Source organism: Humulus lupulus, chromosome 6 (genome assembly GCF_963169125.1).
Source record: "Humulus lupulus chromosome 6, drHumLupu1.1, whole genome shotgun sequence".
Classification (NCBI taxonomy): domain Eukaryota; kingdom Viridiplantae; phylum Streptophyta; class Magnoliopsida; order Rosales; family Cannabaceae; genus Humulus; species Humulus lupulus.
In genome coordinates, this window is record NC_084798.1 from 9,946,564 (window position 1) to 10,007,500 (window position 60,937).

General features: G+C 36.8%; 2 protein-coding genes, 1 long non-coding RNA gene and 1 other non-coding gene across 5 annotated transcripts; 1 reads left to right on the forward strand and 3 right to left on the reverse strand.

Annotated features, from left to right (window-relative positions):
• The first annotated feature begins 5,878 nt into the window (after positions 1 to 5,878).
• On the forward strand, positions 5,879 to 12,380 carry LOC133784678 (uncharacterized). The gene is made up of 8 exons (XM_062223966.1): positions 5,879 to 6,486; positions 7,531 to 7,680; positions 8,138 to 8,272; positions 8,361 to 8,531; positions 9,043 to 9,171; positions 9,264 to 9,431; positions 10,430 to 10,788; positions 11,481 to 12,380. The coding sequence occupies exons 1-8, from the start codon at positions 5,910 to 5,912 to the stop codon at positions 12,123 to 12,125; spliced, it is 2,334 nt and encodes a 777-aa protein (XP_062079950.1). The 5' UTR covers positions 5,879 to 5,909; the 3' UTR covers positions 12,126 to 12,380.
• Positions 12,381 to 17,603: 5,223 nt separating this feature from the next.
• On the reverse strand, positions 17,604 to 19,103 carry LOC133783771 (uncharacterized). 2 transcript variants are annotated; one of them, XM_062223402.1, is made up of 4 exons: positions 18,897 to 19,103; positions 18,381 to 18,818; positions 17,809 to 18,303; positions 17,604 to 17,703 (listed from the first exon to the last, which is right to left on the reverse strand). In XM_062223402.1, the coding sequence occupies exons 1-3, from the start codon at positions 19,095 to 19,097 to the stop codon at positions 17,854 to 17,856; spliced, it is 1,089 nt and encodes a 362-aa protein (XP_062079386.1). In that variant the 5' UTR covers positions 19,098 to 19,103; the 3' UTR covers positions 17,604 to 17,703; positions 17,809 to 17,853. The 2 variants fall into 2 exon arrangements, with proteins under 2 accessions (XP_062079386.1, XP_062079387.1); XM_062223403.1 differs by having other exon boundaries at positions 17,604 to 17,734.
• A 3,343-nt stretch (positions 19,104 to 22,446) lies between these two features.
• Positions 22,447 to 23,409, reverse strand: LOC133783772 (uncharacterized). Its single transcript, XR_009870951.1, has 3 exons — positions 23,382 to 23,409; positions 23,229 to 23,280; positions 22,447 to 22,831 (listed from the first exon to the last, which is right to left on the reverse strand). It is a non-coding gene; the product is annotated as an uncharacterized LOC133783772 (long non-coding RNA).
• Positions 23,410 to 37,121: 13,712 nt separating this feature from the next.
• Positions 37,122 to 37,227, reverse strand: LOC133787511 (small nucleolar RNA R71). Its single transcript, XR_009872529.1, has one exon. It is a non-coding gene; the product is annotated as a small nucleolar RNA R71 (small nucleolar RNA).
• Between the last annotated feature and the right edge of the window lie 23,710 nt (positions 37,228 to 60,937).

The window sequence follows — 60,937 nt, forward strand, 5'->3', positions numbered from 1 at the left end:
AACAACAAGTAAGTCAACTTAATTTTATATTCATATATTTTGTTTATTGATAAATATCTTACACAAGGTTTTTTATTGCAGCTTTCATTGGATGTTAGTATTAATTCAGCCCCACAGTCATTCGGTAGCTTTTTTGGATCCTGTAAACTCACATTTCCGTCCGGAAATCAAGGAAATAATTATCATGTAAGTTTTTCATTTTACTTAATTAATTTATGATTTTATTTCAAACTCATATATGGGTAAATATTAATATTGTGTGCAGGGCGTTTGATCAATATGATACACACCGAAGACCAAAAGAGTCAATCAATCTAAAAGTTTGTGTTCCTAAGGTAAGTAAATTATATTACTTATCGTATTCAACTTTTTGACATATTTCTATTATAATAACTTACTAAATATAATTCTTAACTTTGGATAACTATGTTGTAATAGTGTCGAAACCAGATTGGGCCAACCGAGTGTGGCTTTTACGTTATGAAATTTGCTAGAGACTTGATTTCACAGCCTAGACCGAAGGCCTACTTGAAAAATGAGGTATTGTTTTGCTTTTTAATTTTCATTTAAACTATCGTTCATGATTTTATTTGGATGATTATTTGTAACTTATTATTTTAAATATTTTCTAATTAGTTTACGAATACGAGTCCATATTCGACTGACGAAATCAACGAGATATGGGATGAGTGGACTGAATCAATTATGGCGTATCTCAATTAGCAAATGAGCAAGTGGGTGAGGAAATTTTAGTTTAAGTAGGTTTGACACTTAGAAATTTAGAACACAAGAGTACATATATTAACTTTGATATTTGAATTACTTTTATAGTTTTGATCACAAATGTTAACTCTAGATAAATGTTTATAAAAACTTATATTGTTGTTTTTCTGTTCATACTGCTGTTTTTCTGTTTCTGCTGCTGTTTTTTCTGTTTCTGCTGCTGATTATTTTTATCAAAACAGGCCAGGGAAATTGGCATAAACATTTGCAACTTCCCTGGTTAATACTTTATGTGACAGTGCCCAACTGACGCAAAAAATACTCGTTTTTAACATTTGTGGCAGTGCCCCACTGACGCAAATGACACTCTGGTTTGCGTCATGGGCAATTGCGTCATATAGTACACCACTACAACAAAATAGAGGTTTTATGACTTTAATTGGGAGACATTGGAAGTCTACAATGTCTCCCACTTAGTGAGACGTTGTTGCTAGGGTCATTGTAGGTATATATCTCACGTCTCCCACTGGGAGACGTGCCTCACTTCCCACGTCTCCCACTGGGAGAGGTACAAAGTCAAACGTTGATTTTCCACCTCTCCCATTGGGAGACGTGGGAAGTGACTCACCTCTCCCAATGGGAGACGTGGGAAGTCCCTAGGAGACATCCCACGTCTCCCATTGGGAGAGGTGAGTCACTTCCCACGTCTCCCAATGGGAGACATTGAAAGTCTCCCACATTTAAAAAAAATAAATTAAATAAATTTATAATTAATATTATTTTAATTTGATTTAATAATTAATTAAATTGAAATAATATTAATTTAAATTGAAATTATTTTAATTTAAATTGAAATTATTTTAATCTAAATTGAAATTAATTTAATAATTAATTAAATTGAAATAATATTAATTTAAATTGAAATTATTTTAATCTAAATTTAAATTAATTAAATTGAAATAATATTAATTTAAATTGAAAGAAAAAAATATATTTGTTAGATATATACAAGAAATACAATATTTGTTAGAAATATTCAAAATGAACAAATATTGCATTGTGTATGAAGAAAGAGTTAAAAAATTAAAAAAAAACCTATCAACGAGGTCGGTAACTTTGGATTATCGGCAACATATATGTCGCTCATTCTTGTCGCAACTCATCAATTTGTGCCTCTGTATATGATGTGCTTGTTAGCTGCAAGAAATATAAAGTAAAATATATTAATTAATTATTTGATTACATTTATAGTTTCAAAAATAATTTGTAAATTTTAATTAATAATACCGTTCTCAAGTAATGCCCGGGACTCGCATGTTCAATCAAGTAATGCCCGTTCTCAACTAATCGTTTATTATCCTAAATAATATCGGGCAGCATTTCCCCTATAATAGTGACCTAACCATCTGCATGTGAATAGCAAAACAAACAATTCAAACAACATATAATAAGTTTCTTCCTTATAGAATGCCTATATAAAATTAATTGTTTATTATCCTAGATAAAATCGGGCAGCATTTCCCCTATAATAGTGACCTAACCATCTACATGTGAATAGCAAAACAAACAATTCAAACAACATACAATAAGTTTCTTCCTTATAGCTCCGCAGCACACAGTCAAATTTCTCAGAACCTACTTCACTAATACACACAAGTTCTCAACCTTCCGTTATCACCGCAGCACACAATTTTAATCTCAGAACCTACTTCACTATGGATGAATATTTAAGATATTCAAACTCTTCTAACATTTGTTTAATAATATTAAAAGTAGAAGTAAGAGAATATATATTTACCTCTTACAATTAATAATTCAAAAGCTAGCAAAATTACTTCAAGTAGTAATCGAATTCGCTATTAAATCCACAAACCAATATAAATAAATTAATAAATAATAAATAAAATATCACTAAATATCTAGCAATATATAACTTATTATTATAATTTTAGAAACTTAATTACCTCAAATGTGTGATTGATAGATATAGAAGTTTTGATGCAAAGTACTCTCTAAAATCTCACCACCAAAATCACAACCTACGAAATTAAATTAATTAATATGTTAAACATTACTAAACAAATATCACTAAATTCCTAATAAGTAATTGATTGGTAAACAAATAAAAAAAAACTCCAATGAGCCACTAATTATAACCTAAACAAAAAATCAATAAAAAATTTCATAACCTAAAATCTCAATAATCAACAAAAACATAAATTTTTTCATATATTTATATTTTTAAAATTATTTAATAAATTTATTTTAACATAATAACTATATATATATAACAAAATAGTTAGAATTTAAAAAAAAAGAAGTTTAAATATACATACAAAAATATATCTAAATTTCGAAATAAATAATGATAAAAATTAAAAAAAATCATGAACATATATATTATAATGAAATATATACAATGTGATAGGTTAAATTAAAAAAAAACTATGAAATCTTAAATCTATAAAAAACCTCCATGAAAAAACAAATAAATCTAACAATGTATAGAAAAAAATGCATAAAAATGTAAAACTAACACAAAATCATGTATATTATTCATCCTAATGCTAAACCTATGATTTTTTTTATCAAAATAATTAACTAAAATTCATAAAAATTAAAAAAAACTAACCTTGAAAACCCTAAAATCGCAGCCTCTTTCGTGCTCTCTGTTTGGTGTGCTCTCTCTGTTTGGTGTTATGAGGAAGAAGAAGACCCAAAATTCATTAAATGGCCAGGGGGACATCCAACGTCTCCCACTGGGAGACGTGGGACACGTGGCACGTCTCCCACTGGGAGACATTGAATGCACGTCTCCCACTGGGAGACATTGAATGTATAGAGGGGTACATCCAACGTCTCCCATTGGGAGACGTGCCACGTGTCCCACGTCTCCCAGTGGGAGACGTTGGATGTACCCCTCTATACATTCAATGTCTCCCAGTGGGAGACGTGCCACGTGTCCCACGTCTCCCAGTGGGAGACATTAGATGTCCCCCTGGCCACTTCTCAACCTATTTCCAACGTCTTCCACCATTTTTAATGTCTTCCAATTGTAGTCATTAATAAAAACTTTCAATGTCTTACACCATTAGACATTTAAAACCCCTGATAAGTTTTAATGTCTTACACCAATGGTGTAAGACATTGTAGGGAGTCATTGTATATCAAATTTGTTGTAGTGCACTGACGCAAAAACTCAACTATGGCAGTGCTAAACTGACGCAAATGACCTTTTTTGTTGTAGTGAACGTTGCCACTGCTGGGCAAAGTTGCTAATTTTCTTTTAAATTAAACTCATCCACATCATCTACCTACCCTATCACTTACCCCACCACTGACAAGCACTCCTCTGAGCAACTCCCATTGGAGTTGCTCTTACCATACCCAAAAATGTACGAACTTGTTCTTTTTGTTTTTGTGGGTTTTATTCATCTCAAAGATTAACCAATTTAACTACCATATGACAACTGCCTAAACTAACTTTAACTAACTCTCCTAGTTATTTAAAGTTAGTCTATATATACAAGTTTCAGGGGCTGTTAAGAGTGTGGGGATTCGGGCTACTGTATTGAGCAAATTCACTAATTGCTCGGGTGTGTGTGAGAGTTTTTCACTAAGTTTGAGTACTTGCACGACCGACACTCTCCTCTGAAAATTAGTGGTAACTTAGTGACTAAATATACTACTTTTTTTTTTTAATGAAATGACTAAATATATTACTATTTAGTACAGCTAAAAATGACATTTAATAATAATAAAATTATGTTATATAGAATTAAAAAGTTGTCAGCGATAACTTTTTTCTAGTAATATTTAGTACGAATACATTAATATTTTGTTGTTAAAATAGAAATAATATAAATACAGTAAATAGTAAATTTTATGAAATTCCAGCGTAAATAATATTCTTTGATTTTATTACAGGTTATTATACTTTACATTGTCCTCTTCTCACGAGACACCATATTTAATTAGGTGACATTGGGAATAATCTTTACTTCATCTCTAATTAAGTTATCTTCTCATGATTGAGAGGTTTCCGATTTATTATTAAATAGAGAAAATAGTTTTAACATCAAAGATGAAGAATTCACGGCTCACTGTTGAAATATTTTTTTGATGAATAAGAATCACTGTTGAAATATTTATATATAATAGCTTTATAATGTCTAATCAAGTTTCCTATGAATACATCTTAAATAATTAGACTTTATCAATAGAGTGTTGCTATTTAACATTTTAAGGCGTCCAACACTACATGAGGTGACATCCTGTTGGTTAGCGATACCTCATAATATTTATTAAATTCAAATTTGTATGACCCGATATTGAATTACACCAATAATAGTACGTCACCTCTTTGTGGTATAGTGTCCAATAGCAATTCTCTTATCAATGTTGTGTTTTCTTTTCTCAATAAATATGGTAGACATCAAAATTATATAATGACGCGTACTCAAAATTTAAAATAATATTTATGATTAAAATTAATTACATATTAGTTTGTAGGTGAGTTTCGATAATAGATCATTTATCTTTTTTTTATATATATATATATATATATATATAAGGTGTACTACTGGACATTTCATTTATAAAAAAAATATCATTATTACCAATCAATTGTATTATTGCTATAGATTATTCATAAATAAATATTATTATCAGCTTCACCCCACCCACAAAACAAATGGACAATAAACCCTAACCACACCACAAAATCAAGACTAAAAAATTTATATTAATTGTTTAATAAAAAAATATTTTAAAAATAGCTGAAGCTTTTAACTTTATTCTCTCCACCACCATGCAACTAGTTATATCATTCTTTTCAATATAAAAATTGACATTATAAACTTCATTTCTTTCTTTTATTAAAATTCTAAAAGCATTTTAATAATGGAATAAAGAAAGATTAAGCACAGAAATTAACAAAAAAAATTAAAACAAATCAACATGAAATCTTTCTTTAGAATTTACGAATAACTATTTTTTTTACGAATACTATATATGATCACTACTACGAATTAGGTATATAATTACAATATATTTCAGCCATGATCGACTTGGGTTTTAGGAATATAATATATATATATATGTATATATTTGTTTATGTAATAAGGTTTCAATCAAGTAATATATTGTTCTTCCCTCAATAAAAAAAAAAAAAAAAAGCAACGGAAATGGAAATGGAAACGGGGACTCGTAATGATTATGTTCGTAAACCAGAGGAGGAGGAGATGGCTATGGCGATCAGAAAAGGCATGAAAAACAAATGGAAAGAAGTGGTGGAACTATACAGTAGACATCCATTGGCTCACGTGACAAGGATCAGCCGCTCAGGCTACACGGCGTTGCACGTGGCGGTGTCAGACGGCAAAGAAGACATCGTCAAGAAACTCGTGGCGGAGCTTGTCAAAACGGCGCCGTCAGGTGTTCCGGCAGCTCTGAAAATACGGAATGAAGAAGGGAACACGCCGCTGCATGTGGCTGCGTCGATGGGGAGCGTCGACATGTGCAAGCTCATCGTCAGCGGCGACGTCTCTCTCGACCGTACCGGCGGTGCTGAGTTGGTGGAGATTCAGAACGAATTGGGGGAAACTCCGCTGTTCTTGGCTGCTTTCCACGGCAAAATGCAAACTTTTCTGTACCTGAACGATGTTCTCGTGCGAAGAAGGAAAGTAGAAGATGCAATCAGAAGTTGCAGGAGAAACGACGGTGACACTATTTTGCATTGTACAATCAATGCCGAATACATGGGTAACATATATATATATATATATATATATTTCATATTATATATATACATTTATATATATAATTATAGGACAATTCTTCTACCTTCACTTTAAGCCCTACCGGTCGGGCTCTTATTGTTTCTCGACTCCTGAATAGTTTTCGGCGCAGTTTTTTTTATGACCATGTATATTATTGTAGCTATTTAGAGCATCAGCAAATTTTCAGAAAATTCCGAATAGTTTACAGTACCGAAAACTAGGTTCAAATATGTTGCTTTCCACGTGCATAAAAAAAATTAGTCACGCGTGCAACAACATATTTGAAACTAGTTTTCGGTACGGTAAACTATTCATAATTTTTTGAAAATTTGCAGGATGCCTTAAATAGCTACAATATACACAGTCATAAAAAAATTACGCCGAAAACTGTTCATGAGTTGAGAATATTGAGAGCCCCACTGCTAGGGCTTAAAGTGAAGCCTCTATAGGGAAATTCCCTATAATTATATAAACAGTATAGAGTTAATATTTTTTGGAGAGTGAAAATTTCCCTAGTTCATTCATTAATTAGCCTTTTTTTTTCAAAAAGAAATGCTATTACTGGTGCCCAACACATAATGCATAATGAGGTGGTATACGTGCAATCCTGATCGCTTGAATTTAATAAATAATATGAGTTATCGTTAACTAATTATAGATTGTTATCTTATGTGATGTTAGACATTTTAAGATATAAAACAACAACCTTCTTTGTCAAATCATATCACACTATAGCAACTTATAATTAATTCATTTTCATGACTAATATATTGAGTAAAATTATTGGATAATGATAAGTACTTTTAGTATTTTCGGTACATAGATAAGTTGCAACTCTATTTTTTGTACGTAATAGTATATTAGCTACAAATGATTCCCCATAAAATTTTAATTTTTTTTTGAATATTTTAGTATACTGAAATCAGAATTTAAATAATTTATTGCATACACATATAAATTTTGAAATAAATGTTTGTTTATACTATTGATGGCGTAAATTATTGAGTGTTGGGGCCGCATATTACAGATTTGGCATTTCAAATAGTTAAGAGTTATAAAGAACTGGCTATGTATGTTAATGACGATGGGGAAAGCCCTCTTCATATATTGGCCGAAAAGCCTTCAGCCTTCAAAAGTTCTACCAAGTTTGGAATATGGAGAAAAATCATATATGGAAGTAAGTATTTACATATTAAATTGTAAACGTTGGTGTCTTGGAAATAATATTATAAAGAAATGTTTATGCTTTTTTGTACCCTATATTTTATCTCATTACATGTGTTAGATTATGTGTTTTGTAAAATTGTTAAAATAGAACCATAAACTCAATTTTGATAAAAAAAATTGAATATAACAACATAGTTTTTAAGTAGAATGATTTTATTTTTGTTCTGAATTGTTAGTTTGGTAAATTATTTGTGATTTTCATTGAAAAAATATTGAGCAAAATCGGATTTAGGGTTTTATTTTAACCATTTTATAAAACATAGAGTCTAAAAATTAATTTGTCAAAAACACAGATTCTAAACAGATAATAAGAAAAAACACAAAATCCAAAAAAAAGATAAACCCTTCTTTATAATAATACCTCAATATATTATGTAATCATTTTGTTTCCTTGGGGTGGTGGCAAGGTATTACAGTGGAAAAGCCTAAGGCCATAACAAACTATGAAGATTCACCAAAGGAAAAGGCACACAAAGATTACCCCCAAAACTACGCCACTTTGATCGGTTGCTTCCATCTTCTAAAGAAGCTTGCTCTGGCAGGTACGTATATATATATATAATATAAATACATATAAAAAAACACCATTTGCTTACGTATATAGAAATTAACATTCAGATATGTAGCAAGTTTTTTTTTACTTAATTATAATTTCCATTATTTTCTATAATTTAGTCGTATATGGAAATAGAGGGGGTAGAAAAGAAGCCGATCCAGAGGATCATATGAGAAACGACAAACGTAACCATGAAGACATTGCAAAAGAAGTCGACCGAAAGAATCCAGTAAAAAATGTCAAAGGTGAATGAGTTCCTAATTGGTTATTCCTCTAATTTGTTAAAAAAAAATGTGTTGACAACTTTGGTATTTATTATCAAATTTTTTTGGGTTCGGTTTATATATGGTGAATGATTTCCTACAAATTGAGCTTGTTCTATTAAATATATAATCTTAATGACCTTCACTGATAGAATTTTACACATGTGCATCTCACTAATACTATTTGATTTTACTACTATAAAAAATATTTTTTTCTCCGATTTTTTTCTTTACTATACAGTACAGTTTATTTTTTGTGAGTACTGCAGGAAAAGAATATCTTTCTCCGCGGTTTTGTTGACATAATAACAAGAGCAGTTATTGTTGGAAAATAATAACAATTTTTTTTATAAAACATTTTATTGACCTTAATGTTGGAAATGAAACACTCACACAATATCACTTTTCTAGACTTTGGTTCTTCACTCATTTAATTAGAAGCTCTAGGTTGAGACCATACATGTATTCATCATTTATTAATTGATTCACACAGAAAAGTCAGCAGCTCGGAATAGAAATGATGATGAAAATGAATATAGTTCTGTTGTTCCATACAATTATATCAATCTCTTCAACTTTGGCAAACTCTTATTGAAGGGGATACTGGTTTTAACGGGACAAGGTAATCAAAGTATTCATTGTCTATTTTTTTTCTCTTTTCTTAATTATTATATCTACTTGATTATTATTATTACTTTGGTTTGTGTTAAAAAGGATATGGTGGGATAATCAACATGATCCAATTAAAAGAGAAGCATACGTACGCTCAAGAATTGTTATTTGAACTCCTAACCAATGATCTTTATTCAAACGAACGCCCTGGGGAGATGCCTCATGCACATGGTGGTATACATGATCACGAAATTGAAGAAGACGAAATATGTAAGTATATAATATATTATTGAACTATAACATAATAAATAATGACATTATTGATTGTTGGGCATTAAGCACCTTGTTTGATATATATGAAGAAATGCATGAAAATAATATAAAAGTGAAATTACAATTTAATAATTTTATATAGATTATTTGAATTAAAAGTAATAGTAAATAAGTAATTTAATTTGAATATATAATTTAATAACAAAAATTTCCACTTTTCTCTTTAATTTTGGAGATTAAAGATTTTAGGGGACACCCACTAATATTTTTTATATCCATTTTTCTCTTCCACCTTCTTTTTGTCCAAACCAAACAAACAATTTTTTTTTGTTCCAGTTACTTTTCACTCCAAATTTTCCTTTCCTTTCTCTTTTCTCTTTTACTAAACATAGGATGAATTAGGGTATTGAGCGGCTTAGCTGTACTTTTAGGCACTTTGTTTTAAATAATACCAGTAGCTCGGTGTCAGTACTGTACTGGCTTTTTTCGTTTATTCAATGTCATCAACACTAGTACTGATGCCATTGATGGCAACAATGTTAGTGATTTATTGACGTGGTTGCCAAGTTCTCGGCATCGACATTAGTCAAACAACATTGATCAACATCGTGGGGTCACACCAAAGCTCATTTCTCCATATGTAGTTGGTAAACTACAAAATAAAATTTTCACTGCCTTAATTATTAGCGGTTGTCATTTAAACCATATAGTAACTTATTCTAGAGACAAATCAAATCGTTTCCCATCATTTCAAATTAACCCTTTAGTTGCTTCATATAAATTATTTTTCCTAATTGACTAAGAAAAACAGTTTTCACATCTATATATCTATTTTAACTCTAGATCATATTTTCCTTCATTTGTGTAATATTATATTATTATCTTTATATAATGTTGTTCTTTCTTGTAGTATATACTCAATATATATTTAAGCAAAAAAGTTTAATTTTTTTTCTTCATATCCCCATTATTAACAATGATTAACTCCTTGGCAGTCAAAAAAATCTTAAAAGAAGTAAAGCGTCATAAAAAGACAGACACAGCTGTGTTAATTGCATCAAGAAATGGTATCACAGAAATGGTAGAGGCCATCGTGGAAAAATTTCCATTGGCGATCTATGATGTGACCGAAGATAAGAAGAATATAGTGTTGGTGGCCTTGGAACATAGGAAAGCACAAGTATACAAGTTGTTGCTGAAGACACATCCAGAAAATGAGAGCCTTTTTTGGAAACTCGACAAAAATGGTAACAGTGCACTGCACATTGCGGCACAATTGGATAGAAAACGACATAACCAGTGGAACATTCCCGGTGATGCCCTGCAACTGCTCTGGGAAATCAAATGGTATAAGGTACAAAGTTCTTACATTATTATTAGTTCATAAAGCCACAATTATGGTTCAATGTAATTTTGAGAGTTTTATCTCGATGGGAGTATTTTTAATTGTTATTGATATTATGTTAGACATAAAATAATAACAAAAATTACTTAGGGTTTATCAATGATTAATCTCAATTTAGGTTAATCTGATACACATGTTAGATATTCATACAACATTTTATCAATAATTTTGCATACAGCGTAGAACACAATAAATAATTAAAGAATATAGTAAACATACATGATTCAGCTATAGAAAAAACGTGAATTGTTTGTGCAATATTAACCAACTAAGCATTTATTTCTAGAATCTAGATTATCTGATTATAGATTGAGGATGAGGCTATTCATATATATAGAGTTAGGGATGATACTCAACTCATCAAATATTTCAGTTAACTAAAAAACACACTAATATGCTTCAACTAGACTACTATAGATACTAAATTCATCAACAAGAGATTACTAAAATTAAATGGGTTAGATCAACAAACAACTATTTATAAACCCATATTTTAAAAAACATGAAAATAAATAATGTAAGTCTAAATAAAAGTTCAACACCGTTGTATCAATAAATGGCTAACATTTATGTGTTTTGCTTTATTATTAGATAATGATATTATAAACTTCTAAATTATTTTTGTGATCATGATCATGCAGTTCGTGGATGATACTATGCCACAAGAATTTAATGTTCGTTTCAATAAAGAGAAAAAAACTCCAGCGGTGGTTTTCACAGAAAACCATGAGGACCTTGTTAAAAGTGGTGGAGAGTGGATGACGAAAACCGCCGAAGCCTGCTCGGTAGTGTCCACCCTCATCGCCACCGTTGCCTTTGCCAGCTCCACTGCTCTACCAGGCGGCAACAATGACAACGGAGTGCCAATTTTCGAGAAGGCGCCGGCGTTTAAAATCTTCGCCATGTCGTCACTGGCGGCCCTCAGTTTCTCCATCACCTCTTTGGTTATGTTCCTCGCCATACTCACTTCCCGTCTTTCAGAGAGAGATTTCGGTAAAAGTTTGCCGTTGAAGCTCCTGATTGGCTTGACATCACTCTTCATCTCCATAGCTTCCATGCTTGTTTCTTTCTGTGCTGGCCATTTCTTCGTTCTCAAAGACTCGCTCAAAGTGGCTGCCTTTCCGGTCTATGCTCTCACTTGCATTCCTGTTACTTTCTTTGCCATGGCTCAGTGTCCACTCTATTTCGATCTGGTATGTGCAACGTTTCGGAATCCCTTTGGGGACGCAACAAAAATTCTTTCATATCGTAATGATATACAATCGAAACGTGAATTACAAGACTAGTATATATGGAGATTGGAGAATTTATATGCATACGTACGTATAGTGTATATTGTATGTAATTGAAATAAACTTTTGTGTGTGTTTTGATGTTGCCTGTTTAATAATAAGTTCTTGATTTAACAAGTTGTGTGTTCATTGATGTATGTACGTAATATTGGGGGTTTTGGGGATATATTAGGGCAAAAGATTCTTATTTGTTTGTGGCAATAGGCCTATTGTAATTAGGAGGAAATTATATTTTATATGAGATTTTTAATAAAGTGAGCAAAAATATGGCTTTTTTCTTCAAAAAAATTTAATCCATGGCTTTTTTTTTTTTTTTTTAATTTTAAATTTTCACTTTTATGGGTTTATTTTCCCATATTTTTGTATAAAAGTTGTTTTATGTCATAGTTTTACTCTTAATCAAGTTTTATTAATTTGGAAAGGTATGTTTGTAATTTGATTATTATTTTTTAGCTTATTTGTTTTTTATATTAAATTTTTCTTTAATTGTTTTGCAATTTTTTTTTGTAATATGAATTGTTGTTAAAATTATTTTTTATTTATTATATACATTTTTCCTGTTTTTTTAGATTGTACGTTTCTTTTTTCAAATCCTTGGTAAGATAACCAGTTATTTGATTGATTTTTGACAGTTATGTAAAAAAAATCCCAGAGCTAGGTTAAATAATATGCACCAAGAGAGGCAATCAGTTATCCTGAGAGGAGCAACTTTCTGCCATAAGAGGGGTAACCAGTTACCATAAAAGGGGTGACGAGTTACTCATATTAAATATGAAAAGAAACATCAAATTTGAAGAAAAAAAGAAGTAGAACACTTCATTAAAAAAAGAAGAAGAAGTAACTATAATTTTAGTAACATAGGTAACTAGTTACCATAAAGAACCCATAAATATACATACACCAGAACGTGAAGGTAACCAGTTACCCCATAAATATACACACAAAGAATGTTAAGGTAACTAGTTACCCACTCACGTTTTCATATTTTTATTAGTTTTCTTTCCAAATTTTGGTATTTCTATAAGTGTTATAGTAAAAAGAAAATGTTGAAATCAATTTTTTTACATATAGTGAAAAAACCATAAAAAAAATTACAATAATAAATAAAAAAATAGTAAAATAATTATGTAATGTTAAAATATATGTGTGAAAAAAAGACAATAGAATGAGAAAATAATAATACAAAAATAAAAAAAAGAAAAAGAAATTATGAAGGAAAAAAAACAAATGAATAAATAAAAATGAAAAGAAAAAGAAAAAAAATGAAAAATAAAAAGAAAAAAAATATGAATGAAAAAGTTGGTACAAAAAAAAAAGAAAAAATGGAAGAAGAAAAAAGAAAGAAAAAAAGCTCATATGTGCGAAAAAAGAAAAAAAAATGGAAGAAGAAAATATTAAATACAAAAAAAAAAGAAAAAATAGAAGGAAAAAAAGAAAAAAAAGAAGAAGAAAGAAAACTGTAAAAATGTGAACAAAAACAATAAAACAATACAAATGAAAGAAAAAAATAGATAAATAAAAAAAATGAAAAGAAGAAAAATGGAAAGACAAAAAAGATGAAGGAAAAACTTGGTAGAAAAAAAAAAGAAAAAGAAAAAAATAGAAGAAAAAATAACTGAAAAAGTAATCAAAAAATGAAGAAAAAAATAAAATAAAATTACCTTCAAAATAAAAGAAAATATAACTATGATAAAAAAATGTGGCATTTCCATATCTTAGTTAGCTAATAATTGTATTTCTCTTACTTTAATTTTTTATTTAATAAATTTTCCCATAACAAATTAACATAAGTATAATTTTCATATTTTTGCACATTGATAGTATAAAGACATATTTTTGAAAAATTTCCTATAATTAGCACATATTTATATTTGTGTATATATCTTTCATACTTTTTTTTTTTTTTTTAAAAAGTCACTATATTTAAAACCAAATCGATGATACTTTTTTTTTTCTATTAACATTGATGTTATGCATATTCTGTAATTTTCTATTAATATTTATTTTAACCATTTATAAAAGGGAGAAGATACAGTAAATGTACATTATGGGTGCATTTCATATATATATATATAAATGCCAGATACGGGTAATATACACGTTTGTTTATTTTTATTTATAGAATTTATTAATTATTTTTACTAAATTTATATCAATGTCATATAAATTTTGAAATAGATATTCTATTTTAATTAAATAATTTATTTATTTTTGTTTAAGGTTATGTTTGTTATAGATTTTGAATTTGGGAGGGACAACAAGAGATCATATATTATATGTTTAATGTAATATTAAATATTATACGTGGATTTTAAATTTAAGTTTCTTACTAGTTTTAAAAAAAAATTGTTGTTAATTCACAGTAGATTATATTATATGTTAAATATAATATTATTCTAATAAATGAGTTTAAGTTTAATTAAATTATAAAACTTATGATTTTATTATTTTTAATAATTATCACTATAAAATATTTCAAAACTATCATATTTTAATTTGTTTAATTATTTATTATTTTTAAATAATTATCATTATGAAATATCTCAAAAATATCTTATTTTAACTCAAATATTTTTTGAAAATTTCGAATATGTATGTATATCTTATTTTCTGGAAAGTGCCTAGTAAAGATATACATATTTTTTATTATTATTTTCTGAAAATTTCGAATATGTATGTATTGAACAAATTTAACCATCTCAAGATTAAAGATACTAATACTCCATTCGATCATAGTGTAAAACTAGAGAAGAATGAAGGAAGAGCGGTGGCTCAATTGGAGTACGCAAGTGCTATAGGGAGTCTGATGTATGCTGCCCAATGTACTAGACCTGATATAGCATTTGCGGTGAGTAAATTTAGTAGATTTACAAGTAATCAAAGTGTTCACTGGAAGACTATTGGAAGAGTCCTAGATTATCTCAAGAAAACCACAGGACTAAGCCTTCACTACTCCAAATTTCCTTCAATCTTATAAGGATATACAGATGCAAGCTGGATATCCAATCTCGGGGACAACTTGTCCACAACTGGTTGGGTATTTACACTTGGTGGGGGTGCAATTTCTTGGGGTTCCAAGAAACAAACATGTATATCTCATTCCACTATAGAAGCAGAGTTTATAGCTTTAGCTGCTACCGACAAATAGAACGAATGGTTAAGGGATCTATTGATAGAGATACCCCTAATCAAAGAGAATGTATCCACTATATCGATACATTGTGATAGCCAAGCAACATTGGCTAGAGCATACATTGGAGTGTATAATGGGAAGTGTAGACACATCAGTCTAAGACATGGATATGTAAGAGAATAGATTCAAAGATGAGTCATCTCAATATCCTATGTGAGAACAAGTAAAAATATGGCGGATCCTTTCACTAAGCCATTAACGAGGGATTTACACTACTACAAAAAAGATTTTTTAGGACAAACATTGCGAGTCCTCTATTTGAGAGCCTTAAAAACTAAGGTTTTTTAGGACACGCGTTGCGAGTCCTAAAAATTCTGGTTGAGTGCCTTTAATAGATTTTTTAGGACTCGCAGCGAGTCCTAAAAAATATGGTTGAGTGCCTTTAATAGATTTTTTAGGACTCGCTTTGCGAGTCCTAAAAGAAAGTTTTTAGGACTCGCAATGCGAGTCCTAAAAAATCTGGTTGAGTGCCTTTAAGTGATTTTTTAGGACTCGCATGCCTTTAAGTGATTTTTTAGGACTCGCGTTGCTAGTCCTAAAAAATCCCATTGAGTGTCTTTAATTAATTTTTTAGGACTCGCTTTGCATGCCCTTAAAAGTAATTTTTTTTTAAAAAAAAATGCAGCTACAATTTTCACTTTAATTTAAAAATATATATCAATTTGAGTGTCAAAAATGTATTAAAAGAAATTTGAAAAGAAAATACTAAAAAAATGGAAAAAAAATTTGCAAAATAAATTAAAAATTTCTGAACATGTGTATTGTAATTAGCTAGCTATAACATCATTCATTTTGCTCTAACCAATTGTAAAAATGACATTGCCCATTCTTCTCGAACTTCGTCAATTTCTTGAGTAGTATATGGTTTGTCAGAAGTGAACTGGAAAAAAAAAAAAGAAACAAAACTTTAATTAGAACTATATTAGTGGTAATAAATTCAAAGCATATACAAAAATTATACTAGATTAATATTATGTAGTTGTATATTGTTTGTTACCTGTTTCGGCAAGAAATGTTTGATATGAGGGGCATTGATAAGTACATTCTTCATCATCCTCATAACGTAATATCCGTAGTCGATATTGTTTGGTTGTTTACGGCACTATATAAAGATTGGTAATACATGTATAATTCTTAGTATTAAATATCTTAAACATCTTTACATATACATAATCTATATACAAATAGAAACATACCGTAGGTTGGAAATACTTTACTCCCGATGGGCGTTTGTTGATCTTTTGACGTGCTTTCATTCTTTCTGTGAAATACATCTCAAATGCATCATGGATGGTCTCCTTGATGGTTGTCCTGTTATCTAATGGTGCATTGAGAGGATCGAGAAAACAACAATAATGCAAATAGGGAAATAATAAAAATAACATCCAATGCTCCCTGTTGAAAGAACAAGTATTACAAAGTTGTTAATTTTAAATTCTATTTGTTTGTATCAATGAAAAACATATTAATTAAACTTACTCATGGTTATAAGGCATCACTATCCAATCATGCTTTATAGACGTGCAATATAACATCCTATCACATAAAGCTTGAGCACGACTATCTGCAGGAGTCACGGAAGTAGAAACCTTAATCGGATTCATAAACAACAATGATCCTTTCTTTTCCTCGTCTAATAATAGTGTCTGGTACAAAATCCTATAAACAAATATAATGTATTAATAAGAAAACTAAATAATTGATGAAAGAAAATCCTTACAATAAATATTATTAACTTCATATAGAGCATACCTCATGTAGAAGATAATACATGATTGTCCAATCATCTCATTTCTACAAAATTCAAGTATTTCATCCCGAAATAGAGCAAAATATTCACAAGCATGGCCAAACACATCAAAGTCAATAGACACTTCAACGGCATAATCATGTTTAGTCCAAGCATTGACGATTTCAAAAACTTGTCTTAAATTAGGCGACAATGAAGATGGTTGTTGCACCTCTTGTGACAATGACTCCTTAGGCGCTCGTTTTGGAACTAGTTTTTGAGTTTGTGGTGCTAATGGTAGAGAAGTTTTTTTCCCAGCTTGTTTTCCTTTTTTCTTCACTACCTCCTAATAATAAACCCATAACAAATAATTAATAATGGAATAAGTAAATAAAAATTTAATAGTCTTACAAGAATTACCTATGTCGCTCCATTGAAGATGACTAGCGACTTGGGCCAACGTATCAAACTCCCAATAGCTTGTTTGACTGTATAAATCTCACTATCAGGGATCGGGTTAACAAGTAGAGCATCAGGTTGGTCAGCAAACTCAATTGCTCCGCGGTAGTTTTCTCCTAAGTTTTCTCCATGGATGTCTGAGCTACTAGTAACTAGAATGTATCCCCTACCAACGATGTTGGTGATAGAGCCTAATGCAAATTTGCATTCAATCATTTTATCCTGCACATATTTAGATATGTATAAATATGTTATACAAGTTCACAAATTTAGATTTGAAAAAGATAAAGCTATACCTGATTTGATCCAGGAGTGGGGATAAACACAGGTGCCTCTTCTGGTTATGGGGGCGGGGGTGCTAGAGGTTGATGCTGCGATTTCGGTGATGCTTGATGAGATGGTGTCACCTGATCTATGGGTGATCCATAGTTTGGCACTGACGCATGAGAAGATCCTCCAAAGCCACTATGTTGTCCTTTCATCTGTTCCATAAACTGTCGCATCATTTCCTTTTGTCTTTTGATCATTTCTTGTTGTTGTTTCATTATTTCTTCTTGTTGACGGTATTTTTCTTCCATCATTGCAAATCGAGCCTCAACTGAGGAAGCCTCAAATTCTTTTCCCTTTTTCTTACTGGATAGTGGGGTTTTCCAGAATTGGCTAGGCGTTACACCGAGCCCAATACCCCTCACTCGCCCTCTGCTCTCAGGGGTGCCTAATGCCATAGTAAGCACATCCTTAGACCCATCAGGTTCAAATTTTCCTTCACTCATGAGCTTAGTATAGTGCTCCTGCAAACAAAATATAGAAATATAGTTATTCTCATTAAAAATAAGTAATCCAATCATATAAAATGTAGTACACTTACTATGTTGCGAGCTACGCTTGTTGCCTCGGTACCAACCGGCTCACCCTTTTTGTTAGAATGTCCCGCCAACCACAACTGTGACCTGTCGATTTCAGACACCTCGAGTCCAAATTTTTTTTGTTGCAGCCTTTCCAGTGCCAACAAATACCCACCTCGTGACATATGATGGTTGTGTTTATTTTTTTTTCGACGATCTTGATGTATTTTTCTTATTTTCTTCCAATCATCAGTCATGCGTGAAACACAGAACTCATCCCATTCTGTTTTAGTGATCAACTGTGAGTAACCTCTTGGCATATTGAACGTCTTGATGGTCGGATTTGCATCAAGTACATCATAGATGCATACCTTAGTCAGATGGGATTTGAATGATCTCCATCGTTTTGCCGCCCTTGACATAATTTTTCTTTTTGATTTATGGTCTATGTCAAATGTAGCCTACAATTGAAAACAATACATATCGTTAGTCTACATTAAAAATACAAACAACATATATTATAGTGATAGAGAAAATACCTTAATGATTTCCCAAAATTTTTCTTTGTTTGATTTAGGGACTTTATCCCAACTCGCGTATGTGATTGAAGCACACCTCTTGATAGTTGATCCGATCATTGATCCCAATTTTGATCTCATTGTACCAATCACTTGTCCATATTCATTGAACTTGATCGGTACCTTAACACCTTCACTTTGCATTTTGGCTATGTCGGGCATGGTACATAGTCCCCTAATAGATCTCACATGCACTATAGCAGTGTCATCATTCTCCTCCTGACCAACATTATTTTCAAGTCCAGGAAGTGGACAATCATCATCAAGTCTAGGAAGTGGACAATCATCATCAAAACCTCCTGGATCAGCCATGGAAATATCTGAAAAGGAAACGATTATAAACAATGCTAATAGGCAATCGTCAATATGATAGGAAAATTAAATATAAAATGAACAAATCCAACCTTCAGAAGAAGAAAAAACAAGTCAACATTTATCACAGTATATGATCAACCCATACACCGTCACCATCAAAACGCAAACAAATATCATCGTCATCTACACCATCATCAATAGGGTATTCGGTAAGCTCTGGTTCAGGAATTGTGACAGGTTGTTGAAGGAGTGGTAAGTCATGTACATCATTCTCTTTGTCTCTCAAATCTATCGGTTGAGTAGGAACCACGACTGACCATTGCTTGTTTGATGGATCATTCACATAAAAAACTAGTTTGGCTTGTGTTGCCATTATGAAACGATCATTTTTGTGCCCAATTCGATTTAAATCAACTGAAGTAAAACCTAAATCATCAACCTTTACTCCCTTGTCACTTTTCACCCAATCACATAAGAAGACCGGCACTCTAGTTGTAGTATAATCTAATTCCCAAATTTCTTGGATTACTCCATAAAATGTCATATCACACTCTACAAGATTTTTTTCCTTTGAACTAGAGATTTGCACAGTTTTTGCTACAATACAAACTCCACTATTCTGTGTGGTTCTTACATTATCTCGTTCCAAAATATTGAATTGAGTACCGTTGACGATGTATGATGGGTACTTAAACACATTCAGAGAAGGACCACAAGAAATCCACTTAACTATGTCTGACACATGACACGACGTGTGGGTCACTTCAATTGCAACCTTTGTTAAAAAACATGAAATAATAATTAATAACATGTCATGCAATCAAAACAAAAGATTTAAAATTATTTACTCAAATCAATACCTTGTTTTCTAACCAAGTACTAAACGTATGATAGTGTTCATCTTGGATCCATTTTTGGTTCTTTGACTTAGATGGATATTTTTTCCGAAGCCAAACAAAATTATTCCTTCATAAATGTATGCAAAATTAGTATGAATCAATACAAATATCACAATAATGTTTTATGATATCATACTGTCTAAGATAACTTACTCGATGTAAGGTTGAATCTCATCAATATTTTGCAATACAAGACAGTGTGCTTCATGTCTTTCATCTTGAGTTATTGAGCATATAACACCACCTTTTCCACCATAACCACCATTACTTTTATTTAATGTAGATTGATTGCCCACGCTTGTCACACCATGCAAGTATTCTGAACAAAATTCAATGGCTTCTTCTGCAATATAGCATTCAACAATACATCCTTCGGGTCTACTTCTATTTCTAACATAACTCTTAAGAATCTTCATGTATCGCTCAAAGGGATACATCCATCTTAAATAAATAGGTTCGCATAGTTTAATCTCTCTAACCAAATGGACTGTAAGATGCACCATTATGTCAAAAAAAGGTGGTGGGAAGAATCGCTCTAAGTAACACAAGATTATAGCAATCTCCACTTGTAAATTGTCTAACGTTGAAACGTCAATCGTCTTACGACATAAATACTTGAAAAACAAACACATCCGTGTGATTATTTATCGAACCTTTCTAGGTAGCACACCACGAATAGCCACAGGTAGAATGTGTTGGAATAGGACATGACAATCATGAGATTTCATGCCGACCAAATTTAAATTCTTCATATCCACCAACGTTCTTATGTTTGATGAATACCCTTATGGAACTTTAATATTGTATAGACAATTGCAAAGTTCTTTTTTCTCATCCTTAGTGAGTGTGTAACAAGCTGCCGGTAAAAATGTTCTATTAGGGCCAGCTTTTGGATGTAGGTTTTTTCGCAAGCCCAATGCAGCCAAGTCTTTCAGAGCTTTAATACCGTCCTTACTTTTACTTGGAATATTTAACAAAGTTCCTATTAGACTATTACACACATTTTTCTCAATGTGCATGACATCTAAATTATGTCGCAAAAGTAACTTTTCCCAATATTCAAGCTCAAAGAAAATTGATTTTTTCTTCCAAGGACTTGTAGACTCATCCGCACTAGTCAAACTAACTTCAGTCTTATCCTTGCCAACACTCTTTCCACGACCCTTCTTCTTCTTAATTGGACAAACAATAGGTTTTCCTACCTTAAACTGAATTACAGATACTTTATTAAGTACTTGATTCCCAGTCAAAGGAACTGGAGCCAAACCAAACTCTTGTTCACCATTGAATGCATTTTTCCAAGTTCTAAAATAATGTCTCCGGGGCAAGAATTTTCTATGTCCCATATAGCACACCTTGCGGGAATGTTTCAAATATTGAGAGAAAGTCTTCTCCTCACAAATAGGACAAGCTTTGTATCCTTTTACACTGTAACCAGATAAATTTCCATAAGCGGGGAAGTCGTTGATTGTCCATAACAACACCGCTTGAAGGGTAAATTCTTCTTTTCGGTATGCATCATAAGCCCTAACTCCTTCATTCCATAAAGTTTTCAAGTCATCAATTAGGGGAGCTAAGTAGACGTCAATATCGTTACCAGGTTGTTTAGGTCCAGATATCAGCAAGGTCAGTAAGGTAAACTTCCTTTTCATACAAAGCCATGGCGGTAAATTATATATGACTAGCATAACAGGCCAACAACTATACTTACTACTGAGAGAAGTATGAGGATTAATTCCATCCGTAGAAAGAGCTAGACGAATATTTCTAGGTTCATTGGCAAATGAAGGCCAACCAAAATCCACTGTCTTCCACGCTGGTGAGTCAGCAGGATGTCTAAGTCTACCGTCCTTTATTCTCTTATTCGCATGCCAAGTCAAATTCTTAGCATGATCAACATTTCGATAAAATCGAATCAAACGAGGAATTGGAGGAATATACCACAAAACTTTTGCTGGTACTCCTTCCTTAACTTCCTCTAAATTCCTTTTCTTTTGCCATCTGGACACACCACAAGTATGACACGAATTCGCATCTACAAGGCTATTCCGATATAATACGCAATCATTAGGACAAGCATGTATTTTTTCATATTGCAAGCCTATTGAGCACATAGTTTTCTTAGCCTCGTAAAATGATACGGGCACCTCGTTTTCTTCAGGCAGTAAATCTTTAAAAAAAACTAACAATTCCGTGAAACTCTTATCACTCCATCCATTTTTAGCTTTTATATTGTACAATCTAAGAAGGGCTGATAGCTTTGAAAATTTAGTGCAACCAGAGTAAATCGGCTTTTCAGCGTCATTAAGAAGATTTTCAAATTTAACGGGATCTACTTTTGATTCATAATATGCATCGTCAATCATTTCATCTAAATTATCCTCACGATCCAATTGCCTATAATTCCGATCTTCATTCATCATAGGAGGGTCCGGAGTAACATGAAGCTCTTCACCATGCCAATACCATATTTTATAACTTTTGTCTATCCCGTGGAAATATAAGTGCTCTTTTATTATTGTGGCAGTCATCTTTTTCATATTTCCACACTTACTACAAGGACAACAAATATAGTTTGGATCTTTGGCATGATCCAAACTAAATTTAAGAAACTCATCGACCCCTTTTATATATTCTACTGACATCCTATCAGCTGACATCCATTCTTTGTCCATATTGCGCCTATTTGTTTTAATAAAAAATTAAAATTAAGAAAATAAAATAAAATAAACATACAAAACAAAACTAAGTACAAAAAAATCTATAGAAAATCAGGCAGCATATCCCCTAATTTACTAGCCTAGCCATCTGTCCCAATCAACACCAATATGTCAAACAAATCAAACAGCACACAGGTTTTCATCCATATATCATCGCAGCACACAAAATTCTCAGAACCTACTTCACTAAGACATGCAAGTTCTCAATCTTCCATTATCACCACAGCACACAGAATTCCCAGAACCTACTTCACTACGGATGAATATCTAAGATATTCAAACTCCACTAAAGTAGTACAGTTATCATTCAAAATTGTAAAATATTGATTTTTTTAAAAACTAAATCAAATGCAACATACCTCTTGCAATTAGCTACCAATCCAATGCCTTAAAACCAATCAAAATATTAACCTATTCATTTTAATCAACATTATAAAACAAGAAAAAAGTCAGATGTTGACATGCTCTTTTAAAAAAGTTAAAATCAACACAACAAATATATGCATACATACTTGTATATTCTTTTACAAGTCACACTTGTATCAACAGCTATTACTTTGGACTGCACACCGCTCTGAGACATCAGCAAGTGATTTGAGATTGCACTTAATCAAGGCTTCAACAAAGTAGCAAGTTTCATCTTTCGTGTTACCTTCAGGAACATCTACCATAAATGATTCTATCACCAAAGTCCCTGGTCTTCCATCAATTATTTCTGGATGAAGAGAGACAATTGAAGAGTAGTTCTGAAAAAAAAAAACAAAGAAAAGTTGAGGATCAATGGCTTGGTTTAGGCTGCCTACAATTAACATAACCAAGAAATTTGTATATATATACAGTATATATAGTCTCCTCCTTAACTTTCCTATGGAAAGTCTATCGAATACGAGTAATCATGTCACATTATTAAACATTGATCAACAGAACTTGATTATACTCGCTAATCAACAGGACCAATTTCTCTTTTCACAATACTTCACATGGTGCACAAGAAAACAAATCATATATATTGCATAATTAGAAGTTTTCTTGATTGAAAGAAAGAAAAAAAAAAAAACTCCACATAAGAATAGCTGCAAGACAAAGAAAGATTTAAGTTTATATGTGCATGAAGAGTACCCATAAAACTCTCTTCTAATGCAAAAATTACAAAAATATGCTAATGAATCACTACCAAGACTAAAATACCATATTCTTTTACAAGTGTGAGAAGGAAATGAGCACTCTTCATTTTTTTTTTGGTAAACTGGTTAAGCTCTCATTTAATTTGATCATCAATCTTTTTTGCTTCATTCAATGACCAATTGCAAGGAAGTGGTCATCTTTCTCTCTAGTAGTATTACTTAGCTTTAAGTGCATTCTTAGCCACTTGTTTGATTTTAATTAGAGCTGAGAATCTATTTGATATTATTTGTAATAAATAAGATATTACCTGCCTTTAGAATTTAGATGTGAAAACAAGACTTCTGTTAAGTAGAAACAATTCCATGTCATGCTTGGGGAGCACTCTATAGAATTTTCACATATCCTAACTAATACATAAAATTCAAAACAACCCTTTTTTTGTCAACACACAAACAGTGCTTTTCTACCATCTCATTAGTTTTTCTGGTCATTTTACTACATTTATTCTCTAAAAGAAATGTGCTAAATTAGTTAAGTTGTTCTTAAATCCCCTGTACTTGCAAACGTCACTACCATTCCATGATTCAAGAACGCCCTTTGGAGCTTTAGAGATTTTCTCTTTGGGGAATTGTGGTATCACAGCCCACTCCATTGAGTACTATGCATAGAATGAGAAGTGGAAAAATGGGGAGTAATGATGAAGCAGAGGAAGGAATTGATCTCATATCTATTTTCTCAATACAGAGGCTGCTTGGGATTATTGGGTTTTCTCAATGTGGAACACAATAGTTAATATATAGAGAAAAAGAGAGTGGGACTGAACTGATTAAGCTAGTAGACTTGTGGTAATTCTTGTGGTATGCTTCTTTGTTTTGATATGTCTGAGGAAATGTTTCGTTTCCAACCAAAAACTGAAGAAGAAGAAGAAGAAGAAGAAGAAGAAGAAGAAGAAGAAGAATCAGTTGCCATTTTATACACTAATCAAAGTAATGCGTGATCTGTTTTGTTACGAGTTGTGGGTGATGACTACTGATCAGCTGGATCAAGCGTCTCAAATTTGGGCCAAAATGATTGATGATATTAATAAGAGATCTTTTTCAAGTGGTTTGGTTTTGTGTCAACTACTTTTCTTAACCACGATGGCTATATATATATGTATATGGATATTTTTCTTATACAAAAAGAGTTTTGCCAATAAACATTTTCTGGTATATACCAACCAATTACCAGATAAAAACCATGTTTAATGGAGCAGTGAAATTGCACATCATATAGAACATTCTAAAGGTCAATTTCTATCCATCACAAAAGGAGAAAATTAGAAGAAATAATGGTTTGATGACATCAAAATAGTATTATGCTAGCTCTTCAATATGCATAGAATGAGAAGTGGAAAAATGGGGAGTAATGATGAAGCAGAGGAAGGAATTGATCTCATATCTATTTTCTCAATACAGAGGCTGCTTGGTATTATTGGGTTTTCTCAATGTGGAACACAATAGTTAATATATAGAGAAAAAGAGAGTGGGACTGAACTGATTAAGCTAGTAGACTTGTGGTAATTCTAGGGAAGAATAGTCAACACCTCCTTTCCAATCCATTCCACCCAAAAAAGATAAATAAAATTGAAAAAATTAAATCAAGTAAAAGAATAGTCAATAAACTCACGAGCTAAACAGATGGAAAAAAAAACTGACATAAACTTGTTTTGTCCATAGGTTTAGCTGGTTGCACTTCGTTTTCAAAGAGGCCAATGTCTCCTTTTTTATATATATTTATATATATATATTTCTAGTCCAAATAATTGATAACACATCAAGAAGTAGTTTAACAAAAGTAATATTATGATGCATACATTAATTCGGGCTCATTTTTGAAATGAATGTACCTCTTGTTTGGTCTACTCTAGCATAAAAACTGAAGTATGATACTAATTAAGAAGAACGCACTGAGGGGTTTTCAGGACTTATTAAAAAGTATGGAGCTGTGCATTAGTTACATGGGTGGAAAGTAACTCGTGGTGCCCCTGTGGTGTCGCACATGCTTTTTTTGCATATGACAGCTACATATATTGTAGGGCTATTAAAGAAGAGGTTTATAAGGTGATTGAATTATTAGAAAAGTTTGAACTTGCTTCGGGGCAGAAGGTTAATCTGAACAAATCCTATGTCTTCTTTAGTACCAATATAGATCAAAGGACGCAGATTGTGGTCCTAGACAGATTAAATATGTTAGAGGCATTGGAGAGGAGTGCGTATTTGGGTCTTCCGAGTATGCTTGGAAGGAATAAAAGGACTGTGTTGGGCTTTATTAAAGAGAAGGTGCGTAAGAGAATTCAAGGGTGGGATAGACTTGTGGTCTTCCAAGTACGCCGAGAGACGGAAAGCAAAGATGTGTATATATATATATTGTGAAACAGAGATTGAATGAATTTCTTACTAATTGTTATTGAATAAACTTGATCATTACAAACCTATTTATAAGCTAATCTGTGTTAAGCACCAAGACTGGTTTAACCGAATTGGTTAAAACCAATTTACTAAAAGACAAAAAAACGGTAATAAACTAAAAACAGAAAAGCAGAAAGAAAGGAAAAATACAATATAATCAGTTATAACTAATGTAACTAAAATGCAATAAATATATTTTCCTAATACCCCCTCCTCAAGATGGAGCGTAGATGTTGAAAACGGACATCTTGGATATGTGTGATGATAACACAGGGAATGAAAGTGGTTTAGTGAAGGCATCTGCCAATTGAAGAGAGCTGGAAATCGGAATAAGGCGTATAGTTGAATCCTTGACTTTGTCTCTGATAAAATGACAGTCTAATTCAATGTGCTTCGTCCGTTCGTGAAAGGTAGGATTATTTGCAATGTGTATTGCCGACTGGTTATCACAATAAATAAAGGAAGGATTGGATTGAGGAAAGTGAAAGTCTCGAAGAACATATCTCAGCCAAGTAATTTCACTAGTAGTGGCAGCTAAAGCACGGTATTCTGCTTCTGCGGAACTTTTGGATACAGTAGGCTGTTTCTTTGTTCTCCAGGAGATAAGGGAATCGCCTAGAAATACACAGAAACCGGTTGTGGATCGTCTTGTTGTTGGGCAAGAAGCCCAGTCCGAGTCAGAGAATCCACGAAGATGCATGGTTGAGGAAGAAGAATAGAGAAGTCCCTGGCCGGGACTACCTTTCAAATATCTGAGGAGATGGTGAATGGCCTGAAGATGAGTGGTGCGAGGACATGACATAAACTGGCTGAGACAGTTGACAGCGAAGGTAATGTCAGGTCGAGACAAGGTGAGGTAGAGAAGACGACCAATTAATTGACGATAGTGAGAAGGATTAGCTAAGATTTCGCCTTGTTCATTGTCAAGTTTCAACCTCGGATCCATTGGAGTCTTGCTTGGTTTACTTCCCATGTATCCCGTGTCTTCAAGGAGTTGAAGTACATACTTACGTTGTGACAAAAACAGAGTCTCCTTTGTTCTGGCTATCTCAAATCCAAGAAAGTATTTGAGGTCTCCAAGGGTCTTGAGCTTGAATCTTTTGTGCAGGGCATCTTGTAATTTGTGTAGAACTGAGATGTTGGGCCCTGTGATGATAATGTCGTCCACGTACACGAGTAGAGCTATGAAGGTGTCATTGATACCTCTTGTGAACAGCGTATAGTCAGCTTGGGACTGCTGGAAACCTTCTTGTATGAGAGCGTCTGTGAGTGTTTTGTACCATTGCCTCGACGACTGTTTGAGTCCATATATGGACTTGTGCAACTTGCATACCAAAGTATTACCTGTATTAGAAGAATTAGGCACAGTTAGACCTTTAGGCAAGTTCATATAGACCTCTTCATTGAGGTCCCCATTTAAAAATGCATTGTTAATGTCTAATTGTAATATATGCCAATGATGAATTGTAGATATAGCTAGCAGTAATTTGAAAGTAACCATCTTTGCAACAGGAGAAAAGGTATCAAAAAAGTCAAGCCCTTCTTGTTGCGTGTAACCTTGCGCAACAAGACGGGCTTTATACCGTTCTATACTCCCATCACTATTATACTTCACTTTATACACCCAACGACACCCTATTGCTCTTTTGTTACTGGGCAGTTCTGTGAGAGTCCAGGTATTGTTGGTAGTAAGTGCATTTAATTCCTGCTGCATAGCTTTGATCCAGTGATCATACTGTATGGCCTCATGATAACTGTTTGGCTCCTTTTGAGAAGATACTGCAAAAACAAAATTTTTGTAAGAATCTGATAAAAGGTCATATGATATAAATTTAGACATTGGATGTGGAGTAGATGAGTTGTCTTGAATAGCTGAATAGCATTCAAAGTCTCTAAGATAAGCTGGAGTCTTAGTAGTTCTGTTGGATCTCCTAGGAGCAACAGGAAGTTGTTCCTGTGATGAGTCATCTGAAGGTGTAGGAGAAGGTTGAATATCAACATCAGGATCTGCTGATAACTCGTATTCTTGTTCCTGAGAAGAAGGATCAGTAGGGCCATGCATATTTGGATAATCACATAATTCATTTAATGAAATGGGGTTAGGCAGAACCAATTGAGAGAAAGGATCCATACATGAGTTATCAGAGTTTAGTTTATGAAAAGGAAAAATATTTTCATGAAACACAACATTACGAGAAATGAAAACTTGTTTTTCATTGATATCATACAGTTTATATCCTTTAACTCCTTGTGGATACCCAATGAAAACACAAGTTCTAGCTCTAGGTGAAAATTTATTCCTATGGGCAGATAAAGTTGATGCAAAAACTAAGCAGCCAAAAGATCTTAAATGGTCATACTCAGGTTTCTTACTGAAAAGTAATTCAAAAGGGGTTTTATTTTTCAGTAAGGGTGTTGCAATTCTATTGATAATATAAGCTGCAGTCAAAACACAATCTGACCAAAATTTAATTGGTATTTTGGCCTGAAAATATAAAGCTCGTGCCACATTTAATAAATGCTGGTGTTTTCTTTCTGCAACAGCATTTTGTTCAGGTGTTTCAATACATGTGAACTCATGCAATATGCCATGCTTAAGAAAAAGATCTTTAAAGGTCAATTCAGGAGCATTATCTGATCTAAAAAATTTAAAAACACAGTTAAAATGTGTCTGGACATATGAAAGAAAATTGGGAATAATAGTCAATGCATCAGATTTATATTGCATCAAATATATCCAAGTGAACCTTGAATAATCATCAACCAAAGTCAGAAAGTACCTATGATTAGTATGTGAAGTAACATGATATGGACCCCAAACATCACAATGAATCAAATCGAAAATTTTATTTGCAAACCTGTTATTGCTACTAAAAGAGAGTTTCTTTTGTTTAGCTTTTGGACAAACATAACATGGTTCACATTTATTCAAAACAGAAGAGTTACAATGTAGTTCATCCTTAAGCAAATCTAATCGTTTATTGGAAAGATGACCAAGGCGTGAGTGCCAGGTCTCAACAGAAACAGATAAAGTTGGTGAGGATGTTGGTGTAGCATCAAGAACGTATAAATTGTTGATGACACTACCCTTTCCAATCATCATCTTGCTGACATTGTCCTGTATAACAAAGGACTCAGATGTAAAATGCATATTAACAAAGGCATTTTTAGTAAGAGAACTTACTGAAATTAGATTATAGTTGAAGGTAGGCACATACAGAACATCATGAAGCATGATTTTACCATTAAGAAGTACAGATCCACTTTGAGACACATATACACTTTCATTATTAGGCAAAATGAGTTTAGTAGTAGCAGTCTTGCATACATATTGAAACATATTTATATTTGCACAAATATGACGTGTTGCTCCTGAATCTATGATCCATGTGTTATTCAAAGGAAGAATTTTAGAGTTATGAGATAGGATGATACCTGAGTTACCTATCGAGGTTGATGGTTCCAAATTATTCATACCAGATTGTTGAGTAGCAAGCAGATTCAGTAATTGCTGATATTGAGTGGTTGTCAATTGTGGCAGAAGAGTGTGACTTTCTGTAGAAACTGTGTTAGGAACATCACCAGTATTTATCTGATTTGCATTGGCTTCATTGGACTTTTGCTGCTTGTTATACCCTGGAGGGTATCCATGAATCTTGTAGCATCGTTCTATGGTGTGTCCAAGAACATTGCAGTGAGTGCAGAATGGCCTATTCCTTTTTTGAGAATGACCTTTCGGAATCTGATTATCACTTCTTGAATTTGTGTTCTTTTCACCTCTAAAAGCAAAAGCCATAGCACTGTTATTGTTAGGATCTGAGTTTGTAGATGTACCTCCTTTTTGAAGTTCTTCTTGTGTCACCAAGTGGAAGACTCGGTTTACTTCTGGCAGTGGGTCCATGAGTAGTATACTACCTCGAACTTGAGAGTAAGCATCAGAGAGTCCCATGAGAAAGGACATAATATACTCCATGTTGTAGTGTTCTTGGAGTTTCTTGACTCCTCCACAGGTGCATCCGAGGCATGTACAGTTGGGCCTGTAATTGGTCAACTCCTCCCATATGGTTTTGAGTCTAGTGAAGTACATACTAACAGTTTGGTTTTCCTGCTTTAGATTCATTAGATCTTTCCTCAAATTGAAAATATGAGGACCATTACGTTGATGAAATCGAGTTTTCAGATCTAACCAAATGGCCGAAGCCGATTCATCATACAATATACTGGAAGAGATTTCTTTAGAAACAGAGTTTAAGATCCAAGAAATTACCATATTATTGTTCCTAATCCAAGCAGTGTAAATACTTTGATCAGAAATAAATGGTTTAGGAATCGAACCGTCCAAGAATCCAATCTTGTTCTTCACTGAGATAGCCAATTGCATTGCTCTGCTCCAAGACACATAGTTGTCTTGTCCGGTTAAGAGCTGTGAAACTAACGTATTCCCAGGGTTATCTCCGTGATGCAAGAAGTAGGGATTAGCTGGATCTTCAAGAGGATTCTTGATTGCAGCAGCGGAAAGACTTGGATTACTCTGAATCGAAGGAGTTTGAGGATCGCCTGGAGGAGTCGAACTCTGATCGGACGGAGAGTAAACTTGAGGATTTGTCGCCATTTCTGAAAAACAAGGACGCAGATACAGTCGAACAGATTAATGGAGTGAGATACAGCGGAATGATGAAGGAGAAGTCGAGAGAGTGAGTGTGCACGGCGATGCCGGAGCTGGAACGCAGGTGGCCGGAGAATCGAATCGAACAGGGAAAGCTTAACCTTCCCGCTCTGGTACCATATTGTGAAACAGAGATTGAATGAATTTCTTACTAATTGTTATTGAATAAACTTGATCATTACAAACCTATTTATAAGCTAATCTGTGTTAAGCACCAAGACTGGTTTAACCGAATTGGTTAAAACCAATTTACTAAAAGACAAAAAAACGGTAATAAACTAAAAACAGAAAAGCAGAAAGAAAGGAAAAATACAATATAATCAGTTATAACTAATGTAACTAAAATGCAATAAATATATTTTCCTAATAATATATAAGCAAAGATGTGTGGTGTATATATATATAAAAGCAAAGAAATTGTAGAGTCCAAAAACTTTACTTAGCTAATTGTTTAGTAGTGTTATAGTATGTTTAGTGTTATCTTTGTTACTATGGATTTTTGGTTCAGAACGGGAATTATTTGGACACTCATAGTAGTACTTATAGATTTTCTAAGTTTAATCTATAGTTTAAGAATATTAAGTATAACCTAAGGTTTGATTAATGTGACTGATATTAAGGATTATATTTATTATATTATAAGGTTTAGACATCAACCAATAGGATTTTAAGCACATGTTATGAATGGTGATTAAGGATTAAAGATTTTTGAGGATTTAATTTAATAAGGAGTAAAGTTTGAATGTTATAGGGTCAGTCAGCAGTTTTGAATACGTTGAGGGCTTAGTCAAGGCTGTTTACTCCATTCAAACTTAGCTAAAAATGTGTAATTTCGTGTTTAATTATTCAGCGTGTGCCGATATATCGCAGCTATAGGGGGCGATATATCGCAGCACGTAAATACGGAAAACACGAAATGATGCACGGTCGCCTCGGGCATACTGGCCCAGGCGATATATCGCCTATAGGGGGCGATATATCGCCTCCTCCAGTATGTTTTCAAACGTTTTTGAATTCATTTCATTTCAGCCATTCAAACTCCTTCAACAGTCCAGCATCTTTTGAACGAGTCTTCAGCCTCTGCTGAACGATTATTCAAATGATTTTCACCTAAAAAACCATTATTTTTATTCAAGTAAAATCAAGATACTTTCATTCCCAAACTCTATAAATAGGACCTATTACCCAGCCACTATTCACCTTTTGCTCTAAGTTCAGAAGCTGCTAGTGTTAAGTGAGTGTGAGAGTGTAAACACCTGGTTTGGGAAAACTATAAGCTTAAACATCATAAGCTTATCAAATACTTTGGGAAGTGAGTTCTATAGTATTTCGGTGGAGGTGTAGATTGGTCTTTCAAGTCTTTTAGGTAACCAAAACTCTAGTTCCTTTCTATATTATGTTATTTTCTTTCTCATAGTCTTCTACTCAATCTCTAACCTTAATCTTCATTTTGGTTAGGGAATCTAAGTTCTTGAGCACATAAGTTCGGTAAGCGTGTTTCTCAAATGGTTTAGTCTTTCCATCTCTTTCATTTCATCTCCTTTCTTTAGACTCACTCTTTCTTATGGTTTTAGGAGTGTTCCAAAAAGTCCCAACTCAGTCCATTATATCCCGGTAACTTTGGTAAGGAAAATAGGCTAGAATCAATATGTTATGTGCTTATGTTATTTATACGTTTTAAGTTATTAATGTGTTATGATATGTATGTATGTTTGTAGGCTTGGGCATATGACCCATATGACTAACAAGACCCCAAATGGATTATGGGCATATGACCTACTTAGCTAGTAGGACCCCACTAACTCCATGGGCATATGCTTGTTTAGTCTATGGGACCCCAAGTAATAATGGCCATTATGATAAGTGTATGTTATATGTATTATGTTAAGTCTTTATGTTTCTTATGAAATTATGTATATGACTATGTGTTAGATTTTCCTTGCTGGGCTCATTCCTTTCTGTTTATGTGCAGGAAATAAGCTTTAGAGGCGGAAAGATTCGTGACGCTTAGAGGATGTGTATCGATGGTGAATGGAGTCAAGGGACCGAGCGTTATTCGATTCGAGGATGTAGTCTCATTTTATGTTTTTATGGTTTTATGTGTATTTTCCGCTCCAATTATGTAATGTCTTTTATTTAAAATCATCTTTTGTTTTTAAAGACAATGGGATCCCATATCCTTATTATAATTTTATTTATTTGTAAGTAACTCTTATTTTACAAGTTACTAAATAAAATTGTGGTATTTTCGTAAAAATGTAAGTTTATGTATAGTTTTGTTAATGGTCCAAATAGTCTAGATTAGTGGGTCATTACAGAAATATATACCTGGAAATCACCGAAGCACGCCGAGAGACAGAACTGTGAGCAACCAGCACCCCACGCCAAGAAGCACGCCGCCGGCGAGACTGCTGAAGCCGAGAACCCACCTGCCGTCGACGCCGTTCACCACCGTCACTGCCGTTCACCTACAGCCGCCGTTCACCTCTCTACCAGCCCTAAATGTTGTGATTTTGAATAAATCCCCAAATGTATTGCTAATAGTGCTCTATTGTGTTAACCCAAAAATTTCAAAAAATTTGATAGCTTTTTTAAGTGTTTTATATAATAATTTTAAGGACTTGCTTTGAGAGTCCTTAATACTCTTTTAGGACTCGCAACGAGTCCTAAAAGAGTAGTACGGACTCCCAAAGCAAGTCCTTAAAATTATTAAGTAGCACACTTATTTTTTAGCTTATATTTTTTTAGGACTTGCATATTATTTTAGGACACTCATTGCGAGTCCTAAAAGAGTATTAAGGACTCTCAAAGCAAGTCCTCAAAATTATTAAATAAAACACTTATTTTTTTAGCCTAGATTTTTTAGGACTCGCATATTATTTTAGGACACTCATTGCGAGTCCTAAATTGTGTTTTTTCAGGACTCTCAATAAGTGTCCTAAAAATTCTAAAAATATTTTTAAGGACTTGCATTTAGGTGCGTGTCCTAAAAAAGTGTCCCGTAAAGGGTATTTTGTAGTAGTGTTAGTGGCTACATCATCTCGAGGGATGAGACTTAAACTCCCTAAAGAGATTCGCGATTGATGGTAACCTATCTTAACAGTAGTTATTTAACTAGTGTTAGGTTCAATAGGTAACAACAGTCATTCAAGTGAATACTAGTTGTACTAAAAAAAAGTCTCATCTGAGATGTTGAATACTTGTGAGTTACCAAGTTGAGGGTTATAATCGAGAGGTTTTTTTAATAGAATTCAGTCTTATGAAGACAAGTATCTTTTGGTTACAAAATACTGTAAGAATTCTACCTATATGGACCTAGGGGTGGTGCCGCCTTCCATGAGAATTGAGAGTATTCTCAAGAACGTCCATGAATGGAAAATACACATGACCATTAACGGTGCAAAGCGAGACATAGAGGTCTCAAGTGAACATCGCAAATGTGTGTGCGTTATCACCAATTTGTTATCATGAAAAGATGGTTCAATGCCTAGTGCAACCAAATTTTCGACTAATTTTTTGATAATTACACTATAGTAAAGTTCAACTTGAAAAACACTTTATTTTATGCATCAATGCAATGACTCCTATAAGAGAGAGTTCTTATTTAATCAAGTGGGGGATATGTTATATTTTAAATATAATGATTGATTAAATAAATGTTTCAATAGATAACTATTTAATCTAGTGGGGGAATGTTATATTATTTTATAATATAATGTAATATTATATTATTTTATAATATAATGTTTTAGATTAAATAAATGTGACAACGAGTGTCACATATTGTAACATATAATAGAGAGATACAATATTTAGATATATGTGAAATATCCAAATATGTAACATATTTGGTGTTACAAATTCAGTCACAAATTTGTAACTTCTAAATATTTCCCATTATTGTGTAGATTTGTTGTTACACAATATTGAGATGAATTTCTTAAAGCCATAAGTGAAATGACTGTTAGAGATATGATTTTAACCCCAATAATGTGTTTTGGGGGTTACAAAATCAATTGGGAGGGTGTTGGAACCGTTTGGAAAAAAAACACACATTTTTATGTGCTGAAACTAGTCAGTGGCCGTGGCCACAGGATGTTGGTGGCCGCAGCCTGTGGAATAGAGAGCAGTGGGTGCGGTCACTGTGATAAGCAAGTTTTAGACTTGTTTTAATGTGTCTTCTTAGGAAGTATTTTAGAGGTTTAGGGTTGTTTTATTCTATTTTACGCTTGTTTTGTGTTGTTTTTGTTTATTTTCAGGTTTTGAAGGATTGGGATGATTTAGAATGAAAAAGATGCCAAAAAAAAGCACAAAAATTCGCAAAGTTGTCAAAATGCCTTTTCTGAGAGAGTAGAGCGACCTTGCTACTATAGAGCGCGACCGTGCTAGGTTGCTGGAAATTGAAATTCGGCAGATTTTTAAATGAAGGGCATTTTGGTCAATTCACATGGGATAATTTAGGGTTACGATTTTAAAAGAAGAAAAGCGTGAATTAAGAGGAGAGACAGAAACAAATTGAAAAAAAAAAGAGAAGAAGAAGCTTGGAGCGAGTGTGGGCGATTTGTACAATTCCCAATCTAGTTTCATTTTCTTGTTCTTTAATTTTCTATGTTTTTTGTTTATGCTTAGTTTGATTATGGATATGAATACTGAGATTATGAGCTAAACTCCTATTTAGGGATTTGATGGATATTGACTGAGATTATTCCATGGATTAATGCTATTTGATCGTTCTTTCTTCCTTGTTTATGTGATTTGTTCATCTTTGTGCTTAATACATGTTTGAGATTGATCACCTTAAGCATGATTCATGATCCTAATATGAAATCTGAAAAATGAATATTAGGAATGCTCTAAATGAATAAACATAGGTTTTGATGTGAAACGAAAGTATTTGTATAGCTTGTGTGACTTTTAGATTATTGCTTAATGCGAATTGTTTGTTGTACTATCTCAGAGATGCAGTAGTTGACATGCAAGTTAGTACCTTTATGATCTGAAAAGAGTTTAGGTGATTTTATAATCTGTCATCACATAGGAGGAAGAAGAATAGTTGACTAGTATTAACAATTGGGTAATCAAAGCAATTGAAATCATATTCCTAATTTCACATCCATTGTTATTCCCCTTTATAATTGTTGTTTTGCTTGTTTTGTTTTCTGCATTATTATTTTAACACCAAATTTTATTGTTGCCAAATAGAAATATAGATCCAATTTGGTTAGTACTTAGCTGCAATTCCCTTGGGTTCGACCTCACCTATGTGAGTTACTACTTGTATGATACGTGCACTTGCGTGTAATAAAATATCGCAACAAGTTTTTGGCGCCGTTGCCGGGGAGTTGTTTAGTTGATATTACGTTAATTGGATTAAATTCTAATTTGGTTTTCTTTTCACTTTTTGCTAACTTGTTTTTGTCAAATTCTTCTTATCTCATCTCAGGTACCATTGGTTTATGCGGCGTCAAGGACCAGCTGCAAGAGTGCCTGTTGATCCTGAGATAGAGAAGACTTGTCGGAAAAACAGAAGAAACAAAAGGTTGGAAAGAGTTGTACAAAGGATTGAGCAAGAGGAAGTTATGGCCAACAACGGTAATAATGGGGGTGCCGTAGAAGACCAGGCTAATGGTCAGAATCCACCCGACCGTAGCCTGAGGGACTATGTGTTGCCAACAATGATGGGGGTCCAGTCTTGTATAAGACCACCTGCCGTAGACGCAAACAATTTTGAGATAAAGCCAGCCATACTTCAGATGGTTCAATCCATAGTCCAGTTTGGGGGACTACCCACTGAAGACCCAAACATGCATCTCTTTAACTTCATGGAGCTCTGTCAGACATTTAAGATGAACGGAGTCAGTGATAACGTTATCAGACTTAGATTATTCCCATTTTCTCTGAGGGAGCGAGCTAAGAGTTGGTTGGTATCTTTGCCACCTAACTCTATCAATACATGGGATGATCTAGCGCTGAAGTTCCTCTCCAAGTTCTTCCCTACAGCTAAAGCAGCTAAGTTGAGAGGAGAGATCAATAATTTTTCTCAGTTGGATAATGAGTCTCTTTATGAAGCATGGGAGAGATTCAAAGATTTGATAAGAAAGTGCCGCATCACGGAATATAGAAATGGATGCTAGTCCATAATTTTTATAATGGGTTGTGTGGTATTACTCCCACACTCATTGATGCAGCAGCTGGTGGTGCGTTTATGAGAAAGAGCGCCAATGAGGCATATGACTTGTTGTTGGAAATGGCCATGAATAATGAGCAGCGGCCAAGTGAAAGAAGCTCTTCAAGGAAAGTGGCCGGTATGTATGAAGTGGATGCAATTTCGAAGTTGACTGCCCAAGCTGAGGCCTTGACTAAGCAATTGCAAGGCAATATAATAACAGCTCAAGTGCAACAGGCCCAGACTCTGTGTGAAGTATGTGGGGGCCCTCATGCCTATGAACAGTGTCAATATGCTGATGTAAACAACATGCCTATGGAGCAAGCTCAAGCTATTAGAAATTTTCCTCGACAGAGCAACAATAACCCTTATTCCAATTCCTTCAATCAAGGGTGGAGGAATCATCCCAATTTTTCTTGGAAGAATGATCAGCAAGGCCAATCTTCAAACTAACAACAGCCACAAGGGTTCTTTTAGCCGAGATTTAGGTAGCAGCAACAACCTTAACCGCCCACTCATCATCAACAACAACAAAATTCTGGTGGAAATTCTAATGTTCAGTTAGATGTGTTAAACCAATTCATGGCTGAAACTCGGTCTTCTATTAGAAATCTGGAGACCCAAATGGGACAATTGGCTACTCTCATGGCTAATCGTGCCCAAGGTAACTTGCCTAGCACCACTGAAGTCAATCCGAAAGAGAATTGAAAGGAAATCACGTTAAGAAGTGGGAAGAATTATGAGGGACCAAGTGAGAAGCAGCCAGTTGAAGAAGCGGGTCAGGATCAACAGGCACAGGCACCGGCACAAGAGGAAAAGAAGCACAGTGAGAAAAAGGCTACTGAAGGTATACCAACAAAAGAAACTTCGCCACCAATTAGTATTGAGCATCACATAAAGATTCCCTACCCCCAAAGGCTCCGTAAGAACAACAGGGACAAGCAGTTTACTAAATTCCTGGAAGTATTCAAGAAACTGCACATCAACATTCCATTTGCGGAGGCCTTAGAGCAAATGCCGAGCTATGTCAAATTCATGAAGGACATCTTGTCCAAAAAGAGGAAGATGGAGGACTTTGAAACTGTGGCATTGACGGAAGAGTGTAGTGCTATACTGCAAAAGAAGCTCCTTCCTAAACTGAGAGATCCTGGGAGTTTCACAATACCATGCACTATTGGGAGAATTGAGGGAATAAATGCTCTTTGTGATTTGGGAGCTAGTATCAACCTGATGCCATTGTCAGTTTTCAAGAGATTGCAACTTGGAGAAGCCAAGCTTACAACTGTAACTTTGCAAATAGCTGATCATTCGTTGGCACATCCAAGAGGGGTAATTGAAGATGTCCTTGTCAAAGTGGACAAGTTTATTTTTCCTGCTGATTTCATATTTCTTGATATGGAAGAGGATAGCAATGTTCCCATTATCCTTGGGAGGCCCTTCTTGGCAACAGGCCAAGCACTTATTGATGTTCAGAAGGGTGAGTTGAAGTTGAGAGTGTAAGGGGAAGAAGTTGTATTCAATGTGCTCAAGGCCATGACTTATCCTGAAGCTAGTGACAATTGCTTTTCGGTTGATGTAATGGGTAACTTAGTGGAAGAGAGAAAACTGATAAAAGATCCTCTTGAGTTGAGTTTGGTTAAAGAAGAGGTTAGTGATCAAGATGGAAAGGAAGCTACGGAGTACGCAAAATGGCTTAATTCTTATGGGCCATTGAATAGGAAATACTTTGAAGAACTTGGGGCAGTGCCAAAAAGGTCATTACCTTCAGTTGAGAAGCCCCTGGAGTTAGAATTGAAGGTGCTTCCTGACCATCTAAGGTATGAGTTTTTGGGTGAAAACAAGACACTTCCGGTTATAGTTTCGGCTTCACTTTCTGATGTGGAGACTAAAAAATTGTTGAGAATTTTGAGAGTGCACATGAAGGCCATTGGGTGGACTTTGGCAGACATCAAGGGGATCAACCCCTCTACTGTTATGCACCAGATTTTAATGGAGGATGGAGTCAAACAAACCATAGATGCCCAAAGAAGACTCAATCCGCCAATGAAGGAAATCGTGAGAAAGGAAGTGGTGAAGTGGTTAGATGCAGGGGTGACTTACCCAATTTATGACAGTAAGTGGGTGAGTCTGGTTCAGGTAGTACCTAAAAAGGGGGGAATGACGGTAGTGAAGAATGAAAAGAACGAGTTAATTCCAACAAGAACTGTTACTGGTTGGAGAATATGCATTGACTACCGCAAGCTCAACAAGGCAACAAGGAAAGACCATTTCCCCTTCCATTCATTGACCAGATGTTAGACAGATTGGCGGGTCAGGAGTATTATTGTTTTTTGGATGGTTACTCCGGGTATCATCAAATAGCCATTGCACCAGAGGACCAAGAGAAAACGTCATTTACATGTCATTATGGCACATTTGCATTCCGAAGAATGCCATTTGGGCTATGTAATGCACCAGCAACTTTCCAATGGTGTATGATGGACCCAAAACGGGTATGTTTTAAATATTTATAACTCGCAAGCGCACGAATCGTATATGAAATATAGTGTTCGTGTAAGCACGAGATCAAACCCAAAGGAGTTGTCTAAAATCGAAAAGAAAACTATTTTAAACCAAAATTAATAAATTCTAACCTAGTTCCAAAGATTGATGAGATTTTGAATAATGAAAATAAAAATAAAAGACAAAAATATAGAAATTAAAGACAATATATATTACTAAATTAATAATAGAAATCAATATGGTAAAATAAGATTATTAAGGATTAGAATCCACAAAATATAAGTTCAATAATATTTATAAGTATATTGATTCCCAAGTTTTAGTGATAGTTAAAATAAATCAAACTATCTGTTAACTGTGATTTTAGCCAACGACGTGAGAACGTCAAATACGACAAGCCTTCAAGAGAATATAAACGACAACAGACAATTTTTTCAATGAAAATAAATAACATGAGATTTTTATAGTGGTTCAGCCCCGATAGTCGGTAATAGCCTAATCCACTTAGAGATTTTATTACTGTAGTCACACTCAAGATCAGATGAACCAGTGTCAACTAAGTTTCTTCAGTGCAAATATTCCAGAATACAAAAAAGGGTTTCTCTCAGGAAGCACACACTTTCTCTCTTATTTCACAGATTCACTCTTAATTTGCCAAAAAGTCCTTTTACGATCCTCCCAACCCTCTACTTATAGGCTTGGGATTCTCAATTGATCTCCCCTTTAGATAGGGATATTTTATTATTCACTTTATATTTATATTACAATAAATTTTTAAAATACAACTGATCCCTAAATTCGAGTGAGGAGTGAGAGATTCCCGGGTGCCTAGACCAATTCTCACTGAAGTCATTTCGGGGAGTTTGACGTAGTCTCACATGCATGTTGATTACTCCTTCGAGATTTTTGTGGGCCAAAGGTGGTATACGCATGGCTCTTCTCGGACCAAAGGCCATTCAAGTCTGGCTCTCCTCGGACCAAAGTGATCCGAGCCAACTTCTTTTGCACCTTACCTCGGGTAAGTCCGAGGTAACCTCCTCCATGTCATGTCCGATCAGACATGATGGCCTTCTCTTTGGTCTAAGGTAGTCTGAACCATCCTCTCTAGCATTTCACCTCGGTCAAGTCCGAGCCTATTTCTTTCAATCAAGGTCCGATCGGACCTTGTAGTCTTCTCCTCGGACCAAGGTGGTCCGAGCCATCCTTTTCATGCCATCTCCTCGGACCAAAGTGGTCCGAGGCACCCTACCTTGCACTTCACCTCGAACAAGCCCGAGCTTACCTCTTCCATGGCATGTCCGATCGGACATGATGCCATTCTCCTCAGACCAAAGTGGTCCGAGCCACCCTAACTGGCACTTCACCTCGGACAAGTCCGAGGCATCTCTCCCCTTGCCATCTTCAACTATGTCCGATCGGACGTGAGGTGGCCTTCCCTTGATTGAAACCTAAGTCCCAATCCTTGGCCTTGCATGGGACCTCTTTCCCTTAGCCTCTTACCTCAGATGGATTCGAGCCAAATCACCCAGGAAACCTACCTCGGACACGTCCGAGCCAAGCATTTGGGAGGCTCACCTCGGACACATCCGAGCCAAGTACTTGAGAGGCTCCCAAGCTAAGGTCCGATCGGACCTCTTTCCTTTTTCCCTTGAGTCAAAATCCAAACCCCTCCTTTGAGCTCCTTGAACTTGGATTTAAACAAATCAATTGGGTCTTCAAACTGGGGTCTGAGCCAAGCAAGCCTTAGACCAAACATTCTCCTCGATCAGGTGTATTTTCCTTGACTATGCATCCCTCAAGCAGTCCAACTTCTTAACTGATGTATTGGGCTATTGCTAGGCCTAATCACCCAACTAACTCATGCCATGTGTTAATTTTATGGCCAAATCATTCTTTTCAAATTTTTGGGATAACATTTGTCCCCCAAGTTTATTATATGATACATTCACATAATAAAAAATTTTCTCCAGCTGACGTCATTATAAAAAATAATAACTGTTCATCTCCATGCAACAGACCCATGATCACTGCAAAAAACCACCCATGATCTTGGAGAGAAAAACAGTTCCAGAATGCCAAAGGTCCAAAAGTAAATAAAAACCCACTTTTTTTCCTTTAAATAACTCAACTCTATACACTTTCTTCACACAAGCAAAAAAACAAAAATCACATCTTTAAAAACCTCTCATCTTCCTCCTTCCCTTTTGGCCGAAACCCCAAGACTCTCCTTCTCCTTGCCGATTCCAAAAGCTTCAAGGGGAACTCTTCATCTTCAAGCAAACCAAAGGTCCTCCAACCTTGGGTAAGTCTTCTTTCCCATGCCTTTTACATTGTTAGGGTTTTTCAAAAAATTTCTAGGAAAAATATGCCATGGCCGAACCCCCATAGCTTTGCTTGCTCTTGAAGTTCTTATAAATGCTTTGTATAATGTGCTATCTTGTTGTCTTGATGATGTTTGTGGCATGGGTGACTCGAAATTTCCTCTAATTTCATATGAATTTCAAGACAAATGGGCTAATTTGACATGAATATGAATATGGGTTATGGGGTTTTTGATAGTATAATGGATTTTCAAGAATATAAGAAAAACCTTTCATTTATATGGTTTGATCTTGTTTTTGTATGTGTGAATGAAGAAATGTGTTTAAAATAGGGATTTTAGGGCTTTTCCCATTTGATTTGGGTTTGGGGTAGGCAAAGTATATAATTAGGGGCTTTGTCTACACAGTTTTGCCAAAAATTCTGGGCATGCGTGTGGTCCGATCTGACCACACTTTATCCTCCTTGAGAGCCCATGTCCGATCGGACATGGTGGGCTGTGGCCAAGACTTGAGGCGTGCATTTCCTTGAACGAGCCAAGTGAGCACTTCCAATCGGGGCATTGAAAACCTTAAGCAAGTGTGTAGTCCGATCGGACCACACTTACCTTTCTTTGCCTTGAAGCGCCTAAACCACTTGGCACTACATTATGAACCCCCTTGGACGCCCATGCCCGATCGGACATAACAGGCTGCTGCTGGCTAGGAGCCTCGGAGGCATAAGGCGCACCAAGTGCCTGGACACTTGGACTATGGGTGTGCATCCTCTCCTCGGGCGTGCTATGTCCGATCGGACATCCTGGGGGACTTCACGCTGGGCTCGCACGGAGGCAAGGCTGGACGTTTCCTCAGATTCCCACGGCTGCTGAACGCTTCTTGGGTCATGAACATTTGGTGGGTTTAGGCATCCGATCGGATGCATTAGGCAATGCCCTCTCTTTGAGCCCAAAACGTGGTCCGATCGGACCACACCTAATTTCTTAGGCCTCGACCTTCTTTCATTCCAAATGCATACCCAACCCCTTAGCATGCTCACTTACACGCATAAGGAATTTAGCCTCATAGGAAAACCTCAAAAATGCCCATTTCACTACTACAAAAAAGGGTTTTTAGGACACTCACATATATGCGAGTCCTAAAAATAATTTATGGACTTTTTAGGACTCACGTTGCGAGTCCTTAAAGAATATCTTTTAGGACTCGCGTTGCCAGTCCTAAAATCTCTGTGTGTCCTAAAAAAGTTTGATTTTGGGTTTTAAAAAAACACCTCCTGGACTTTTTAGGACTCGCGTCGCGAGTCCTTAAAGAATATCTTTTAGGACTCGCATCGCGAGTCCTAAAAAAGTTTGATTTTGGGTTTTAAAAAAACACCTCCTGGACTTTTTAGGACTCGCAAAGAATATCATTTAGGACTCGCGTTGCAAGTCCTAAAATAGTTTGATTTTGGGTTTTAAAAAAACACCTCCTGGACTTTTTAGGACTTGCATTGCGAGTCCTTAAAGAATCTTTTTAGGACTCGCAACGCGAGTCCTAAAATCTTATGTGTCTCCTAAAAATTTGAATTTAAAAAAATCACAAATTCCCTCCAATCTCCTGGACTTTTTAGGACTCGCGTTGAGAGTCCTTAAAGAATTTCTTTTAGGACTCGCAACGCGAGTCCTAAAATCTAATGCGTGTCCTAAAAAAATTAAAGTTTTATAAATAACTAAATAAAAAAAAAAACCCACACTTATCAGCCCCCTCTTCTTTCTCTCTCCTTCCCTCTCTCTCGCCTGAAAGTTTGCCAAGTCTGACCGCCGCCTTCCCCCCCCGCCACCTGCAACACGCGCCAGCCAGGGAGCTTTGGAGGCCACCGAAGCTTCGACCCTCGTGAACTCGAGCCCTCACGCACCTCCTAAGACGAACAACAGAGAAGATCTCGGTTTTGGGTTTTCCCAAAGTCTCCGACGAGATTCTGACCACCTTAGGTCGTTGTGAGTCGAGCCACCACCACCATCGTACTCAACACTTTCATGCGAGCAAAACCCAACCAAGGATCGGGTTAGAAGTCATCGGATTTCATTTTTGGTGTTCGTCAGAGTCTATGGAGTCCGAAACTTTTTACCTCAAATCCGGCCACCACATTCCGTTCCACGAAGAACCACCACCACCACGACGTTCCCCGAGCCTTAGGTTTCGAAAGCCAATCATTGTTTTCTCGAACCACCGTCGCCGGTGGTGGCGCCGCCACTGTTGCCGGAGGTCCGGCAGGAGCTTTGGCCACCAATTCATTTTTTTTAAATTAATAATAAAACTTTTTAGGACTCGAACATTTTTTAGGACTCGCAACGTGAGTCCTAAAAAACCCCAGTGTTTAAGGGCTCTCAAATAGAGGACTCGCGCCCCGTGAGTCCTAAAAGCTTTTTTAGGACTCGCAATGCTAGTCCTAAAAACCCTTTTTTGTAGTAGTGTTCCCAAGTGCTTGGTAAGCTTATAGTGATCAAGCTTATAATTCCCAACCCAAGTGTTTACACTCTCACACTAACCTAGCAATTTGCAGCCTCTGAACTTAACTTAATAGATGAATAAATGGCTGGGTACTAGGTCCTATTTATAGAGTTAAGGAATGAAAAGATCTTCATTTAACTTGAATAAAAATAATGGCTTTTTAAATGAAAATCATTTGAATTATCGTTCAGCAGAGGCTGAAGAATCGTTCAGAAAGATGCTGGACTTATCAAGAGGTTAAGGATTTGAATGAGAATGTTTTTGAAACTTTTAAAAACACACTGAAGGAGGCGATATATCGCCTGGGCCATTATGCCCGAGGCAATCGTGCAACGTTTCGTGTTTTTCGTATCTTCATACTGCGATATATCGCCCCCTACAACTGCGATATATCGGCATACGTTAAATATTTAAACATGAAATTACACATTTTTAGCTTAATTTGAATTGAGTAAACAGCCTTGACTAAGCCCTCTAACATTTTCAAAGCTGCTGACTGACTCTAGGGTATTCAAATTTTAACCTTAATAAATTTATTCCTCAAAATACTTAATCATTATTAAACCTATACATGACATGTGCTATTAGCTTATTGGGTCTTATCTAAACCTTATAGTATAATAAATATTACCCTCAATATCAGTCATATTAATCAAACCTTAGGTTAAAATTAATATTCTTAAACTATAGGTTAAACTTAGAAAATCTACAAGTACTACAATGAGTGTCCAAATAAATCCCGTTCTGAACCAAAAATCCACAGTCATAAAGATAATACTATTATTACTATTATACTACTATCTAACTTAGCTAAGTAAAGTTCTTTGGACTCTACACCATCACCATAAGTTTGACTTAACCAGTTGTAGTTATTATAGAGGGGTACCCATCACCTTCAGTTTGACTAAACTAGTTGTAGTTATACCTATCTCTCTCACTCTGTTATTTTCTTACTAGTATTTACGCTGTTCAGGTCACAAGTCACCATCAATATCACTTTATATATATAAATATTAATATTTTGAAAGGAAAAGAGTTGCAGCTGAGCTAACTGGCTATCAAGATGGGATCAGAATTCACTAAAGCTATTTCATTGTAAAGAACGCCCTAAACTAATACTTATAAAACATTCTCATAACATAGTTTATAAAAGAATACCACTGATTATCAAAGTCTCAGTGAGGACTTGCTTAAAACCATGCAAGTTGGCGCCATTAGTTTTAAAAGAAAACATAAATTTTTATGCAAAATTCAAAAGAAATAAAAATTAAATAACTGAGCCCCACTGATAATTTAGGAAAGTCTCTTAAAACAAAACATAATTTAAATGGCGTTATACGATGATCTTTTTTTCGTCCATAGGATTACCCCACGCCATACACCCCACGATGATAGAACTCCTCACATCACCACGCGTGCCATAATGAAATCATATTTGCTACCTGGAAGGAAAGTAAAGGGGGTGAGCTAAAAGTCCAGTAAGGAAGTACAAATTTACAAACTTTAATAAGTTCAACACCCCAAGTACTTTTTAGGCACTCTTGAGCATTAAAATTATTTTTTCCATATGTGTTATATTTTTATAACTTAGACAAAATTTTCTAAGTATAAAAATAACTCTTATTTTTTATGAATTTTTTCTGTATGGTTACTCACCTCCCCATGTTTTATTCATTTTTGTAGATGAATCGCTCTGACTATAGGGGAGGTGACAATCATACGGATTCTGATACATCCGTCCCGCAAACAATCGAGACTCCTCTAAATAGCGATTCCTCACCAGACTTGTCTACCGGTTGCACTCCAGAGGACCGTCTTCGCCGCTTCAAGCAGATCCTTCCTCGCTTAGCTTTGTATCTTCTCCACGAGGAACAGTTCCTTCAACAAGTTTCTCAGTCGACAATGAGGGTGAAACAATCCAACAGACTTCCTCTGGAACATGATCCATAGGTTGCCCGCAGAGCGGTGCAGAAGGTGGTAAAGCGCAGTCATGCTCGCACTGCCACAGCTCCAGAAAAATCTTCTCAGGAATTTGCTACTGCGATCTAGAACCTGGCTGTTCAGAAGCCATGCAAGGAGGGAGAAGAAGAACCTTCCTGGTTCATTGCCGATGCTTCAAAACTTAATCCCGCACTGTTCCAAAAACACATTGAAGCTTTAGGCTTGAGCGAGGTCAACGTGATATGTCCGAGTTCTCACCAAAGAGCCAATAGGCCTGGTGGAACATACTGTGCCTGGTCCAGGCACCATGTGCACGCCGGAGCAACACTTCCGCTACACCCATATTTCCAGTCTGTAGCGGATTACTTCAATGTCTCCCCATTCCAGATCGCACCGAATGGGATCCAGGCACTCTCTGCGTTGTACATCCTTTACTTCCTGCATGGTTGGGATGGGCCCACCCCACATGAGGTGCACTACTTATTTGACCTCAGGACCAATCCTTCCCACAACAACACAGGCTTCTTCCACTTCTACGATAGGCATAGAGGGATTACATATCTTAACGGTATCTCTCACAAATCAAACCCCGGGAAGTACCACAAAGAATACTTCCTTACATCGAATATTGAAGCCAACAACTTGGCTTTTACCCGTGCGGGTCCATTCGAGCGACCGTTGCCTACTAAGGGAATGTTTAAGCAGGTCGAGAAGTTGGCCAAGATGAGTCTTAGGGAAAAGGATGTGAAAAAATTGGTCACCCTGGACCTTCTTCAGATGGTGGGTTTGGTGCCATGTGACCAAGATATGGCGGCAGAAAGTACCACCGGGGAGAACAACATGACTGATCAGTCCAACAAGGGCATGGAGCTAGTGACTGATCAGCTTTCTCCTGGACCTTCTCTGCTCTCTCGTAGACCTGGCGACTTAGTCATTAGAGAGCCCGAACCTCAGCGCAGATCTACTATTCCCGCTCAGCCTGGGAAAGGAAAGGCTATCCAGGTTGAGGGGGAACTTAGCTCATCCTCAGACGACGAGGATGAGTTCCTTGATCAGATCCTCAACGCAGGTAACACACGTCTAGTGAACATAGGAAATTTTTTTATAGCTTGGTGATTCAAGAGTAACAAAATTGTAGTATACACTTGTACACATTTCATTACGTTTATATCTCTAACAACCTTGTGTTTTCCCCCTTTGCAGGCGCAGACATGTTCAGAGAGTGCGTTGCTTCAAAGAGGAAAATTGGTGATGGAAGTGGCTCTATGCCCCCACAGAAGATTCAGAAGGTAGTACCGCCCAGTCAAGGGAGGCAAACTGAGAGACCGACTACACTTCCGCCACTGACTCCCTCTTCGCTTCCTCCTTCTGCGAGCCTAACTCCTACTCACCAGGGTAGCTCGAGTGAGGTCTTTCGTGCTGTTAGTGACCTAGGCAAGGGACTTCTTGAGGAGATCGGCCATGATGCTTCAACGCTCCAAAGCTTAGAATCCTACCCTCGGCTTAGTGTTGAAGTCATCTTGAAAAGAGGGCTTGCTCAACTGATGAAGGTAAGTATTTTCTCTTAAGACAATTTGTTATTAGTATTTTTGCTTGTAATAACCTTTTGTCTTCCATGCAGTGGCTTGTCACCATCGGTCATGCTCAGCTCCGAGCGGTAGACTACAAGGAGTTGATCAAGGTACTAAACGATCAACTGGTGGAGGCCAAATCCAAGCTGGAGCAAGCAGAGAGAACCGTAGCTGAACGGGATGAGTCTCTCAAGAAGCTTTCTGATGAGAACCAGCAGCAGGTTCAAAACAACAACTCCTTGACAGCCCAACTAGAGAAGCTGTCCCTCGAGAACAAGGGGTTAGCTCGGTATAATGAGAGACTGATCAACGAAAACGAAGAGTTGAAACAAGAAAAGGAGCTTGATTTGATTCGCTTTGAGGAAGCCAGTTTCGACTGCTTTTATAAGGTCTGGAAGCTGAACAAACCTCTCAATCTTGATTGTTTCTCCAAGGAGGCTGTAATGACCCACTAATCTAGACTCTTGGACCATTATCGAACTATACATACAAATTTCTTACTAAAACATACATTTGCGAAAATACCATAATTTATTATAAACTTGTAGAAACAAAGGTTACTTTCATAAAAATAAGTAGGATATGGGTACCCATTGTCTTTAAAACAAAAATAACTTAAAATGAAAAGAGTTACATAGAAAATGCGGAAAATACATGTAAAACCATAAAAAGTAAAATGAGACTACATCCTCGAATCGAATAACGCTCGGCCCCTTGACTCCATTCACCATCGATACACATCCTCTAAGCGTCATGAATCTTACCGCCTCTAAAGCTATTTTCCTGCACATAAAACAAAAAGGAATGAGCCTAATGCCCAGCAAGGAAAATCTAACACATAGTCATAAACATAAATTTCATAATAAACGTAAAGACATATCATAACACTTAATACATACACTTATTATAATGGCCATTATTACTTGGGGTCCCATAGACTAAACAAGCTTATGCCCATGAGATTAGTGGGGTCCTACTAGCTAAGTAGGCATATGCCCATAATCTTTTTGGGGTCTTGTTAGTCAAATAGGGCATAAGCCCAAGCTTACAAACATACACATTTATAGCATATTCATAACATATCATACTTCATAACATATACATAAGATAACATAAGCAATACACATATAGATTCTATCCTATTTTCCTTACCAAAGTTACCGGGATATGTGGACTGAGTTGGGACTTTTTTGGAACACTCCTAATAACCATTAAAAAGAGTGAGTCTAAAGAAGAAAAGAGATGAAATGAAAGGGATGGAAAGACTAAACCATTGAAAGTTTCACTTACCAAAACTTATGTGCTCAAGAGCTTAGATTTCCTAACCAAAATAAAATGGGGTTAGGAGACTGAGTAGAAGATTAAGAGAAGGGAAAATAACTTAAAACAAATGAACTAGAGTTTTGGTTACCTCAAAGACTTGTAAGATCAAATTACACCACAACTGAAATACTATAGAACCTCACTTCCCAAAGTGTTTGATAAGCTTATGATGTTTAAGCTTATGATTTCCCAAACCAGGTGTTTACACTCTCACACTCACTTAGCACTAGCAACTTCTGAACTTAGAGCAAAAAGGTGAATAATGGCTGGGTACTAGGTCCTATTTATAGAGTTTGGGAATGAAAGTATCTTGATTTTACTTGAATAAAAATAATGGCTTTTTAGGTGAAAATCATTTGAATAATCGTTCAGCAGAGGCTGAAGACTTGTTCAAAAGACGCTAGACTTTTGAAGAAGTTTGAATGGCTGAAAGGAAAAGAATTAAAAAATGTTTGAATTTATGCTGGAGGAGGCGATATATCGCCCCCTATAGGCGATATATCGCCTGGACCATTGTTCCCGAGGCGACCGTGCATCGATTCGTGTTTTCCGTATCTACGTGCTGCGATATATCGCCCCCTATAGCCGCGATATATCGGCACACGCTGAATATTTAAACACGAAATTACACATTTTTAGCTAAGTTTGAATGGAGTAAACAGCCTTGACTAAGCCCTCAACGTATTCAAAGCTGCTGACTGACCCTATAACATTCAAACTTTACTCCTTATTAAATTTAATCCTAAAAAATACTTAATCCTTAATCACCATTCATAACATGTGCTTAAAATCCTATTGGTTGATATCTAAACCTTATAGTATAATAAATATAATCCTTAATTATCCGTCATATAATCAAACCTTAGGTTATACTTAATATTATTAAACTATAGGTTAAACTTAGAAAATCTATAAGTACTACTATGAGTGTCCAAATAATTCCCGGTCTGAACCAAAAATCCACAGTAACAAAGATAATACTATACATACTATAATACTAATAAATAATTAGCTAAGTAAAGTTCTTGGACTCTACAGAGGCTCAGGCAGAGGAGCTTGCCAGATGTGAAGCAAGGGCTGCTGAAGAAGCTGCCAATCCTCCTGCACTCACTCCCGCCTCCTCTACTTTATCATTCCGAGCGAGAGGGGCAGCTGATGCCGAGGAGGGGGTCGATCAACCCACTAGAGGAGCACGCCAGTGACTCCCCCTCGTAGTTCATCATAGTTTGCTTTATTTGGTATTTTGTTGCTCGAACTAGTGAGCTATTTTGACACTTAGCACTTTACTCTTTCTTTGTCGACAACTTTAAACTTTTAAGTTTTTATTGTACATAGCAAAGTTTTTAGATGCCTTTAATTTCACATGAGTATTTAGTTTTCTAACTTAGAAATTTTAACCATTCCCTAAGTCCATACTAAATATACTTCCTCATGCTCTTATTGCTCTAACTTTTTATGAGCATAAATTTTATCATTACACGAATACCTGTTTCTAACTTAATTTTTTTAAAAAAATTCTAAGTTACTTAAGCTTTGTAAAACAAGATAGCTTAATGGCCATTTTAGACTTCCAAACTTACAAGTCAGCCCAAAAAAAAAAATATTTGCTCGTACTCTTATTGCCTGTGTTGAAATACAGACCAGTATACCCTATGTGCCCCCCAAGTGATTGAGGGTTGATAAATCCTTGATCACTTGCTACTTGACCTAATTTGTCCGAGTAGTTACTACTCGTAAAACGCATAAAATATATGAACATATTTCAGTAGTTGAGCACTACAAAAACATTATTTAAACGTTGGTTCTTCATGTCATGATACCGACCAGTTGCACACTGTCTGGTATACATTTACACTTAGCTTCTAGAAGACCTGTTTTGTTTAAATTATTATGACAGTTGAACACTGCCAAGCAAAAATAATCAACACATATGCAAAATTTGTAGCAAGATTCGACCATGCTGCGCGTGGTCTCTTTTATTACTCGTAATAATAATTGACAAAACGTGTCTAACAATGAGTTCCAAACAAAATAACATTGTTCAAAATAATGTGACTGGGTAGCAAATAACCAGTTCACAAACGAAAAACTTAAATAACAAGTTAAGCACTTGATACAAAGCTACTACTCTGCAAGCAGTATTTATTGATGATGTTTTCTCAAGTGCTCGCCATTCTAGTAGTTCCTGATTAGCTCTCCATTCAACCGAGCGAGCTTGTAGGTGCCGGGTGGTAAGACTTGCTCAATTTGATACGGTCCTTCCCAGTTTGGTCCTAGCACACCAGCTGTTGGGTCTCTAACAAACACCTTTTGTAGGACTAAATCTCCGACCTGGAACTTTCGATCTCGCACTCTGGAGTTGAAGTAGCGTGCCACTTTTTGCTGATGAGCAGCTACTCTGAGGTTTGCCTCTTCTCTTCTCTCTTCGAGGAAGTCCAATGATTCTGCTAACAACTGATGGTTCTCCTCTTGGTTGTACACGATCCTTCTATGAGAGGGTGGGTCTATCTCCACAGGTAACATAGCTTCATACCCATATGCTAAAGAGAATGGGGTATGACCAGTTGTCGTCCGAGCAGTAGTCCTATATGACCAAAGGACCTCGGGTAACTCTTCTGCCCAAGCACCCTTAGCTTGCTCCAGGCGCTTTTTTAGAGTGTCCTTCAATGTTTTGTTCACCGCTTCGACCTGCCCATTGGCTTAAGGATGGGCTACCGAGGAGAAACTTTTGGTTATGCCATGCCGAGTGCAAAAATCGGTAAATATGTCGCTGTCAAACTGGGTGCCATTGTCAGACACTGTCTTCTTAGGTAGACCATAGCAACATATTATGTTTTTAACCACAAAGTCTAATACTTTCTTCGATGTGATCGTGGCTAATGGCTCGGCCTCAGTCCACTTAGTAAAATAATCTACCGCGATCACCGCAAACTGCACTCCTCCTTTTCCCTTGGGCAACTTCCCAATCAGATCAATGCCCCACACTACAAAAGGCCACGGACTTTGCATTTGCTTCAAAACATTTGGGGGCGCTCTGGGCACTTTAGAAAATCTTTGGCATTTTTCACACTTTTTCACATATTCCATAGAGTCCTCGTTCATAGTAGGCCAGAAAAATCCTTGCCTCAAGATCTTTTTAGATAGACTCTACCCCCCAGCATGATCTCCACAAACCCCCTCATGCACCTCAGCTAATAAGTTCTTTGACTGGCCGGGCGTTATGCACCTGAGTAGAGGTAAGGAGTATCCTCTCCTATACAACACTCCATCCACCATGGTGTATCTAGCAGCTTGCCTCATAACCTTTCTTGCTTCATTACGACCATCTGGGATGGTCCCTTGCTCAAGGTAAGCAATGATGGGAGTCATCCAGGTGTCAGCTATCGTAATCGGCATGGCCTCTTGTCTATCAATGCTTGGCTCCGCCAAGTACTCTACCGGAACTATATTAAGAGTTTCGGCATCTTTCAAACTAGCAAGCTTTCGGCATTGGAATTCTGTTCCCTTAGTACTAACTTGATGGTATATTCCTCGAACTGGGCTAGCAAATCTTTGGTTTTGTTTAAGTATGCCACCATGCGTAGGACCCTTGCCTGGTACTCCCCCAATACTTGATAAACCACCAATTGGGAATCACTATTTATCTCCACCGACCGGGCACGTACATCTCTAGCCAGTCGCAAGCCTGGTAAGAGGGCCTCATACTCCGCTTCATTGTTAGAAGCATTAAATTCGAATCTTAGTGCACAATGAATTCGGTGCTTCTCTGGTGTGACTAGTATAATCCTAGCTCCTGAATGGTGCTCATTCGACGATCCATCAACAAAAAGTTGCCAAGTAGGAATTTCTTCTTTTTGTTCAGTAACATTCTCCTGCTGCTCAGGGACCTCAACGATTTCGGTACATTCAGCGATGAAATCTGCCAAAGCTTGACCTTTAATAGCAGTCCTCGGTTGGTACTTGATTTCAAATTGGCTTAGCTCAACCTCCCATTTAAGTAGCCGACCAGACAACTCCGGCTTCTGTAAGACTTGGCGAAGAGGCTGGTCAGTAAGGACCTTGATGGGGTGTGCCTGGAAGTACGGTCGCAATTTTCGTGACGCAAGTACCAAGCAGTAAGCCAACTTCTCGATCATGGGGTATCGGGACTCCGCTCCTATTAATCACTTGCTAACATAATATACCGGGTGTTGCACCTTATCCTCCTCACGTACTAAGGCAGCACTAACAGCGTGTTCCGTGACTGCTAGATACATGAATAGGTCTTCTCCATCAACTGGCTTGGAAAGAACAGGAGGTTGGGCCAGATGCTCCTTTATCGCCTGGAAGGCTTGTTCACATTCTGCGGTCCACTCAAACTTCTTGCTCCCTTTAAGCAGGTTAAAGAACGGGACGCACTTGTCTGTCGACTTCGAAACGAACCTGCTTAAAGCTGCAATCCGCCCAGTCAAGCTTTGTACATCCTTTATTTTTGTTGGAGACTTCATCTCTATGAGAGCCTTGATCTTCTCTGGGTTTGCCTCTATTCCTCGGGAGTTAACAATAAACCCAAGGAATTTTCCAGAACCCACTCCAAATGAACACTTGAGGGGGTTTAACTTCATGTTATACTTCCTCAATATTGCAAAGCACTCCTCTAAGTCTCCCACATGCCCCTCAGCTTCCTTTGACTTCACCAGCATATCATCTACGTATACTTCCATGCTCTTGCCGATTAAGTCACGAAACATACCATTCACCAAGCGCTGGTAGGTAGCTCCTGCATTCTTCAATCCGAAGGGCATCACTCTATAGCAATATAGCCCTATATCCGTTCGGAAGCTGGTATGCTCTTCATTAGGAGGATGCATGCTGATCTGATTGTACCCCGAATACGCATCCATGAAGGACAAGGTCTCGTGACCAGAGGTTGCATCTACCAACTGGTCTATTCTTGGTAAAGGAAAGCAATCCTTCAGGCACGCTTTGTTTAGATCAGTAAAATCTATACAAGTCCTCCACTTTCCATTGGGTTTGGGCACCAAGACTGGGTTTGAAACCTAAGCTGGGTAGTATGCCTCTCTAATAAACCCGTTCTCCTTCAATCGCTCTACCTCCTCCTTAAGAGCCTTTGCTCGATCCTTGTTAAGCAACCTCCTCTTCTCCTGTACCGCTGGATATCTTTCGTCCACGTTGAGCACGTGGCTGATCACAGTTGGTGAGATACCCACCGTATCCTTGTGAGACCAGGCGAAGACATCTTGATTCCTTCGCAAGAATTCTATCAGCTGTACTCTCACCTCAGCTTTCAACTTCTTCCCAATCTTGACCCCTCTTGTCGGGTCATTCTCATCTATAGGGACCTCCTCTAACTCCTTGGACGGTCCCACATCACTCTCATAATCCCCAAAGCGAGGATCAATATCTCTTCCCTCGCTTTGGGCAACGCCCTATTTGGTGACTTTATCACCTGATGGGGTCTTCTGCTCTTTTAAACTAGGAGTGCTCTCCTGGCCACACTCCTCCAACATCTCTTCATCGTTCACTACTACAAGACTCTGGTTTACATCCATCTCATCCACCTCCTCTTTTTCAACACACACAATCATGTTGTTCTCCTTGGCACCTTTCTTTGCCTTAGCTATCGAGGCATTATAGCACTCTCTAGCTTCCCTTTGGTCTCCTTGGACACAGCCTATGCCAGCGCTGGTCGGGAACTTCATAGATAGGTGCCAAATTGAAACTACCGCATGCAAGTTGGTGAGTAATGGTCGACCAATAACCACATTGTAGGCGGATGGGCAGTCAACAATCAAAAACTCAGCCATCACAGCTTCATGCTTGGGGGCCTCTCCCGTCGTGACGGGTAACTTGATTGTCCCAGCTGGTGACAGTCCTTCTCCAGTAAACCCATAAATGACGTGAGAGCAAGGCTTCAAGTCATTGACGGATAGCTTCATCTTTTCAAAAGAGGACTGATAAATAATGTTTACGGAGCTTCCCGAATCAACCAGACATCTTTTCACCTTCATATTAGCTATTTGGACTGTCACAACAAGAGGGTCATTGTGAGGATACCTCACATGTTTAGCATCTTCTTCTTTGAAGGTGAGGGACTCACTTTCATATCTTGGGTTCTTTGATGGTCGTTCCTCCACCGTCATAACCTCGGAGGTGGATGCCGCACCCAACTCATGACGAAGGGTGCGAGCATACCTCTCCCTCGCCTTGTTGCTATCCCCAGCAAGATGTGGCCCTCCACATATAGTATCTAATGTGAAGTCCACAGGTTTAGGTTGCAAAGGTGGGGACCGTTGCTGCTTGAAACCAGGATTATTGTTGCTCCCCTCTCCCTGGGTCTTCTTTGCCTTATACTTTTTTAATTTCCCCGACCGGAGGAGAAAATTTATCTCATCCTTAAGGTGATTACACTCATTCGTGTTGTGACCATAGTCTCCATGAAAATGACAGAACTTGTTCTTATCCCTCTTACTCATCTCCTTCTTGATTGGTGGGGGTCTTCGGTAAGGGACCTCCTGATGACTGGCTAGATAGATCTCTGCTCGGGTTGCCGAAAGAGTGGTGTAGTTGGTGAATCGAGGTTCATACTTCGTTGGCTTATCATTCGATCCCGACTTAGCCTTTTTCTCATTGCGGCGGTCAGACCCATTATTCCCACGTTTCTTACTACCGCCTTGATCATTTCCGCTATCCTTTGGAGTATCATCTGATTCACTTGGGTTGTTCAACCCATTCTCTCCTTTCTCAATGGCATCATCCAACTTCATGTACTTATGGGCCCGGTCCAAAAACTGCTGTAAAGTTGAAATTGGATGGCGGTGGATGCTGTCCCACAAAGGACTTCGATAAATAATACCGGAAGAGATTGCTACCATTTTCCCTTCATCTCCAACTGCGGTAGCCCGATTGGCTTCTCTCATAAACCTTTGAATGTAGTTCTTGAGAGACTCATCTTTACCCTGCCTAATGTCCACCAAGTGGTTGGCATAAACAGGAGGGGTTCGGGCAGTAATGAACTGCATGCAGAACTCCTTCCTAAAGCTCTCCCAAGAGGTGATGGAGTCGGGTTTGAACTTCCAGTACCACTCCTGGGCAGTGTCTGACAAGGTGGTGGGGAAGACTCTGCAGCGGTAGTCATCACTCACCCAAGCAGCTCCATCTGATCTTCGAACTTTCCAACGTGTCTCACCGGGTCTGCCTTTTCTGTATAAACTGGCAATACCGGCTCTTTGTATTTCCTTGGTGGTTGGGCTGCTCTTATTCTAGCACAAAAAGGGCTACCACTTCTGTGGTCTACCGGATCTATAACTGGTTGTTTTGAGAAACTTTGTACTTTCACCGTCAAAGCATCAAGCTGGGCTTGGATGCCCGGGGCCACTGCTGGGGACGCACCCTCGGGACCGCTTGGTCGGGCACTCCTATCCGGCGTACCATCATCGAGTATTTCTACTCGACTGGTGGGACGGATTGGCTCCTGCCCTTCGACTGGAACGGTCCTCCTTCTGTCATCAATGACGTCCCTTAGGTCCTTTTGAGCAGTGTTCTTTCCCAACCGGTCGAACACCGTACTCCGAGTCTTCTCGGAAGGTCTACTAGGTGGAGCGTGCTCTTTGCCATTACGCTGGTTGGGATGCCGTGGTGGCTTCCCCGTTTGAGCCGGTTGATCCTCTCCTCCTCGTCGGTTATTATTCTTCTCCTTCGACTGGTTGGTGTGGTGACTGTCAGCTTCATCACGCCCATGTCCATCTTTGAAGTGGGAAGTCTCTTTGCCACGAGGAGCTTTGTTGTGCCCCTGCTCAGAAGGTGTTTTCTTACTGCCTGACTTATGACTCCCTGACCTGGAAGTCTCTCATCTGTGGCTCCTTGAGGGGGTCTTGGAGTTCCCCCTCTGGGATGAGGCAGAGCACGATCAGACTCCCTCTTCCTCATGACCAGGTGGGTTACCACCATTCCTGCCTGGCCTATCAGTTTTCTTATGACAAGCCTCTTTGGTCCTTGCCTCTGGGGTGGGTGTCACCCCAGGCGCAGCTTGAGCATTGGCTCGGGTCAATTGCGTAGCTACCTCCAGAGCAAGTGCAGCTTCGCGATGTCGCCTGTCGGCCTCCTCTTGCTGTCGACGGATCTCCTCGCTCCTAGCGTCCATATCCCATCTCTCCTTGGCCATTTCCTCAGCAAAGACCTTCTGCCTAGCATTGAACTGGGCTAGCTCCTCCTGGAACGCGCTCATGGTCTCCTGGAGCTCCTCAACTTCAGGAGCTACATCCTCGAGCACGACCCTAGGCTCATTCTCACGATCTTGAATGCTGGGACCCTCTGACCTGGCATGTTCCCTAGAGGTGCTTGCCCTCTTGGAGGCCGCGGTGGTGTTCTTAGGCGCCATATTGCTTCAGGGACTGTCTGTTCTTCTCTTTAGGCTCTCAATGAAAGCACCAAAATGTTGACTGTGATTTTAGCCAACGACGTGAGAACGTCAAATACGACAAGCCTTCAAGAGAATATAAACGACAACAGACAGTTTTTTCAATGAAAATAAATAACACGAGATTTTTATAGTGGTTCAGCCCCGATAGTCGGTAATAGCCTAATCCACTTAGAGATTTTATTACTGTAGTCACACTCAAGATCAGATGAACCAGTGTCAACTGAGTTTCTTCAGTGCAAATATTCCAAAATACAAAAAAGGGTTTCTCTCAGGAAGCACACATTTTCTCTCTTATTTCACAGATTCACTCTTAATTTGCCAAAAAGTCCTTTTACGATCCTCCCAACCCTCTACTTATAGGCTTGGGATTCTCAACTGATCTCCCCTTTAGATAGGGATATTTTATTATTCACCTTATATTTATATTACAATAAATGTTTAAAATACAACTGATCCCTAAATTCGAGTGAGGAGTGAGAGATTCCCGGGTGCCTAGACCAATTCTCACTGAAGTCATTTCGGGGAGTTTGACGTAGTCTCACATGCATGTTGATTACTCCTTCGAGCTTTCCATGGGCCAAAGGTGGTATACGCATGGCTCTTCTCGGACCAAAGGCCATGCAAGTCTGGCTCTCCTCGAACCAAAGTGATCCGAGCCAACTTCTTTTGTACCTTACCTCGGGTAAGTCCGAGGTAACCTCCTCCATGTCATGTTCGATCGGACATGATGGTCTTCTCTTTGGTCTAAGGTGGTCTGAACCATCCTCTCTAGCATTTCACCTCGGTCAAGTCCGAGCCTATTTCTTTCAATCAAGGTCCAATCGGACCTTGTAGTCTTCTCCTCGGACCAAGGTGGTCCGAGCCATCCTTTTCATGCCATCTCCTCGGACCAAAGTGGTCCGAGGCACCCTACCTTGCACTTCACCTCGGACAAGCCCGAGCTTACCTCTTCCATGGCATGTCCGATCGGACATGATGCCATTCTCCTCGGACCAAAGTGGTCCGAGCCACCCTGACTGGCACTTCACCTCGGACAAGTCCGAGGCATCTCTCCCCTTGCCATCTTCAACTATGTCCGATCGGACGTGAGGTGGCCTTCCCTTGATTGAAACCTAAGTCCCAATCCTTGGCCTTGCATGGGACCTCTTTCCCTTAGCCTTTTACCTCGGATGGATTCGAGCCAAATCACCCAGGAAACCTACCTCGGACACGTCCGAGCCAAGCATTTGGGAGGCTCACGTTGGACACATCCGAGCCAAGTACTTGAGAGGCTCCCAAGCTAAGGTCCGATCGGACCTATTTCCTTTTTTCCCTTGAGTCAAAATCCAAACCCTTCCTTTGAGCTCCTTGAACTTGGATTTAAACAAATCAATTGGGTCTTCAAACTGGGGTCTGAGCCAAGCAAGCCTTAGACCAAACATTCTCCTCGATCGGGGTATTTGCCTTGACTATGCATCCCTCAAGCAGTCCAACTTCTTAACTGATGTATTGGGCTATTGCTAGGCCAGATCACCCAACTAACTCATGCCATGTGTTAATTTTATGGCCAAATCATTCTTTTCAAATTTTTGGGATAACACTATCATTTTCCAAATAGATTTATAATTTTAAGCACAAATTACTTCTAAAAAGATAAGATTTTTATTCACTTTTCAAAATTATAATTTCAAAGCATTTAGTGTAAATCAATCTAATGAAATAACAAATAAATCAATGAACATTATTTATAAGGCAAAACATAATATTTTTATTCTAAGCATGGATGTGTACAATTTAATGACACATCTTACACAAAGAATATTATGTTTTTGCACTAATGAAGAACAAAGTGTATATATGTGCTAACAATCCAAAATACATGATATTTAAGATGAAAGAAGATATTTGAAGAAGAAAATTCCATAAACTTTGTTGCACAAAATGGGAAATCAACATACAAAATAAACACTATCTAGTTACATATTGTTTCATCATCACCTTAATAATCTTAAAAAGATTAGAAACTCATAACTAGAATAGAAAATACAAACAAAAAATTACAAACATAGATAGGAAATTTTGGAGGAGAAACCTCCAAAATTTCCTCTAACAATACATAGAAAAATAACCAAAATAGAAGAAGAAGATGAAGAGAATAGAGAGGATTTGAAATGTGTAGAATTTTTTGTATGGTAACCTCCCTCCAAAATTGACACAAACTCCTTTATTTATAGCCAAAAAACAGTGTTTAAAATAATCAATTTAAATTAATTAAATTGATTAAATTAAATTTGAAATGATGAATAATATGGCATATAGGGGTAAATTTGTAGGAGTGATGATGAGTTTGGGTAAAAATGTGTAGAAAGTGGGGTAAAAATATGGCATTTTTAGACACAAGGACAAAGAGACATTGTTTGGCTCAAGAATTTGAGGCATGCATGGGGTGGTGGCTGTTGGAGGCTACTGGCAGTCTTGGGCGCATTGGTGGAGCTGGCTGGGGTGAGAGGCAGCTGAGGCAATGGGCCAAGCGGGCTGGGCCGAATGGATTGGGCCTTGAGATGATGAAGGCTCGGTTGGCATTTGGGGACAGCTTGGGTGAAGGAAAGTTGCTGAAGAAATGTGGGTAGGTGGTGGCAGGAGAAAGCTTGCAGGAGGCATCATGTGATGCTGCTTGGGGCTGTGCTCGGTTGGAGAAAAGAGGCGTGGGCCTGGGCTAGGAGATGGTGGAGACAAATGGCTGGGAGGACTTCTGCTTATTGGGCCGAATGCTGGGCAGGAGGAGTTTCATTGGGCTGGGGCTTGCTGGGCCAGGTGCGGGCCTTGCTGGAGAAGGAAATGGATGCTGAGGAGAAGACTTTGGTGGGCAGTTGACTTGTTGGTGCAAGGTTGGAGTCAGGCGGTTGATGGCTGAAGCTCCAAACGTGGCAGAGAGATTTGGTGCAAGGGAGGGCAGCAATTGGGCCTTGGTGAGTGTTTACCGAGTTTTTCGGAAACGAATACGAATGAAATAATAAAAAGATAAGAACTGTAGAAGTGCAGAAATGTAAATAAACAAACAGTGTTTTTACGTGGTTTAGGCGTTAACGAGCCCTAGTCCATGAGTCGATGTTATTAT

Coding starts and splice junctions, on each gene's coding strand:
- LOC133783771 (XM_062223402.1), bottom strand. CDS start 19,097: ATGCCCGACATAGCCAAAATGCAAAGTGAAGGTGTTAAGGTACCGATC. Junction 18,819..18,896: donor AATTTTGGGAAATCATTAAG/GTATTTTCTCTA, acceptor TTTCAATTGTAG/GCTACATTTGACATAGACCA. Junction 18,304..18,380: donor CAAGCGTAGCTCGCAACATA/GTAAGTGTACTA, acceptor TTTTGTTTGCAG/GAGCACTATACTAAGCTCAT.
- LOC133784678 (XM_062223966.1), top strand. CDS start 5,910: ATGGAAATGGAAACGGGGACTCGTAATGATTATGTTCGTAAACCAGAG. Junction 6,487..7,530: donor AATCAATGCCGAATACATGG/GTAACATATATA, acceptor CGCATATTACAG/ATTTGGCATTTCAAATAGTT. Junction 9,172..9,263: donor ACTGGTTTTAACGGGACAAG/GTAATCAAAGTA, acceptor TGTGTTAAAAAG/GATATGGTGGGATAATCAAC.